Source organism: Malania oleifera, chromosome 11, assembly GCF_029873635.1.
Source record: "Malania oleifera isolate guangnan ecotype guangnan chromosome 11, ASM2987363v1, whole genome shotgun sequence".
Lineage (NCBI taxonomy): Eukaryota > Viridiplantae > Streptophyta > Magnoliopsida > Santalales > Ximeniaceae > Malania > Malania oleifera.
The window spans coordinates 69,980,048-70,052,136 of record NC_080427.1 but is presented as its reverse complement, the minus strand read 5'-3'; the positions used below and the strand labels follow the sequence as shown (position 1 = coordinate 70,052,136).

The 72,089-nt window shown below is 34.9% G+C and overlaps 2 protein-coding genes across 2 annotated transcripts; one reads left to right on the top strand and one right to left on the bottom strand.

Moving 5' to 3' along the window:
• The first annotated feature begins 27,553 nt into the window (after window positions 1-27,553).
• LOC131167587 (uncharacterized) lies at window positions 27,554-29,233 on the top strand. The gene is made up of 3 exons (XM_058126383.1): window positions 27,554-28,113; window positions 28,219-28,360; window positions 28,592-29,233. The coding sequence occupies exons 1-3, from the start codon at window positions 27,554-27,556 to the stop codon at window positions 29,231-29,233; spliced, it is 1,344 nt and encodes a 447-aa protein (XP_057982366.1).
• A 12,636-nt stretch (window positions 29,234-41,869) lies between these two features.
• On the bottom strand, window positions 41,870-68,475 carry LOC131168351 (calcium-dependent protein kinase 13). The gene is made up of 7 exons (XM_058127715.1): window positions 67,336-68,475; window positions 58,915-59,058; window positions 58,471-58,623; window positions 45,880-45,995; window positions 45,619-45,786; window positions 42,460-42,690; window positions 41,870-42,371 (listed from the first exon to the last, which is right to left on the bottom strand). The coding sequence occupies exons 1-7, from the start codon at window positions 67,967-67,969 to the stop codon at window positions 42,225-42,227; spliced, it is 1,593 nt and encodes a 530-aa protein (XP_057983698.1). The 5' UTR covers window positions 67,970-68,475; the 3' UTR covers window positions 41,870-42,224.
• Window positions 68,476-72,089: the final 3,614 nt, after the last annotated feature.

Below are 72,089 nucleotides of genomic sequence, written 5' to 3'. Positions count from 1 at the left end.
AAAGAAAGGATTCAATAATACAACAAAGACCTAGCTAGTGCAGCCAGCTGAAATGTTTGTAAAACATAAGCATTTGGATGGATAATTCTACAATATAATGACACACCTAGCAAGTGTAGCTAACTGGAATGGTTGTATAAAAAGAGTTTGATGAAGAGTCCTATAATACAATAAATGCAAAATAAGTGTTGGTAGTGTTACTTATGCACAAAGAAGAACTATAAAACATGGAGGAAGTAATATAGTTATTGCTAGTATGCAAATCTATTGTTTAAGCCAAACTATCCTATGACGACAGCAAAAAGTACCTGAAAAATTGCAAATCAAATGACTTCATGAGTAAGCATAATGAAAACAACAAATCATCAAGATGAATATACGAATATTCAAATGGTTCATCTCCAGGGTAAAATTTTTCTACATTTGATTCATTAATTTTACTTAATGATGGAAAGTGGTAAAAATGTTAAAAGATACACTCATAAAGGAGTCAAGGGCAGTATAATGAATGGACCTCTAATTCCAAAAGCATAGTAGTGAAGAAAGAGGAGTGCTCTTTCGCTTAGTGAAGCATCAAATTTTTTTGTCATGTGATTGAACAAGGTCATATAAGGATGGATATAGAGAAGGTGAGAGCTACTCAAGAATGAAAGATCTACGTTCTAAGACTCTTTTCTTTATATGGTTTATCCACTATGTGAGGTAACAATGACTATTGTCATTTAACAAGCTAAATTTCATGCTACTTTTGTCAAGGCCCTCACAGAGTTGCTAAGTGCCCTCATAAGTCATCACTCAATACCTTACAAGCTTCCGTCGCGGAGGAGGCATTGCAAAGTGATGAGGAAAAGGAGGGTACCCTAAGGATGGGTGCAATGCGGCTAGTGAACACATTGGAAAAGCAAGCAAATGCACCAAAAGTTACACAAACGAAAGGATTGATGTTTGTGGACTTGAGGATCATGGAAAGAGTGCATGGGCTACGGTGGATGCAGAGGCTACCCTATTTTAGTTTATAGATGGGGAAGGGTATATAAAGGAAAGAGTATATGAGGTAGATGAAATAATTTGATTATGCTTCCTTGTTTATTCATACTGTATCTGTTGGATTTGGTGTATTCCCAAGAGGAGGGTGAATTGGGTATTTAATTTTTTTTTTCCTAGGTTCAATTCAAATCGACAATCAGTATAGCTTAACCTAGGGTCTATCTACGTAAATACCAATCACTCAACAATTTAAAACTGAGTAGAAAAAATAACAGTTATAGCGAACTCAGTATTTCCCAAGTAGATATGTATGCATAAATTCAAAGCATATAAAAATTCACAATAATTTAATTGCAAGCATACATATACTGAAAGTAAAGAGATAAGGGGAAGAGAAAGCAACACACGATATGTTATTGAGGTTTGGCAACCGTGCTTACGTCCCCACCCCAAGCAAAACCCACTTAGTGGATTTCCACTAATAAACCTTGTCCACTTACAGGTGGAGTGGCATCAAATGCAAACATCCTCTCCTTACTCAGTGAGGAATTACCCTAAGTCACATTCACAGGGCTGACCCAAACCCTTTACAAACCCTCCTTCATAGGGCGGAGGATGCCCTCTTCAAGCCACGCCTGGAATACAAAAATAATATCAAAGTTTGTGTACAATATAGATGCTTCTCAACTAAGCAAATAAGTACACCAATAGGCACAATACACTCACAGATGTTGGGAGATTAAGCTCAAGTGAGATCTTGGTCAAGTATATATCAAGTCTCAAAGATGTGTATATATCTATGTATGTGTGTGAGAGTAAGATCTTTGATTTCAAGATTATATCTTCACTATATGTATTATCAAAGAATCTTTAAACCCCTAAGAAAATATCTCAACAATATTTTCAAATAATAAGCACAGTAGATAATGGGGTTAAAGCTTGCAAAAATATATTTCTCAAAAAAACACTAAGCAAGCTTTTGAATCTTGCAACAAGAATGCAAAGATTCACAAGCAAATATAGAGTTTTCCAAATCAATATTTATAAGAAAAATATAATGGAAAGAACTCAAGCTCACTCTCAAAAATCAATATTTAACAATGTAGAAATAGGAGAGTTTAAGCTTTAAACTAACAGTTGAAAAATACTCACAATGATACACACCCAACCTTACTTCAAGATGCAATCAAGTGCAAATGAACAAGGTGAGATAATATGATCTCTTCAAAAATAAGTAAGCAATCAAGGGTATGAAGGAGAGTAGAAAATTTAAGCTTTGAATGTGAGTAAAAACTTTATAAATTAGCACAAAAAATTGAGAGAAAAATAATTGCTAATCAAGTTGCTAATTAGGATAAATGATGGGGTATATATAGAATTCCACAAAAATATAATTGTTAGGGACACTGCCGGTATTTTGAAAAAGATTAATAATGAAATTAATTACTTTTTAATGCTTAATAATTCAGCCAAACAAAGAGTTTTGATCGACCGAATTAAGGGATGGTCGACTGATCATGTGGATTTGATTGGCCGAGAAAAAACACCGATCAGCTGAGCTCTCACAAACATTTAAAAAAATTTAATGTTCGGGCTGCTGAACACAACACCAGTTGGTTGAGCCAAGGGTGATTTTCAAACCTTTATAGGTTCGATCAACCGGGATAGTTTTAGTTCAATTGGTCGGTCAACCATGGGCGATGAAAAGTCCCTAGTTCAATGTTTGGGCGACTGAAAAAGGTATATTCATTTTTGGTCGATCGACAGAAGCTTCACAGAACATGCATTATGTGGTAGGGTTAGTCGACCGAAGCAATTAGTATAGATGTAGTCAGTCAGCCGAGGCTTTTAATTAATCCTACAAATCCAACATCAGTCGACTGAAATTTTGGCCCTACTTTGCCTTTAAACTTTTCCAACCCTGTGTGAACAAGTTATGGCATTTTAATTAAAGGGTTGTGGGACCTAATGGTCAATCTATGGTCGTTATTGAGCTGTCACTCCCATCATACATGCAATGCAATTATTACAAATCATAAAATTACATGCCAAACTGAAATGTAGATTACAATACAGAATAGAATGTTTTTCAATTTTTGCCCTTCAAATTGCCTTGCTAAAGGTCAGGTGATGTGATCTTTCCATTCCTCGTGGCTTCCTTGTGTCCTTACCATCCATGTGTGCTAAGAGTGATCATGTTCAAAAGCTCAGTGCAAAGGTAAGAAACAAAGTGATTTGTCATTATCAAAATGAGATCGGACTCATAGAGTCAATAGTATCTCCTCTTGTTCAAAAGAAAGAATGTGAATACTTCATACATATTTGAAATATTAAATTAGTTGGTTGAAAGACCAAAAAGTCTAGTCTAGTTGAGTCAAAGAATGGCAATGGACAAGATTCATCTCAAATATAGTACAAATAAATAGAATATGATTCCTTTTCATTTCTTTATATTTGCTTTCATAGTCTAACCGATATGCATTCCCTGAGGAGACGATCTGGCCTTTTGTTCTAATTATTACACGACATAACTCCTATACTTAGGATAGACTTTGCGCTAATTATTTTAGAGTAAGTCAAGTTTTTGGCGCCATTGCCGGGGAATGTCAGAATTAGTTTCAAACTAGTGTTTTCCCCTTTTATTTTGAGTTTCCTCGTTAAAAAAAAAAAAAAAAAAAAAGGATTTTTGAAGGAACTATGGCTGCACCAGTACCACGCACTCTTATGGATTTTTTGCAACCTACATGAACCACTACACCATCTTGCACTACGTTATCTGATGATGCACATAATTTCACAATTAAGCATGGGATGATGTCAGTGATACCTCAGTTCCACGAGATGGATTCTGAGAGTCCTTGCCAACACTTGACGAACTTTGAGTTAGCCTACACTACTTTTATTACTAGAGCTAGAACTAATGAATTTACTAAACTTCATTTATTTCCTTTATCTTTGAAAGATAAAGCGAAGAGGTGGTTTAATTCTTTGAAACCTAAATGTAACAACCTACTATTTAACTGGGGTTTTTTTTTTTATACTATAACATTTATAATGCTCTAATACCAAACTGGATTAAACCCAACCATTAACCTAAGCAGCAAGAAGCGGAAATCAAATGAACATAACCATATATAATTATATACAATACCAGAGTGCTAAAATGTTTCCCAAAATATACATATATGTTTCTTTTCTAGAATACTCTCAACTAGCTAGAGCTATACAAAAATACTCCCAAAAATACTCACACTACTGTCAGGCCAATACTGAGGCCCCTCTATCTATGAGTATGATCTACTCGCCTACCTAGATCACCTGAAAAATGTTAAAGTAATTCGGATAAGCCAATGCTCAGTAAGACGAAATATGTTATTACTAGTGTGTGGCAAATTAGTTACAATACTATGAAAATTTGTTGCTATATAATTATGTATAATTTGGTCTGTGAATACAGTACAAGTAATAGAAACCATCACCATTTCCATGTTGCTTAACATATCTGTATTTTAGGTTTCTACTCAAAATACTTCTAATATATATAAGTATACTTTTTGTCTCTGTAAATCTATATATACATAATAATAATAATAATAATAATAATAATATAATAATAATAATAATAATTGTGTGTCATGATTTAACCCCTCATGACAGGATTGTGCGGCCCGTAGGCGGGATCTACCCTGGCTGGCCGACCACGGTAAACCACTACACTCCCTCAGTCAGATCGGCCACTCCTCAACTCATATCTAATGGGGAGCCTGTCCACGTCTAGGCACGATCGACCTAATACCACGTATTATCTAAATAGGTGATTGCACTTTGAACTGAAATATCTGTAGCTACGGTACCGTGCTCTGTAACTGTATGGTCCAACAGAGTCTGATACTATATAATATATTTCTATATACAACTATCTGATTTACCATGATTCTAAAATAACTATATTAACCATGATACTAAAATAAACTGTAACTGTATCAACTGTATTTCTAAACTAAACTATAATCTGTAAATCATGGTACTGAAAACTATATAATCATGGTACTGGAAACTGTATAATCATGGTACTGGAAACTGTATTATCATGTTATTCTGTAATTATTATAAAACATATCCACTGGCTGTAAATTCTGCAAAACATACCCTAAAAATACTGTAAAACATGTTTATGTACTATATTTATATTCTCAAGTCACACAGTAATTTAATACATAATATTCATAATTAATAAACTGTATAAAGTCCTGCTGTGAATAATAACCTGGTAAAAATATACATTTCATACTCGAAGTCATTTTAAAACAACCTAGCATAGCATATTTCCCTTACCTGATTTTTTCTAAAATCCCCCTACTGAGACGGGTCCTACACCCACAGGGTTCTCCACTCAACACCCTGAAAACCATATATCCCTGAACAAAACGTCACTATTTCTACGTCTAAAGCATTTTCTACAACTACTGGAAAGTCAAATTCCGAATAAAAAACCTTACCCTAGATTTGGGATGAATTCCGACTTCGTCCCACCGATGATCCGCCCCAGCAGACTTGAAGAGAACTCTACCCGGAGCGTCGTGGTGGCCTCATATTGTCGATCCGACGACTGACAGGGCCGAAATCGAAAAGAGATGGAGGAGGAGCCGTAGAGGAGAGAGAGAGAGGGTTTCGGCTGAAATTTTTGCGATTAAAATCAGTTTAGGGCTATTTATACTGCGGGATTCATCGACGAGCCATGTCACCTCGTTGACGAGTCCCGTAGAAAGTTTGTCGACGAACCTGCACCCTCGTCGATGAATTTCAGACTTCCAAAAAAATATCCTTCTCGATATCTTCTCGTCGACGATACGAGACCTCGCCAATGAGATCCTGAAGTACCCTCGTCAACAAAACCCCTATGTTCATCGACAAGGCCTAGGAAATTTTCTTTGAATTATCACCTCCAAAATGTAATGTCGTTGACGAACGCGTTCCATTTTTTTCCCTCTTTATTATTTAAATATCATAATTCTTCAGGTCGTTACACTAACTCTATCTCTAATTAGAATGATATGGAACGTGAATTTCTGCATAAATTTTCTCCCTTATAGTGAACTCAATTTTTACAGGAACAAATCAGTCAATTAATGCAAAAAGCAGATGAGACATTTCATGAAAGCTAAGAGAAATTTAGAGATCTAGTTAACATGTGTCCCCACCATGGACTTGAATCATGACACCTGTTCAACTATTTCTACACTGCATTGACTACTGAATCGAAATAGTTTGTTCATACTATGTGTTCAAGAGATTTCTTCAATAAGAAAGCTGATGACATATTGAGTTTTTTGGATTATTTAGCTAAAAATAATCCGCAGTGTAACACTATGATTGATAGAAGACCAATTGCAGCTCAACCATTGAGGGCAATACATGATGGAGAGTGGCATGAATTGACAGATGATGTTGATGTTGAGGCAGGTATAGCTAAGATCACTAGAAGATTTGATGCTATGGAGATGGAAAATGAGAATAGTACAGAGCAACTTTGGAATCAACCTCCCCAGTCCTATGCACCATCTTTTCAGCCTTTACATTATTAGGCTGCCTTTCAACATCAGTATCAGCCACATCATATTTCTCAAATCTATTCTTTAGCAGCACCCACTCTACCCAAGAAGTCTTATGAGGATAGCATGGCATAGATGGCTAATACACTTCAGCAATTTATGAAAATTCAGGCCACAACTAACAGTCAAGCATCTCAAGCCATCAATGAGATAAGCACCAATTTGACTAAGATGAGCATGACATTGAATACCATAGAAAAAGGGGAATTTATGGCATAACCTCAGCTTGATTCTCAAGTATACCGGCAACAACAGCAACAAGTACATAATGTCTCAGGGGATTCTCTTGAGGTAGGGAAGGTCGTTAGTACTTTGAGAAGTGGAAAAGAAGTTTCCCGACTTGAGATACCCATCAACAGACAAATAGTTGTCCCGACACTTAAAGTTACAATTAAGATAGATGAAGCCAAAGAAAAATTAGAGGAAGTGAGCCAAGAATTGAAGAAGTCAAATAATATGGAGGTCAAGACTAGTAAGGAGCACCGACATGTGGTTCCTTATCCTTAAAGATTGATAGTCATGGAACTGTCATTCCCTACTGGAGTAAAGGTCAAGGATTGCAATACCGAAACAATTCTCCGTAGCGATAAGGTGACTAGTACACCAGATAGGGAGGCTGAACAGAATCGTAAGAGTTCAACTTTCAAGGACCAAGAAGGTCAACCTGCATATGTTTTTTCTGCGGCTTTGAAGAGCAATGATTTATTTGAGGCTAGTTTTGTGTAGATAACAAAGCCGATTCATTATGGCGACTCAAATTTGGAGACCTGCCAGTTCTGTAATGACCCGGGAATTTAAATAATTAGAAAATATGATAAATAAAATGGATTAATGGATAATGAAGGAAAAAGGAAAGAAATTAGAAGGAAAAGCAGGCCTCGTCGACGAATGTCCTGTATTCATCGACGAGTGTCCTTCTAAGCTCGTCGACGAAGTCTGCTTCTCGCCGACAAAGGAATCCCGAGAGAATTTTGGAAACCCTGAATTTCATCGACGAAGACTCTATAGCACCTCGTCGATGAATCAATGTGTCTCGTCGACGAAGCCCTGCCTATAAATAGGTTGTTCTTCATTTTCAGCATGAAATCTCGTGAACTCTCTCTCTCCTCTCTCTTTCTCTCTCTCTCTAAAACGAAGCTCCAGTCTTCTCTCTTCGATTTTGGGCCGATTTGACCCAGTTTGATTATCCGAAACCGCCAGGAGGTTCGTGGGATCATTCTTTTCAAGGTTGTAGGAGCTGATCGTTGGGCTGTGAGGTTTGGGAAATATTCCAAAATCAGGGTAAGTTAGTTATTTTGGGATTTTCTTAAGGAATGGTGTTATTTAGAGCCTAGGAAATAGTAAATAAGTATTCTCTTTAATATTCAAGTTAATTGGAATTTATTTTAATTAAGTTAGGATTTTTGGATTCAGGGTCCAGGTGAACGCCGTGTGGGTATCAGTTCGGGGATCCTACCAGCATAATTGGAAGTCAGGTAAGGGCGAAATTTATATATTAAATCAGGTTTTTCATGAATTAAAATGGATTATGTGTTATTTATGTATATATGTTTATATGTGGGTTTAAAATGCCAGCCATGAAATTTATGTTTTCTGAGCTTAGGAATGTTTATATAGTTATGTATATTTGAAAGTAAATGAATGAAAGTGAAAAGGAATTTTCTAAGAAAGTAAGTAAGGAATGAAATGTGTTTTCAGTATATCAATGTTAATTATGGGTTGGCTTATTTTTTAAGAAATGTATATGAAATTTTACTGCTAAAACTATGTGGCATGAGATTCTATGCAAATATATGTTAGATATATGAGATGCAAGTTAAGTAAGTAAAGCTTATGAATAAAATATGATATGGAAAATGATGCTTGTGTATGTTAAATGCAACCATGTAAATGTAAGACAACTGAAAGACAGTTATGTTAGCAAATCTAGTACACTTCTGTGGAGACTAACTGATGACAGTTAAAAAAAGTTGTATTAGCAGATTCTAGCGCATTTCTATGTGGAAACTAACTAATGATGGCTAAAGACCAGCTGTAGTACGAAGTAATGAAATGAAATGTTATGCAATGAAATGACAATGCAATGACAATGCAATGAAATGAAATTTGAAATGTGAACGATACAAATGGAAAAGAGTCACTTAAAGTGAAACGAAATGTAAAGTTAAGTTTTGAACATGAATGAATGTGTATGAATGTATAATGACAGAAAATAATTATGTATTATGATATTAAAAGTATGTATGTACATAAAACATGTTACAATTGGGTAAGGCGAACTCTTCGCCTAAGGGCTTGTTAAGAAAGGTGAGTGCACTAGTAGCTTCAGATGTGGCAGTAGCTGCATAACGTACTAGGGCAGAGGGAACCTATTTGTATGGGCAGGTAGATTTCCATATCCTTAGGGCCTTTGCCGGTAAACTATTGTTGAATGCGTGAGTATGAGATTAATCTAACACTTGAGGGCTTACTGAGTAAGGTAAGTGCCCTGGTATGCTTTAGTTGTGACCTTAGGGTTACCTATGTATCAGAGTAGAGGGGTGCTACTTGTATGGGCGGGTAATCACCCCTATTCTTGAGTAATCTCGTGGGTTAAACCTTTGCATGTGATTGTTTAGGTTCAGAAAATGATTTCAGAGATATGTTAATGATTTACAAATATAATTAAAATGATATCTATTTACCTCATGTTGGCCACACGTTGTTTTGATATGTATGTTTCTTCCCTTACTGAGATGTGTCTCGCCCGAATATGAATGTTTCTTTTTTAGGACATCCTTGAGGTTGGGCCTAGAGAGCTTGAGGGTTTTAGCATTTTTTAGGATTGTAAAAGAGAAAGGGTATATTATGATAAACTTTAGGGATGTAAATATTCTATGTTTTACGTTTTTATGTTTAAAGGTTATTGAGTAGGGAATGGAATGATTGTGAATATATTGGAATGTTTTGGAGATGTATGTATCTATGGAAAATGCAGGTATTATGGAATGTTTGCTAGTTAGGATATAGCAAACTCTGGTATTATGGAATGTTGGTATTATGATATATAATTTATGGAGATTATGGTTATGTTTTCCGCTGTGTATGTATGTTATGGATTATGATTTATCAGGATATTATCAGGTATAACACATCGGACCCAGGTTTAGGGGTTTGGAACGTTACAAGTTCAGTTTATAAACCTGCCCCCACTAGATGAAATTCCTCCTAAGCCTCCTCCAGACATACTATGATGTTTTTATTTTCTTTATTTTATTTTGTTTTGTTTTTAGTTTATTTTCAAGTACATTTTCTCCTAGTTTTAATTTTTCTTTTCCCTTACTTCCCTACCCAAGTATGCTTCTACTTCCCTTAGTATCATTCTTTTGCCTCTTTTTTCAACCATTAAGGACAATGCTACATTTTAGTTTTTTTTGGGGGGGGGGGGGGAGGGAGGGGTAGAGCATTTGCATGTGATATTGTGTGTTGTCATGTGATACAGTCTTAATGTGTCATTTGCATATGATGTGTGCATATCAGTTTGGTCCACCTTTGGGAAAGTACTGTTATTGAGCTCAAAGCATGCTAAATTCCTTATTTGTGAACGTTACATGCCCAAATTTTTTTTTTCTTCTTTTTGAGGAATTGGAACATGTAGGATGTAGTGTAATTAGAGTTTAAATCAAAAGGGAATTTTATCCATTTCACTTAGTTTTAACCAAGGAAAGGATATTGAAAATAAGATATGTTAGGTCTTCTTCCTTTCTATAGTTCATAGGGGGTTTTATTTAAATTTGATCTTATATAAACTCTATTTATCACATAGCATGCGGTATTTACCGCTTCAGCCCAAAAGTACTTTGATAGGTTATGTTCATTTAACATGGTCCTAGTCTTTTCTTGAAGAGTCCTATTTTTCCTTTCCACAACTCCATTTTGTTGGGGAGTTCTTGGTGCTAAAAAATTGTGATTTATTCCATGTTCATTACAAAAATTATCAACTTCTTTATTTTTAAATTCTCTTCCTTGATCACTTCTAATATTTAAAATTTCATATCCTTTTTCATGTTGGAGCTTCTTGCATAAGTTAATTAGCATCTTGCAAGCTTCATCTTTGGAGGCTAAGAAGAGTACCCCAGGTAAACCTAAAGTAGTCATCAATAATGACAAAAGCAAAATGTTTTCCTCCTAGACTCTGAGTTCTAGTAGGGCTAAATAAATCTAAGTAAATAAGTTCTAAGGACCTACTAGTAAAAATATGTTTCTTTCTTTTAAAGCTAGTCTTAGTTTGCTTTCCAAGTTGGCATGCATCGCAGATTTTGTCTTTTACAAACTTAGTACTAGGAAGACCTTTGACTAAATTTTTCTTAACTAGTTTAGAAAGTAAATTCATACTTGCATGTCCAATTCTCCTATGCCACAGCCATCTTGCTTCATTCATAGCTATCAAGCAAGCGACTTCTTGAGAGATCAAGTTTTCAAAGTTTATGCAGTACACATTATCAACTCTTTTTGCAATGAACAAGATTTTATTCTTATCTTTGTTTTCAACTATGCATTTGTCATGTTTAAAGATTATTTCAAATCCTTTATCACTTAGTTGACTAATGTTGAGTAGATTATGTTTTAATCCTTCTACTAGTAAGACTTCATCAATAGTCAAGTATGAGTCTTTACCTAATTTTTCGATACCAATTATCTTACCTTTGGCATTGTCTCCAAAAGTGACATATCCCCCATCCTTAAGCATTAATGTGGTGAACTTCGAATTGTCTCCAGTCATGTGTCTTCCAAGTATCATTTGTCTTTTCATGGAGTGGTCCTAAAGCATACCTGCAAAAGGGTTTCAAGGTGTTACTCTTTGGTATCCAAATCTTTTTAGGCTTTTTGGTTTCAGGTTTAGTTTCGGCTTTTACTCTCCATACTTTCTTGATTTTATTTTTTCTTTTAAATGGACATTAAAACTTTATGTATCCCTTTTTCTTCCACAAGAAGCAAGCAATGTGTTCATAAGCATTAGTGGAGGATGTGCTTGCATAGTATTTTGATTCCTTCACAAAGTACTGCATCTAAATATTCATTTTCCTTTTGTTTTCAACTCCATTGAATCCAATTCCTTCTTCATCTAGTGACATTCTTTGAGTATCTATCAGCTTTTCAAAGTTTTTCTTTCCTTTTGTAAAATTGTAGATTATTTTGTCTTTATCCTCAATTTTACTTTTAAGGTTGCTTATTTCTAAATCATTCTTGCTTTTACCATTTACTTGTAATTTTACTAGGTCTTAAGACATCTCATTTATTTTATTCATGAGATCATTAATGTGAGAGTCCTTTTCTTTTTTTTAGTTGATTCTGAAGTCTCTAGTTGATTTTTAAGTATTTCATTTTGTTCTTTTAGTGCTATGTTTCTTTTAGTTAGTTTTATAAATGTATTATGTAAGGTAAATAGTTCAGCTTGCATTTCTCTATATGAAGGCATACTATTACACGAATCACTACATGACTCATCAATAGTTTCTTTAGATAAGCCAGTATAGGAGCTTACCTCATCGTCTTTTGCCATGAAGCAAATGTTCACTATTTCTTGATCGCCTAATTCATCATCTGATTCACTTGAGCTTGAGTCATCCCACTTAGCTTTCATAGCCTTCTTTTTCTTCTTCTTAGTGTCTTTCTTTAGCTGTGGACAATCAGGTTTAATATATCCAACCTTTTGACAATTATAACAAGTAGGGGGTTCATTTTTGTTTCCTTTTTACTTGTCTTCCCTTTGTCAGGTTTTGAACTTTTAAAATTTCGAGTCAACTTCTTATTCTTTTTGATAAACTTTCCTAGTCTTCTAGGGATGAAGGCTATTTCATCATTATCTAATTCTTTTTTTTCTTCTTCACTAGAGCTATCTTTAGCAACTTTGGGGTCTATTGATTTCTTATTTTTATTCTCAAAATTTCTTTCATTTATTGTCATCTCATAAGTGAGGAGCGATCCTATCAATTCATCTAGGGAAGTATTTTTCAAGTTTCTTCCTTCCATTATTGCAGTTGCCTTAGGTCCCCAAATTGGTGGAAGTCCTCTAAGGATTTTTCGAATCATTTCATAAGTTGAATAATTCTTTCCTAAGGCATTAAAGGAGTTTATTATATGGGTGAATCTAGTGTACATACTAGTAATGGTCTCATCAGGATTTATCCTAAAAGCTTTATACTCGCTAGTGAGCATATCAATTCTATTATCTCTTACATCAATAGTACCTTCATAAGTTACTTCAAATTTCTCCCATATTTCTTTAGCTGATTTACATGTCATGATCCTATTAAATTCATTTACATCAAGAGCACAATATAATGCATTTATGGTGCTTGAGTTTACTTGTAACATCTTATGGTCATTGTCGGTCATCTCTTTTTCTTCTTTAGGTATTTCTTTACCATCCACGATTTTAGTGGGGATAAGTCACCATGTGTGACAACTTTCCATATTTTCTAATACATTGTTTGTAAATAAATTCTCATTCTTTGTTTCCAAAAGGTATAGTTTACACCACAAAAAATAGGTGGTCTAGAAGAGGATTGACTCTCAGCAAAGGGAGATACTCCTAGGTGTGCCATAGGAATCTTTATGTAGCTTCTAGATTAAGATTTACTACAACCTAATGCTCTGATACCAATTGAGAAGTAAGGTGTACTCCGAAGAAAAGGGGTGAATTGGGTTTTTTAAATTTCTTTGGAAACTTTAATATAGTATATCCCTTTTCAGATTAAATTAATTACAATCACACAAGTATAATTGATTTGCAATGACCAACGCTCAATCAATAAGGTAAGCTTGATTTCATAATATGAAACAAAATAAAAATTTCAGTAAGCTTCCAAAAACTCAGATTTTGATTTCAAATAAATTACTCGAGTTTAAGTATGTTTAATGAACTTTTGATATTTATCAACGTACTTCCTTTACTCAAGATTTCTACAATTCCCAATGATTATTTAATTTTCAACAATTAAGTAAATATCTAAACAATTTATATATGCAGAAAATTAAAGAGATTCAGGGAAGAGGAAGACACCGAGATTTTACGAGGTTCGCCTATACCCACCTACGTCCTCACGTTAGGCAAACCACCCAAGGATTTCACTATACCACTTCCTTAATCAGGAGGAGCAAACCATTTATACATTCCTTCAAGTAGGATGGAGCTCTCCTTTCCAAGCGATACCCCACACTCTGTAGTCCAACGATTCACCAATCTTGAACCGTAAAAAACAACAAGAGAAACAAGAACAAATCTTGTGTACAAAGAAACTCTCTCTACAAGAGAGATTAGTACAATTTAAAACAAATATACTTCAATCAAATTCAATATAGAAAGATGAAACTCAAAAATTTATCACCGGGATTCTTTCATAGATTGAGAAACTTGGTAGAAAAGCAAAGAACCATAAGCTTTAATTAGCAAATTCTCAATAGAAAACTTCAGTAAGAGTGTTTTAGAAATATCACTTTTGAAAAGTTGAAAGTATTTTGCTTGAATGCTGATTGTATGTATTGGTGTCTTTACTCCTTTGATATAACATGTATTTATAGATGAAAAAAGTTTAATTTTCATATTCCCCAAGTTACTTGAAGTGTTTCCCAAGTTTCCATAAAGTTTGGGGGTCAAGCAATCTAATTTGAAGACTTTTATTCAATGTTTAAATTTGAATTTACGATGGTCGGTCGATTGGATTATCGGGGTCAGTTGCCTAATCTTTTAAAAACGGGAGCAAATTCAAAGTTAAAATGAGGTCAGTCACCTAAACTCGTAGGGTCAGCCGACTAGACCTATTTTGTTTCCCAATTTATTTCAACATAAAAGTGTCTGTTGTCTGATCGTGCAACAACATATACTTTTCAATTTTTGTTTCCAAAACTTTTGTTAACTTTTATGTTTGCCATATTTCTTTGAAATTTTTTAAAATATTTTTTCGGGATTTTCAAATTTTGATCTCTAAGTCGGTAATGAAACCTAAGAGTTTCACTCATTCATATTAAAATGTGTGAAGTACTTACATGAGATTTTTTAAAAACTATGGCTCTTCTAATCACTAAGTCTTCATGTGTAGCTTTCTTTGAGTCCATCTTATCTTCAAACTTCAATATACTTGAAGTTTCATCAAATTTTTCTATCTTTGAATCCAAGTTTTAATTACATTTTAAGCTTTCATTTGACCATCTGTCTTTAGAGTATAAATTTTCAATAAAACTTGTGAACATTTGATCTTGAATTCATATGCTTGATTCCTAAAACATCATCACTTAACCAAAACATATTAAGTCCCTTTGATTTGTTATCATCAAAATAAGATTCGTAAATCTCGTTACGTCAACAAAATATATTCAAATAACGTAATAAGAAAATCTTAGACTATCGAACAGCAGATTTACAAGAGATAAATACAATTAATTTGGACAAAAAAATCAAGATAGTTACAACTACATGTTTTCCTGGATAGTCATGGGACCGTATTAAGTGGCATTATTTGGGTGTAGCCCAGCAAACTGTAGACGTTAGATAGGAGGAGAGATGCCGAAACGATCAAGGGGTGTTGCCCTGCAGCAGGCATCACGTGGATCACCTTCAGTGCAAGCTTTAAGGGGAGGCAAGGGGCCACCGCGCCCCCACGCGATGCCTATTGCCTGCTGAATTGACGGATCGACGTATGCTGAGGGTGACCCAATCACGCATCTGGGCGCCATTCGCCTTTTAAACTGCCACTTCAGATTGATGAGCTCTGCCAACACCCTTAACCGGCCTAGCTTGTCGGCAGCACCAGCACACCCACAAATCACTATATATATATATATGACATCTCTCTCTCTCTCTCTCTCCGGCGGAGATTAAGACGCCGACGTCCTAGATTCGGAAAGAAAAGAGTGCGATTATTTGATAATCCTATACTGCACTAGCTCCCTCCGTTATGAACTCTTGGCCCAGTTTGGTTATTATTACTGTTATTGTTATAAAAATATGAGAAGAACTGAGGGTTTATCCAATTGTAAAAGAAAAAATTGTTTTTTTTTTTATTTTTTTTATATTTTTAAATAATTTTAAAAATCTCACATTATTTTTTTAACTTTCAAAAATTTATATATATAATCTAAAAAATAAGATAATATTTTATAATCATTTAAAAATTAAAATAGAAAATAAAATTATTTTCTCGAAACTTAACAGAAGCTTACCATAAACTCTGCATATAAATTTCCCGGAATCTCACTTAATCAATGATAAATTTTCAGTTTGCTCAATATCATTTTTCAGGAAGTAAATACACCAATCATGCCAGTGGGAGCATCTCAAAGCTAGTTTTTGTTTCCTTAGTTCATTCAAACCCAATGAAGTTGTCAAAACACAAAAAGGAAATTCCTATTTTGAGGTCCATACTCAACTTGAATTACAGAACAAATCATAATTTATCCTCCATCCAATACTCTTTTCCATCTCTGATATATCTCCTACTCTTCTGGGCAATACATAAAAATAAAAACAAAATTATATGTTAGGTTCTAGCTGAGCTTTCCTAAGGTATTTAATAACCTTGTTTTTGCTCCCTTGGCACTTATTAAAAATATCTATAATAAATAAGTCGTGTTATATTCACTCTAGAAAAAATATTTCGAACCCAAAGTTTGGGAAAAATTTCTTAGATGGGAGGTTTTGTGAGAAGCTTACGATTATACAATATAAATATTAAAAATAGAAAAAAAAAATTTATTATTTCACAGTAATATAATATTATTATATTAAAATGTGTTATAATAATTTATAATATCATCATGCATATGACAATAATTATATGTATTAGAGTGATATTAAAAGAAGTAATGTTAGTATAATAACATATTACAAGAGTATTAAAATTATGTTAAAACTAATTATGATGATAGAAATATGTCATAATAAAATAGCATAATTTTTAATATACACCAATAATATTGTGTCAATAAATAGCATAATTTTTAATATTATATATATACACATATACATATATTGTTAGTCCCAAGATTTCATCAACCTATTTTTGATGATGACAAACTATTGTAGACTAATGGCTTTGGCTTTGTGCTTAAGTTATTTTTAACAGAATTTAAATAATTGAAATTGAAGAAAGTTGAGAATTGAAATAAGATATTGAAGACTTCAATTGATTTATTTGTTTTATTTTCTCTCAATTGTAATTGTATTTTAATTTGTAAATCTAAGAGAAAACATAAAGCATAGCACTAAGGGACGAAAACGGGCAAAATGAAAATAATTGGAAGACCAAACCCTAGCCTTGTGACAAGGGTGGTCTACTGACCCAGGCAAAGGCCAAAGGTAGTCGATCAGCTCCTGAAGGCGGTCGATTGATCTATCAACTCTTGCCTGCAACGGTCTTTTTCCTATCTTTAATGACTAGTAAGTGGTCAATCAAACCCTAGAAACGATTGACCGATCTGACAAGTCAAAAGGTTCCAATGGGTAAAAAATGATTAGTTTTCATCCAACTCTATATATGTCCTCCTAAGCCTTAAGAACAATGGAGAATATACATATACTAAATATCTAAGTACTCTCACTTTCAATTCTCTATTAATTTCTCTTTGCACTTTATACTACTTATCTTTGAGAGAAAACTCTTAAGCCTCATTTAATTATTCTTTGAAAGTTTAATTTGTGTGCTTGAATTGTAAATCTTCCTTGTGAAGAATTTGTTTTTGTAAGCTGTGTCTTTGGTTTTCTTGAGATCTCTGAAAAACAAGAGGTTTTATTTGGTTTCTTTGTTTACGAAAAGCAAGAGGTGTAAATTGGTATCCTTGTTGCCATAAAAACAAAGAGAATTAGTAAAATCTCAAGAGGATTGGTCTTAAGAGAGTAGATGTAGGCTAGGGTGGCCAAACAACTATAAAAAAGTTTGAAAATTTATTTTCCCTTATCTCTTTAATTTACTTTGTTATTGTTTGATTAGATTCGTTTGTTTAATTGCTTTAAATTTAATATCAAGTTCATTTAATTTTTATAAACACAATTCAATCCTCACTCTTGGGTTGCCACTTAGGCCTTCACACATATATTATTTTTCATGTATATTATTATGATTCTTGAAAAACTATTATAGACACCACATTTTTTCCAGGGCTTATATAATGTTGGTGGTGTATTCCCAAGAGGGCGATGAATTGGGTAATTAAAAAATTTCTTCCTAAGCATAACTAAACTAATCCAAAAGCAGTATACCACAACCTAGGGTCTGTCTAGAACATATACCAATTCAATATATAAACAGTATAATCAGAGTAATGAAAAATATCATATAGGTGCAAATAATAAATTGCAGATAAATAAAACTGACACCAGATATGATATCAAGATTCGGCCAATACTGCCTACATCTCCGTCTTAAGCTCACAAGTAAGAGGATTTCACTAATTGCTCACTTGCGGGTGGAGCGACACCGATTACAACACCTTACAGGCTAGTGCACCTAGTTCTCTTAACCGGATCTAAAGCAATCTGGTGCTCTCCTAACCGAGTTTGAGCAAGCTCGGGAGTATTCATAGTGCTAGTCTCCCTTTACTGACAACCTGTCGGGAATACAAATTGAAAATTAAAATGTAATCCCAAGAGGGGGAGTCAATTGGGTTTTAAAAATTTCTTTAAATATTTTATGAATTCTTAACCACTTTTAATTCTTTTAATGAATTCTTGACTTCTTGTTAATTTATCTAATACAGAACAAATACTCAAGTCTTTATTCAATTCTCAAAAACAATATTGAATAACAACCATTCACCGACAAAGCAACCAAATGATCAACCAAACTTTAAACCATTCAACTACAATATATTCAATCAATCAAATATTCAATCAAGAAAGTTTTATAGCAATTCTCAGCTTTTTTTTAAGAGCCCTGTGCATATAAATTTGATTTAAGCCCTGTAGAGAATGAAATTGATTTCTCAATTTGTTGCACAATCAACACTCTTTCCCAACAATTCAGAATTTAAATAAACTCTTACTTAATTTGTCTCTTTGGGTGTTAATCAATCAACATACTCCCTTTGAGGTTTCCGCAAAGTATTGATCAACCAAGGTACTCCCTTTCGATTTTCGCAACCCCAAAACCAAATTAAACTTCAGCTTATTTAAAATCCAATCAACGTAGTTTTTATGATTAGGAAATTTAAATTATCCATGCAGTTAATATATACTGAAAATAAAGAGAGTAAGGGAAAGAGAGTGACATCGGATTTTTTACGAGGTTTGGCTTATCCCCATCCTACATCCTCGCCTTAGGCGAACCACCTAAGGATTCACTAAACCAGTTCCTTTCTGGGCGGAACAAAACCGTTACACACTCCTTTAATAGGTTAGAGCACGACCACTCCAAGTGATACCCCACACTCGGTCACTCCTTCAATAGGCTAAAGTTGCACCTCTCCAAAGCAATACCCCACGCTTGTTCAATGATCCAACAACTTGGAATCGTCTAAGAACTACAAGAAATACGAAATAAACGTTGCGTACAAGAACACTCTCAAACAGAGGAGATTAGTACAAATTCAGCACTATGTACTTCAAGGATTTAAATTTCAAGATGAAATAGAATTGCAGCTCAAGTATAGAATTCACCAATTCCTTCTCTAGATGATGATCAACAGTAAATACTAGAGTAGGATGGACTCAACACTTCAAATTATCTTAGCAAATCAGTTTTGCAATGAGTAAGTAAGAGAAGATTGAATTTAGAGAGCTTAAATGTTGATATTATGCTTGGATAATTAATCCATTGGGTTAAAGGAGTATTTATAGACTTTTAAGAGTGAGTTTCCATGTTTCCCAAGTTACTTGAAGTGTCCACCAAGTTTTTTTAATGTTCAGATTTGAAAAACTAATTTTTAAAATTTTTCAGTTGAAGTTCAAAATTTGAATTCCCGTAGGGTCAATCGGCTAGATAGGCAACTGGGTAAGCATTTTATACAGGGTCAGTTGGCTGGACAGGCAGTTGAGACCTTTCTTTTTGCCAGATATTAATTCCATTAAGTTTTCAGTCGGCTTACTGAACACAATTCAAAAAGTGTCAGTCGGCTAGGCTTGTCAGTCGACTAACTGATCATAAGTCAAAATGGTCAATCAGCTAGGCAGTTACTCAACTTGTTTTTTTTGTAAGTCGGCTAAGAAATGTCTGAGTATTCTGGTCAATCGGCTTACTAGTCAATTTTTTCAAAATTTCTATTTTTTTAAGCTTTTAAACCTTTTGTCACTTGAAAAACTTAAATGTGACTTTTCAAAAACATTTTCAAGGGTTTTAAAAAACTGGTCTCTAAGTTTTTGTTGCACCCTAATGAGTTTCAACATATTTTAAAAAATATTTAAAATATGAAGTACTTACATAAAGACTTCTTAGGACATTTGACATTCTAAGTGATTGAGTCTTCAAGCTTGTTTTTCTTTGAGCTCTCTTGCTTTGCTTCTCTTTGGCTCTCTTGCTTTTCTTCAAGCTTTGATATACCTTAAGCTCTTTAACATCCATGCTCTCATATTCTTCAAGCTTTGATAAATTATCCTTGAATCTATGTTTTAAGTTTCGTATGATCATCCTTCTTTGAAATATAAGTTTTTATGAATCCTTTTAAACACTTGACCTTACTTTCTCATAGTTGAGTTCTAAAATGTCATCACTTAACCATATATTAAGTTTTCACTTGTTTTTTAGCATTAAAATAGGATGTTAAGTCTTGTAAGACCAACAATCTCCCCTTTTTTTTATGATGACAAACAAGGAGCAAAAATTTGAGTGCCTTAAAAAGACTCTCCCTTACAATAAGCATCATCTTAACAAACTTAACAATATCAAGGTCAATTTCAAAAACTTTTTTACTATCCATGCTCATCACATTATTTGAGTTCAAGATCATTATTCAAGTTCAAATACTCCTCCTCCTTTTGATACATATATCATGTTCAATTTTTCTCAATATCATGCTCAATTTTTTGCTCAAAATTTCTTCCCTTTTTGACATCAATCAAAAAGAGTAGGATATCAAAAATGATTGAGTTCAAATAAAATCATATTTTGAGCATATGAATATCAAACATGCATATCAAGCGTATGTAAACACTCAATTCATTATTTTTCAATATGACATATGTAGTGTGCTTCAATAGTTAAATAGTCATGTATATTTCATATTTGTAATTCATATATGTGTTGTAACATCTTTACTAACAGCGTTATCCTTCTTTGAAAATTTCATTAATTCATGATACCAATTGAAAATTTCATTAATTCATGATACTAATTGAACTTTTGAATTTGTGATACCCACTAAAATATTAAAGAATAATACTAATTGAACATTTCATTAATTCATGATATCAATTGAAAAATATGGAAAAATCATTATACAAGCAATGAGTCATAATACTCCCTATGAATTTAATACATTCGATTTGATACCAATTATGTTTTCAAATTTATCATCCCATGTTTCAAACACTGATTCATATCATGTATGTGTTCATGGACACTAATATCAAATACCAATATCAAATCAATGTCATAACATGCTCATAAATATAATTATGATTGTTATGCTCAAATATTAATTGATATATTCATGGATACCAATATACTTCATAGATACTAATGCTAATATTACATTATGCACTGCTCATTGATACTAAAATATTTAGATGCAAATTTTTCAATTTATCCATGTGATCCATCAGTAGCATGTATGGTCAAGAATTAATTTCATATTCATATATCAATATCATATCAAAATTTATGCTTCTAAATCATGCTTAATAACTCCATGCTCAGATTTTCAATATATAGTGAGCCACAAATCATCAATCATTTTCATGTCTTTGAAGATTTCAAGATACACACATGTGCATATAGCATATCAGCATAACATTTAAGGATGGAGCATATCATTATCATGTGCATTATACTACAATATTGCTCAATTTGTTCTCATTCTCAAATTTTTTTTCTTAATTAAAAAACTCAAGTAATAAGCTCAGATTTTCTTTCATTTCATGAGTTCCCAAGCTTCATATATCTTAATAATTTCTAATTTAAGGCTTGAATGAATCATACTATGATTTCGGTCAACAATGTTATTTTGGTTTTTATTTGTTTCAATAAGCTCTTAAACTCTTCTTTGAGATTTTTTTTTTTTTTTTATTTCATCTCGGTACCCATACTTTCTTGGGTCCGAATGGTTTAACAATGGATGTTTCTTTTACTTTTCATACTTATTTAGTTTTCACACCCTTTCTTTTTAATGGACATTCAAACTTTATATGTCCATTCTTTTTACATAGGTAGCATGTGGTGTGAGTGTAAACATTTAAAGAAGTGCTAGCATAATTTTTAGATGTTTTTGTAAAGTATCCCATGTAGAGATTCTTTTTCTTTGTATTCTCAACCCCATTAAATCTTATGTCTTCTTTATTTAAGGACATTCTTTGTGAGCCAAGCATTTTGTCAAAATTTTCTTTTCCTTTTGTGAAATTGTAAATGATTTTGGCTTGATCCTCAATTTCTTTCTTAAGATCATAAATTTCTAAATTTTGTATATTTTTGCCCTTTTCTTTCACCTTTTCTTGGTTTTGAGACATCCTAATAATTTTATTCTCTAATTTAGAAATATATAAGTCCTTTTTCATTTTCCATAAAGTATTGGGATCTTAAGTCTTCTAATTCCTTCATCAACTTTTCATTCTTACTTTCTAATCTCTTGATTTTCAAATATTTTTCTTTTTTAGCAAGATTTTTAGATTCTAACTCTTTTATCACAACTTCATTCTTATTTTCTATTTTCTTGATTTTTAAATCTTTTTCTCTTTCAGCAAGTTTAAGGGATTCTAACTCCTTCATTCTTGTTTTTCAATGATGTGTATCGTTTAGTCACATTGACTAACATCTTATGTACCTTGAATAAATCATTTTGAAATTCTTCATAAGATGGCATATACTCATCATTGGATTCTTCTGCTGAATCATCACAAGAACTATTTAAGGATTTGGATTAGGAGCTTTCCTCATCGTCCCAAGCCATATAGCAAGCAACCTCTTGGTCACTTGATTCATTATCAGAACTACTTGTACTCTTATTGTCCCACGTAATGGCTTTCATTGCCCTTTTCTTTTTCCTTTTAGAATCTTTCTTAAGTTTTGGACAATCCGATTTTAGGTGTCCAACTTTCTTGCAATTATTGCATGTATGTAGTTCTTTCTTTGTTTCTTTCTTCTTAGTTTCTTCCTCATCTAAACTTGAGTTTTGGATTTTTCTTTTAAATTTATTTTTTCTTCTAAGAATTCTTGCTAGCATCTTGGATATGCAAGCTAATTCATTTTCATTCATCTCATCTTCATCTTCATCTTCATCACTATAGCTTTTGTTTGATGTTTTAAAAGCAACAGATTATTGGGCTTTAGATTTTCCACTTCTTTCATTCATTGTCATTTCATATGTGAGGATAGAACCTATTAGTTCATCTAGGGAGATGTTTTTAAGGTTTCTTCCTTCCGTTATAGCTGTGGCTTTTGGTTCCCATATAGGTGGCAGCCCTCTAAGAATTTTCCGGATCATTTCATAGGTGGTGTATGTTTTTCCAAAGGCATTGAAGGAGTTAATAATATGGGTGAACCTAGTGTACATACTAGTGATGGATTCATCCGGGTTCATCCTAAAAGCTTCATACTCGCTAGTGAGCATATCGATTCGATTGTCCCTTACATTAATAGTACCTTCATAGGTCACTTCTAATTTATCTTAAATTTCTTTTGCTGATTTACATGTCATGACTCTATTGAATTCATTTGTGTCAAGGGCACAATACAATGCATTCATAGCACTTGAATTGACTTGTAACATCCTATGGTCATTGTCGGTCCATTCTTTTTCTTCTTTGGGTACTTCTTTGCCATCTACTAGTTTAATGGGGATAAGGTCACCATGTGTGACAACCTTCCATGCTTTCCAATCCATGGTTTGTAGATAGATTCTCATCTTTTGTTTCCAAAATGTATAGTTTAAACCACAAAAGATAGGAGGCCTAGTAGAGGATTGACCCTCTCCAAATGGAGCTACTCCTATTTGTGTCATCTAGATCTTTATATAGCTACCAGTTAGGATTTGCTACAACCTCGCTCTGATACCAATTGAAATTAAGGTGTAGTCCCAAGAGGGAAGGCGAATTGGGTTGTAAAATTTTCATTTAAATCTTTTATGAATTCTTAACTACTTTTAATTCTTTTAATGAATTCTTGACTTCTTATTGATTTGTCCAATACACAACAAATACTTAAGTCTTTATTAAATACTCAAAAACAATATTCAATCCACAACCATTCACCAACAAAGTAACCAATTGATCAACCAAACTTTAAACCATTCAACTACAATATATTCAATCAATCAAATATTCAATCAAGAAAGCTTTATAGCACGTAACCAATTGGTCTTTGGTCTTGTGGCTTCAGTTGCGTTCCGTGCCTCATTGTCCTTGGTGCTCGCCACGTGTTTCGTTCCGGCCTGGCTACCTTACTGTTGGAGGGTGTGGGTTGTGAGTGACAGCCTGTGCTCTGGTCGTGTTGGTCTACGTGTTTTCATGCACGTTGGTTTTGTTTGCTGCTGGAAGGAGGTGTAAAGGTGGTGAGCAATCATGGGAACTTATGGTGACAATGGCATGCCCCTGGCTGCTCCGAGCCAATTTGACAAAGGCGTGGCTACCTCAGAGGACTGTTTGGAGTATGGTGATGAATCGGAAGGAAAATGTAATTGGGTTGAGGATGTACCTTCTGTCTCTGCCACACTAGGTTCGAAGGACTCGGTCGAGCTTCTTGAACCTGTGGGGGATGAGCAGATGGAAGAAGAGGATGCTAACATGCCTGATAAACAGCCTGTCCAGACTGAAACTAAGAAGAGTTACGCTCAGATCGTGAAAGGTGATAATGATAAGATGTATTCCTGTAACAATAAGAGCTCTCCATGGTCAGACTTGCTTGCAAACAATAGAAACCCAGAATGGTGCATTCCTATACCTGCTTTGGCCTTGGATGGCATGGGTGCAAAACTGCAGACTTCTGATATCTCCGCCCCTGAATGCTCTTACCTCAAATGCCTTATTGGTTACTTCGTTGGCAAGTTCCTAGGAAAAATTGCTCTCAACAGTTTGGTTTCCTCTTGGAATGTTGAGGTTAATTGTGTTTGCCATAATGATGGATGGATCGTTTTTAAATTTGTAAAGATAGAAGATTTGGAGCATATCCTACAGGAGGGGCCTTATGCTATCTATGGAAGAACACTGATGATGAAAAAAATGCCAAAGAGATTTCAATTTGAACCAGAACACAGGACCATCCTTCCGGTTTGGGTTCAACTAAAGAACCTCCCAATCGAAATGTGGACTCCGGAGGCTTTGGGGAGAATATGCTCGGAACTTGGGAGACCCCTGTGTGCAGACAAACTTACTAGCCAACGTGCTAGAATCTCCTTTGCCAGAGTCTTAGTTGAAGTGGATGTAGCTAAGGAGATAAAATACTCTGTTAAAGTGCTGCTCCCTGAGGAGGAGGAGGTGATGTACCAGGAGGTGTTTTATGAGAACTTACCGAGGTACTGCTCTCACTGCAGAGTGGTGGGACATACAGTCAACTTCTGCAATTTGAAGAAAGATAAGGCTGAAAAGGAGAAGAGGAAGGGGAAAAAAATTTATGTAGTAAAGAACAAGCATACAAACAATACGGGCAACAATATGGTGAAAGAGATGGAAGAAGAGAAAAAACAAGACACGGATATGAACCAGGTGCTCCCCGATTCTCCATCAAATAAAGGTACTGCTAATGAGAAGGGTAAAATAGTCGCTACCCAGGAAGATTTTAATAACCATGAGGCCTCTTCCTCTGGCCTGGGAGACAAGAGCGCGCGGGTAGATGGAGAGGATCAGATGGCCCCCACCAACGTGGAGGCATGCAGACCTGTGGGGAGATCAGATAGTCTAATTAATGAGGAAAGGTGTGCCCATCTTTCTGATCAGTTAGTTGGAGAATTTCAGGAAGGTACAACAGAGACCCGTAGTGACTCCCCATCTCCTGGTGAAACTACGTTGGCAACATCTCAGGGTCAGGGTGAATGCTGCGCCTCTCAGTTGGCGGGTGGGGGGGTTATATATGCTCTTCCCACTTCTGATGCAAGAGAAAACATTTTGAAGAAAGGCCATTCGACTCAAAAGCATGACCCTGATGGTGTCATTCAAGCCAAAAATAAGAAAACCATGAAGAAGAGTGGGGCAGCTCCAAGAATAACCAGAAAGAGGGGACCTGGTCCCCCTCGGGTATCATGAAGATTATGTCATGGAATATAAGGGGCTTTAATAGTCCCTTAAAACAGAATGGGGTCCTTGACCTCATTAAGAGGAATAAAATTGATGTTCTTGGCATTTTGGAAACCAAGCTCTCTGCTGTAAACTTGAAGAAGCTATTGGAAAAGAAGTTTAGTTCGTGGATGCAAGCCAATAACTTCGAACTTCACTCTACTGGGAGAATCTTGGTTCTTTGGAATTCTCAGAAAGTTCAGCTGCAAATTATGGATTTGAAGGATCAGGTAATTCACTGCAAGGCAAAATGTTTAAGTACTGCTAACTCCTTTGCTCTGAGCTTTGTCTATGGGTTTAATTCAATCTTGGCCAGAAGAGGATTATGGATGGACCTCACTAGATTCAGCCATACTCATGACCCCTGGTTGGTTCTGGGTGACTTCAACTGTGTCATGTCTTCAGAAGAAAAATAGAATGGTATTCCTCCCACTGCCTATGAGGTAAAGGATATCAATGACTGTTTTATGGAAGCTAGTCTAATGGACCTCAACTACACCGGGTGCCACTTTACCTGGTCAAATGGAAACGTTTGGTGTAAACTGGATAGGGCCGTGGTGAATCACAACTGGAGTAATGCAGGCTTTATCACCCACACTGAATTTTAGTTTCCTGGTGTCTACTCAGACCACTCCCCGTGTATTGTAACTCTCTTTGAGGAAATCAACTCTGGAAGAAGGCCATTCAAATTTTTCAACATGTGGGTGAACCATGATAATTTTTTGGAGGTAATTAAAAAGGGTTGGGTGCTGAATGTTCAGGAATATGCCCAATACAGATTTTTGGAAAAATTGAAAGGACTGAAACAACCTCTCAGGAACCTAAATTCTTTACACTTCTCTCATATCACTAGCAGAGCTGAAAAGGCCATGGAGGAAGTTGTAAAGACCCAACAGTTGCTTCACGACTCTCCTGGGAATCTGGAAATTCAAAGAAAATTAAAGGAAAACAAAGGCTTGGCCAACAGACTTGCAGAAGCCAACAGACAGTTCCTGTCCCAGCGGGCTAAAGCAAAATTCTTAAAGGACAGTGATAAGGGGACCTCCTATTTCCATGCTTTAATGAGAAGACAAACTCATAGAAACCACATCTCTGCTGTAATGAAAGAAGACAGGGAAAGAACGACTTCCGAGCAGCAAGTGGTAGAGGAATTTCTTGGTTTTTACAAAAACCTCCTTGGTAAAGAGGAGCATACAGAAAGCATTGATGCTCAGGTTGTTGCTAGGGGCAGACTTATTAATGTAACACAAGCTGATCAAATGGTTGCTCCAATCTCTAAGGAAGAAGTCAAAAATGCTCTATTTAGTATTGGAGATAATAAATCACCGGGTTCAGATGGTTTTACTGCTTGTTTCTTCAAAAAAACCTGGAACATAACTGGGAGAGATCTTACTAATGCGGTAATGGAATTCTTTAATTTGGGAAAGCTGCTGAAGCAAATTAACCACACGGTCATTGCCTTAATCCCCAAATCAAAACATGCTAACTCCGTCCATGAGTATAGACCTATTTCATGCTGCAAGAAATAGTGAATCCTGCACAATCAGCGTTTGTTGAGCATCGGAGCATGGTGGAAAACATATATTTAGTCCAGGAGATAGTGAGGAAGTACGCAAGGAAAAGAGTGTCTCCCAGATGCTTGTTAAAGGTGGACTTAAAAAAAGCTTATGACATGATGGCCTGGAATTTTATCAAAGAGATGTTGATAAAACTAAACTTTCCTGGAAGAATGGTAAAGTGGGTGGAGCAGTGCATTACCACTACCAGTTATTCTCTCTCCATTAACGGTGGATACTATGGTTTCTTTAAAGGAAGAAAAGGACTAAGACAAGGAGATCCGCTATCACCACTCTTGTTTGTAATTGGAATGGAATACCTCTCAAGATTGCTTGTTGGGTTGGAACAAGACAGACTCTTCAGATTTCATCCTAGATGTGAGCATCTTAAAATCTCTCATTTAGCCTTTTCGGATGATCTTGTTATGTTTTCAAGAGGTGACTCGAACTCGGTGCAGGCTTTAATGAAGTGTCTTGATGCTTTCTCAAAGTGTTCTGGGCTTCATGCTAATAATATGAAGTCTAACATTCTCCATGCGGGAATTAAAGCTGTGGAGTTGGAACAAATTAGGTTGATTTCAGATTTCTAGGAAGGGGACTTCCCATTCCGCTACTTGGGCATCCCTCTTGCTGCCTCAAGACTAAACAAAATGCACTTCTCACCTTTGATTAACAGAATCTCTGATCTTCTATGTGGGTGGCCATTTCAAACAATCTCCTATGCAGGTAAATTGGAGCTTGTTAATTCTGTAATTCAAGGCATTGAATGCTTTTGGCTTGCCATCTTCCCAGTACAAAAATCTGTTCTTGATCATGTGGTTAGATTGTGTAGAGCTTTCTTTTGGGGTGGCAGGAAAAAACCTCCGATTGGTTGGAAAGAAATGTGCCTCCCAAAAAAAGAAGGGGGCTTAGGGATTTTTGGTCTCAAATTCTGGAACAATGCACTACTTTCCCGAGCCCTGTGGAACATACAAAGTAAAAAAGAATCTCTTTGGGTAAAATGGATGCACCACTTTTACGTAAGAGACTCTAATTTTTGGGAAACCCAGGCCAAACATGAAGATTCTCCCTTGTGGAAAAAATTAGTAGATTTGAAAAATCATCTGATTCAGAATTGTGGGAGTAGCAGGGCAGCAGAGAGACAGATTGAGCAGTGGGTTGTGGATGGACAAATATCATCATCCGTGGCTTATGAGTACTGGAGAAACAAAGGTAATGATGTCCCTTGGTTCAAAGAAGTTTGGAAGTGTGGAAGTATTCCTAGACATGCATTCACCGTTTGGCTAGGAGTTAAAGGGAGGCTTCCTACGAATGACAAATTAATTGGGGATGGCATCAATAGAGATTGTGTTTTCTGCAATTCTGAGATGGAAACTATTGATCATATTTTCTTTAAATGTCACTTCTCAAAAGAGATTTGGGGTCAAATTAAGGCTTGGCTTGGCTTAAGAAGGGAAATGTCTTCCTTAAAGGCAGCATTAAAATGGCTGCATAAGGAAGCTAGAGGCACCGGGATTCAACCAACGGGGAAGAAAATCGGCTTGGCTGCTACGGTTTACTTAATTTGGCACTTCAGGAATAGGAGAAAGTTCGAAGGTAAGATCATATCTCCTCCCGAACTGATTGATGTGATAAAAAGGTACACTTACAGAGCTATCTTTGATAGATTTAATATGTTTCATATCCTTTGATTGCTCCTTTTGTTTGATTTGGTGTTTATTTTACTATCATGTTTGTAAGAGAGATCATGTGATCTTCTCCTTTTGATTATGATCTTTGTATCATTCAGTTCTCTCCTGGGTATGCCCAGCGTAGTTGTAAATATCAGATTTTGATCAATACATTTACTTTACTGATCAAAAGAAAAAAAAAAAAAAAAAAAGCTTTATAGCAATTCTCAACTTTTGTTAACAGCCCTGTGTATATAAATTTGATTTAAGCCCTGTAAAGAATGAAATTGATTTCTCAATTTGTTGCACAATTAACACTCTTTCCCAACAATTCAGAATTTAAATAAACTCTTAGTTAATTTTTCTTTGGGTGTTAACCAATCAACGTACTCTCTTTGAGGTTCTCACAAAGTATTGATCAACCAACGTACTCCCTTTCGGTTTCCGCAATCCCAAAATGAAATTAAACTTCAGCTTATTTAAAATCCAATCAACGTAGTTTTTATGATTTGGAAATTTAAATCATCCACACAATTAATATATACTGAAAATAAAGAGACTAAGGAAAAGAGAGTGACACCAAATTTTTTATGAGGTTCGATTTATCCCTGTCCTACGTCCTCGCCTTAGGCAAACCTAAGGATTCACTAAACCAATTCCTTTATGGGGGGAACAAAACCGTTACACACTCGTTCAATCGACTAGAGCAAGGCCTCTCCAAGTGATACCCCTATAATGATCCGAAGAATAATGATAATCAAATAATTAAGAGGGAGGATTTTGGATAATAACCCAAAAAATTTTCCAAACACTTGTTGATGAACACAGAGGTTTTGTCGACGAGGGTTCTTCAAGATCTCGTCAACGATAAGATATCGAGAGAGGATTTTTGGCAAGTTTGAAATTCGTCTACTAGGGTGCAAATTCATCGACGAACTTTCTATAGGACTCATTGACAAGGTGACATGGCTCATCGACGAATCCCGCGATATAAATAGCCTTAAACATGATTTAATCGTAGAAAATCAACGCACATTTTCCCTTCTCTCTCTCCTATGGCCTCCCCTCCATCTCTCTTCAATTTCAACCTCATTAGGTACCGGATCGACAATTTGAGGCCACCACGACACTCCTGGCGAAGTTCTCTTCAAGTTTACTAGAGTGGATCGTCGGTGGAATTAAGTTGAATTTCTTTCTAGAATCAGGGTAAGGTCTTTTAGTCAGTTTTTGACCTTCTATAAGTTGTAGGAAATGTAGTAGGCAAAGAAATAATGATGTTTTGTTCTTAAAAATGTTGTTTTCAGGGTGTTAAGTGAGAAGCCCTGCGGGTGTTGGACCAATATACCATAAGAGCTTTTCAGTAGTCAGGTGAGGGAAACATGCTATTTTAGGAAACTTTGTTAGGATTTCAGTACAAAATATGGGTTATTATCAAATTATTATTTAAATTATATATACGATTTTTAAAGCCTGATTATGATAATATTTATTAGTGTGGCATGAATTGATTAGAGTACAATATCATATTTATACAAATTATGAATACCGTATTTATAGTTTATGAACAAAAGTACCATGATATTTACATGCTCATAAAATAAAGGGCTTTCAATATGTTGTTTACTCAGAAAAATATATTTTTAGTAATTTCAAAATAATCAATTTTCAGTACCATAACGCCCCAATATTTAGTTATACAGATAACAGTTTAGTTATACAGAAATCAGATTTTCAGTCAGTTTATTTAGAATTTCAGATAAATTCTATTGGGTGATGGTTATTTTAGAAACCATACAAAAAAAAATAGTATATTACAGATATCAGTTACCTATATAGTATCAGACCCTGATAGATCAAACAGTAAAGCACGGTACCGTAGCTATAGATATTCAGTTCAGAGTGCAACTACTTTACTCAGACAGTAAGTGGTATGAGGTCGATCGTGCCCACATCGGGACAGGCTCTCCATTAGATATAGATTGAGAGGGCCGATCAGACTGTCAGAGTTTAGTTGGCTTACCCTAGTCGGCCAGCCAAGATAGGTCCCACCTTCAGGCCGCACAATCCTGTCATAAGGGGTTAAATCATGACATACAGCCATATAAGAAAATTTCTCAGATATTATGAGTACTATCAGACTTTTAGAAATAGTAGTATTAATATGAAAAGTAATTTCATACAAATTGGCGTGTTCAGTTATCTAGTTAATGATTTTTATTATACGTTATGTAATATCAGCATTTTTTTTAGATTCAATTATTCATATTATTCCTAAATCAGATTATTTTTACCAAACTATAGCTCAGCGGCCACACACTAGTAATAGCATGTTTCGTCTTACTGAGCGTTGGCTCATCTCAATGTTGAATTTATTTATTTTTTCATGTGAACCAGCTAGGCGAGCGGACCAGGGTCGCAGGTAGAGGGGCTATTGTACTGCCCTTTTTGAGAGTAACTATTCTAGTTTTGGAGTGGTATGGTTTTGTAAACCTTTGTTATCAGTAAGGGTAGATTTAAGAAATAGTGATGTTTGTATATCATGGAATGATTTGACACTCTGGTATTGTATTATGTGTGGATTTATTTTATTTGATTGGTTTTCCGCTGTTTAGGTTAATGATTGAATTTAAAACTAGGGAAAAAGATTTTATTTTATTAGCAGGTCGTTTCAACCCCACACTCGGTCACTCCTTCAATAGGCTAAAGTTACACCTCTCCAAGCGATATCCCACGCTTGGTCAATGATCCAACAACCTGGAATCGTCCAAGAACTACAAGAAATATGAAATAAACGATGCATACAAGAACACTCTCAAACAGAATAGATTAGTACAAATTCAGCACTATGTACTTCAAGGATTTAAATATCAAGATGAAATAGAATTGAAGCTCAAGTATAGAATTCACCAATTCCTTCTCTAGATGAGGATCAGTAGTAAAGACTAGAGTAGGATGGATTCACCACTTCAAATTATCTTAACAAATCAGTTTTGCAATGAGTAAGTAAGAGAAGATTGAATTTAGAGAGCTTGAATGCTGATATTATGCTGGGTAATTAATTCCTTGGGTTAAAGGAGTATTTATAGACTTTTTAGAGTGAGTTTCCTTGTTTCCCAAGTTACTTGGAGTATCCACCAAGTTTTTAAAATGTTTACATTTGAAAAACTAATTTTTAGAATTTTCCCGTTGAAGTTCAAAATTTGAATTCCCGTAGGGTCAGTCGACTGAACAGACGACTGGGTAAGCATTTTATATAGGGTCAGTTGGCTAGAGAGGAGGCTGAGACCTTTCTGTCTACCTGAAATTAATTCCATTAAGTTGTCAGTTGACTGACTGAGCACAATTCAAAAAGTGTCAGTCGGCTGACTGATCATAGGTCAAAATGGTTAGTCGGCTAGGCAATTATTCAACTTGTTATTTTTGTCTGTCGGCTGAGAAATATCCAAGTATTCTGGTCAGTCGGTTGACCAGTCAATTTTTTCAAAACTTCTAATTTTTTTAAGCTTTTAAACCTTTTTTTATTTAAAAAACTTAAATGTGACTTTTCAAAAATATTTTCTAAGGTTTTAAAAAGCTGGTCTCTAAGTCTTTGTTGCACCCTAATGAGCTTCAACATATTTCAAAAGATATTTAAAATATGAAGCACTTATATAAAGACTTCTTAGGACATTTGACATGCTAAGTGATTGAGTCTTCATGCTTTTTTTTCTTTGAGCTCTCTTGCTTTGCTTATCTTTAGCTCTCTTGCTTTTCTTCAAGCTCTGATATACCTTAAGCTCTTTAACATCCATGCTCTCATATTCTTCAAGCTTTAATAAATCATTCTTGAATCCATGCTTTAAGCTTCATATGATCATCCTTCTTTGAAGTATAAGATTTCATGAATCCTCTTAAACACTTGACCTTGCTTTGTCATAGTTGAGTCCTGAAATGTCATCACTTAACCATATGTTAGGTTTCCACTTGTTTGTTAGCATCAAAACAGGATATTAAGTTTTGTAAGATGAACACAACAGATAATCAATAAATTTTTGTATACAAGGAAATGTGTCTACTACAAGCAGATGTGTACAACAATACAACTCAAATACACTCACATATGATATGAAAATAAGCTCAATGTGAGAATGTGATTTTCACAAAAAATAATCTTTGAATAAATATGTGTATGACAGGTGCTCAAAGATTTTATGCCCAAATAAGAAATTTCTCCAAAAATATTTTTCTAAATAAGGTGCTAGAGAATCTAGGATTTATGGCTCAAAAATATTTTCGCAGGCACAAGCAAATAAGCCTTTGAGTCTTACGTGCAAGATTCATAAGAAAATAATATTAACTCCCAAGAATATTTATCAAATGAAATATGTGGGAGAAACTAAGATAATACTCTCAAAATAAGATATAAAAATATATGCAAGATGAGAGTAAAAACGATTTAGATTTGTAAAACAAATGCCCAAGGATGTTTAAAGTAAAACTCTCTTGAAAGATTTAACAAAAGAAATAATAAAGAGAGTATATGTTGAGTATAGAATTTGAGTGAGTTTTTGGACTAATCAACTCGCTAATCAAGAGTTATGAGAGAGTATATATAGAGTTGGGCAAAAATATGACCGTTAGGGACATGGATGTCATTTTGAAAATGTTTAATTAAATTTTAACCCCAATTACCGCAGTTAAAAATGTGTCAACCCAAGAGCTTCGGTTGACCATATTAAAGATACGGTCAACCATATTCATAAGTTTAGTCAACTGTGGCGATTTTGAACTATAGGTTCGGTCAACCATCTCAGGGCAATTTCAAACCTTTCGTAGGTTCGGTCGACCATGACCAGAGATCGATTGACCATTTTTAAGGTTCAGTCGACCAATGCTATTTTGAGCTATAAGTTCAGTCAACCAAATAGTTGGGAACCAAACACGAGTTAATTCGGTCGATCGTGGACGATTAGTTCATTTTAGAATGGTCGACCGAGCGAAGTCAAACTTCTGGTCAGTTTGGTTGACCGTGGCATTTATACTACCAAGGGTTCGGTCGACTGAGACAGTCAAATGTTTGACTCAGGGCAAGTTCGATTGACTAAGCTAGTTTGTACTAAATGGTTCGGTCGACCGAGGCTTTTGAATTAAGCCTAAAAATCTGGCGTCGATCGAAGTTTTTGTAAACTTCGTTTTAATTCTAATCTTTGACCCTAACCAATTAGTTATTTAAGAAAAGAGTTTTTGTGGAAAGTACTAGTTTGTAGGGTCAATTGACCGATGCAAACTGCAAGTGCACAGTATCATAGTTTTATAATATAATGATGTATAGAGTATCGTCCTCAGGGATTGATATCTTAATTTTACCAAGTACAGAATTTATAATAATCGTGATTTTATTTAGAAAGATTAATATTTTAGACTTCGAAATTTAAACCAAGCCACTTTAAATGAACTAGTCAAGAGAATTTAAAACTGGATGCCGCGTATCAAATTACTAATGATGAAAACTTCTAGGAAACCGATTTCACCTAGTTTCTCACTATGCTTTACTCATTTAGCTAATTCGACCTCGTTTTCTCTGTTTGTTAGCAAATTGTCAATTTTCCCAAAAGCCTCTTTCGATAGTCAATCAGAACCTATTCTTGTTTATTATTTAACATAAGAGTATGCAAATTAATAACGCAAGAACGCAATAAGACCCTCGATTTTTTAATGCTACGTAGGTTCATACAAGTCTTTCAATCTCCATATTTACCTATGCTAAATTATCCAAGATCTATCCTATAATCCCCCCTTTCGGTAGCAAATCACAAGACTAATATCATTTAATTAATGGCCAATTAATTAAAAGCATTTAGTGCAAAATAACTCAAACAAACGTAAATGAAAACTACTTCAAATTATCATAAAAGAGCAAGCATAGTTCGAAACTAGCTACATCATTTTCCTAGAATACAAAAATTTAGTTCATTCAGAAAGTTAAATTCAACATAATAGATTTCACCATATTTTATTTTATTCGGAGCGTATGGGAAAAACCAATGCTCGCAGCACCGTTGTCGCTCACCGCGAACACCCCGAGCACCGCCATTGTTCGCCGCCTTCCGATTCCGAAAAGATATTAATTTTCTATACGCCACTAGCCACCTTCCTTGCTGTCGTGTTTGTTGAACTTTAATCGCGCAGTCGCTAGAAGAAAACCTCAAGAAAAAATTCTACCCTTTTTCCCAAATTTTTGCGTGACCTCTTGTTTGTCAAAAAAAAAAATGGTTTCTTTATTTCCTCCTATGCGTGTGCGGCCTCCTCCGTGCCTCAGTGCCTGCTGCCCCCTTATATCTCCAAACCTTCTCTCAAAAACCCTTCTTGCGCACGGCCTCCCACAAAGAAACCCTATGCCTCCTTTTTACTTTCCTTTTCTTTCCATTTTTTTGTGTAATCCAGCGCCTCACCTAGCTAAGATGACCCGACTGCATAGCCAGGTCACATCTCACCTTTTTTCTTTTTTTTCTTTTTTTTTTTTTCAAAGGTACACAATTTGCCCTCCACCTTTAAGCCTGCTTTCGACCCTCCTACGGTTCATAACTCTCAATGCTCAAAACATAAAAGTTGTAGAGCTCTTTCTCATATTTCTTCAAAATTTTGATCGTCTCTATTGCACTTCGTACATGAAAGTTACGCCCTGATTACAGAGAATTGTCAAAATAGTCCATAAAACGGCGTATGGTAACTTCATGTCTAATTTTGACCTTGATACAGCTAGTATTTCGCAAAACGCAAAGCATAATATTGTAGAGCATTTTCCTATCTTTCTACAACATCTTGAATCATCTAAATTAGAGATCACATGAGAGAGTCATGCACAAATTACAAAGTATTGTCAGTTTTTAGCTTCCAATAGCTATCCTGCAATAAAAAAAATACCAAAATTTCATAAATTATGTAATAAAACCCAAATATTATAAATAAAACTCAATGTTAGAATGTTGAGAGTAATTAGGCATTTAAATAAAAAAATATAATTCGTAATGCATGAATTAAAGCACCTAATTACTCAATTTAAGCGCGTAATCATCAGTCTACGGTTGTCTGAGCTTATCATCCACATCATACATGTCATGCATTATATTACAGACCAAATCAAAATAAAAATGCATTTACAATTTAAACAGTCTTCTTCTTCTTCTTTTCTCGTTCATGGAATGCGTCAGATACATATGATCTTTGGTTTTTCTTCTGACTTCCAAATTCCTTGATCTTATGTGTGCTAAAATTTAGACCTCTTCACATACTTAAACACACATAAGATACTAGTGTTTTTTCAGTATCAAAATAAAGATCGGACTCAAAAAGTCAACATATAACATAATTGTTAATTCAATAAAATGAGAAAATATAGAAAAAATACAAGAAAAATGAAAATGGAAAATGAAGTTTGTATATTGAAAAAAAAATCAAAAAAGGAAAAAATGAAATGGAGGGCCAGCATCTTCAACTTCAAATTTGCAAGCACAAAAGGAAGATATGCGATTGGACATGTGGGAATTTTAAATTAAAATATGTGAGACAATTTAAATTAAATTTTATTGATCAAATTAGGTCCTAATTGAGCTAATTAATGTTAAATTGAGTGATCACCTAGACCTATAAATAGTGGGCTTCTAAGGGAAGGAAGAGACAAAGACTCAAAGAAACAGAGAAAAAGAAAGGAATTGCTCATTTAAATTTTTTTTTTTGGAAAAAATGTGAGGAGAAGGTTGAGTGATTGAGATTGAGAGGTGATGAAAGATAGGGCACCAAGCGGCTTGAATTGCAGAAGTGGTGGAAGATTGGCATAATGGAATTCAAGAGGCTCGGGTAAAAGGAGGAGGAAATTGCAAAGTGGAGGTAGGTACTGATTACTTTTTTTTTTTAAATTTTAATTTCTAAAAAATGTTGAATTTTGAACTTAGGATTCTGAAGTTAGTGTTTAAATTCAAACAAAACAGCAAATAATTTACCCATAATATACTAAACAGGATTCGGGTATTTGACTTGAATTTGGAATACTTGAACCCAAAAACTTAGATCCACATTTAAATTCAAATATGTACCCATACCGGATTACCCTAAATCCGACCAAAAAACCCAAGTCAACTTGACTTGGGTCCAAGTAACTAAACCTGAATGCCCAACTTATGGGTCCAATGACCTAGGTCTAACCCAATTAACCTATGACCACCCAAACCCAATCCTACCCAAGCCTAGAAAACCTCCAACCGATTCCAAAAGTCATAAGCCCATTCTTTATAAGCCCAATGTCTAATTAAAGGATTTAAGGCCTAGTCCAGCCCCTTAACCTAACTTAGCCTCAACCCATAAACCTATAACTTCATAAATCCATAATCCCAATTAACTCAACTTAGCTTAGAATTAAACCAAACTTGACCCCCAAACCTAACCATGTTAGATTAAATCAAACCCCATCCTATTTGTTTCACAAGAAAACCTGAGAAAATTTCACGAAAAAATCCAACAAAACCAAAAATAAAAAGAACAAAAAAAAATTTAAAAAGGAAGGGGATTCACCTTTAGGGTCCGAGTTTGAGCTCTGCACTAGGATCATTTTGGTAAAGAGCATGAAGCTCTCTGTCTGGTGCTAAAACAAGACCAGCAAAGAGAGAAGTGAGAAAATAGAGTGAGAGAGAGTGGGATTCGAAAAAAGAGATGAAATTGAAAAAGAAAAAAAAAAAAAAAAAAAGACCCAGGAGGTGGGGATTGAGAAAGAGAAGTGAGATGAAAGATAAGAGTTCGTAAGATGAGAGAAATAAAGTTAGAGAGATGAGAAAAAAAAAAGAAAATCAAAAGATGAGAGAGAGTTAAAGAGAGAAGAGAGAAAGAGGAAGAAAGGGGGAGAGCTTACCCTACGAGCACCACCAAAGGAGGTGGTGGTTGCTAGTCGTGGTGGCTAGCAACGGCTATGGAGGAGTTAGAGAGGGAGAGAACACATAGAGAGAAGAATGAGAGATAAAAAGGGTGTGATAGTTAAGAGAGAAAGAGATTCTAGAGAATTTAGGAGGGAAGAAAAGAAAAGAAAAGAAAAGAGTTTTTTTTTAAAAAAAAATAAATAAATAGTGGGACACGTGTCACCATACGATGGTGACACATGGAATAACCGGGACCGCACATGTGGGAGGTGACATCGCACGATTCTAGTCATCCAAGTTGTGTTTTCTATGGACGAACCGATCGTTGTCATGTCAGCGATCCACATCAAAAGTTCCAAGCCTTAAGGGTCTTGCCACATGGCGCACGCTGACGTCACCATGCTTGTTAGAACCCAAACTGTGATAGGTGGGTTTAATTAATTAAGAGAGGGGTGAGATAGTAATTAAATAGGCTTCATTAATTAAGAGAGGAGTGAGATGGTAATTAAACAGGCTTCATCGACGAAGCTAGAGTTTGTTGACGAAGGCCTTACATTTCTCGTCGACGAAGTTCAAAGGCTCGTCGACGAGGAGAAGCTGAGGGGTTTCGAAAAATCGGAAATCCCAGGCTCGTCGACGAGGCCATCGTCTCGTCAATGAGCTATCTATATGACCTTGTCGACGAGGACACAATTCGTCGACGAGAACTGTTGAGTCAATGGTACTATAAATATCCATTTTCATTACTTCTCAGCTAAGAAATCTCATTTCAGCTCCCTATCTCTCTAGAAACTCTTCCTATTCTTCATCACTCTAGATTTCTTCGTCGTTCATCGCGAGAATCGTTAATCCGAAGTTACCACGAGGATCATGGAAGGATTCTCTACAAGTTCTACGGATTGGATTTTCAGTTCGGCCATTTTTGGGTTTTGGCTCAAAATCGAGGCAAGGCTCGGTTTTCAATTTTGATCTAGTAGTTTTGTAGAGAATAGTGTCGTGAGTATATTCTATACTGTTGGTTGTAGGTTTTGGAACTCGGTTCGCTATTTTGGGGCCTTAGAGCTCGGGATTTGCCATTTGGGGGAAAGGTAAGGGAAATCTGTTTATAACGATTATTTTCAAAATCGGACTCGGTAGAACTGTGGTTCATGGTCCTGTGTGTGTTTTGGCTACTCATTTGGGGGAATCTAACGGGGGGGAAATTATGGATTTTTCATGATTACAATTTTGGGAAAAAGGGGGCGACTGGCTGCATCCCTAGTTTTGTTGAAAACCGAATCTATATAATGATTTATACTGTGTTATAGGGATGGTCGTAACTTGACTTGTTTAAACTATATGTGTTTGGAAAGCCATGATTTTAGATTACCAAATGGGTGTGATTTTTTGGGTTATATGAGCATGCATATGTGTGTGATTGGTTGAAATGCGAGTAGGAACATGTTCTGAATTTGTTCCAGGTACTGAGAGTGTCCAGCTCTATATCCGTGGGCGTATGAAATCACTAGGCCATGTTTGGCAAGAGTGTCTGGCTCCATATCTAAAGGCATGAACCTTACCGGCTGATCACCGAAGGGTGTGGATCCACCAGTTTGCCCTAGTACGATGTCATGGGATTCTGGGATTAGCCATGTGCTGATAACGCTGTGTTTCGAGGGTTGGCTACCGGCCAACGCCGTATGTCACGAGCCAGCTTCGGGCCGAAGGGTGTGAAGACACTGGGATTGCTTGATCATGTGTGTGTGCATGTATGCATTGTTGTGAAATTAGTACTAGAATTGCATTTAACTGTATATGTGTTGCGTCATGATAACACTCAAATATCACACACCGATATAACTTGTATTCTTCCTTACTGAGAGGTGTCTCACCCCTGCTGTATGTACATATTTTTCGGGTCCTTCGAGTAATCGGAACTAGCGTCCTTATGTTAGGAGTGTAGTGGCCGATGTACTACGGATAACACTTGGGTAAGTGCTAGGACTTTTGTTTCACAGGTTGCCGTTTTGAGATATATTGGGCACCCGGTTGTACGTTGTATGATGGAGCCTTGACTCTATTTGTGTATAAACTCTGGTATGGTACCATGTTTGTATAGAAAGACCTTATTTTCGCTACGTATATTCTATTGTGTTTGGATATGTATAAGGTGTCTGGGAACCCCACGAGGATTGGACCCTCATCCTTTGTATTATATCTTTGAATGTTTTGTTGGATACAGGGACAGGTTAGGTTACATTCTCATCCCTGGGTCCCATTTTCGGGTTCAGGGCATGACAATGCTACTATAAATAATAAAAAGCATAAAAATAAAATAAAAATTAGCGCCACGTGTCACAACCGCTGACTGACACATTGTAGCCCTTCCTTAGCCAGATTAACTCGGTTTGAACTAAGTCAACCTAAATTGACCCATTAACCCAGTTCAAACTGGTTGAACCGATCTGACCCTTCCCAAATCGCCAATTCATTATTTAAAAAATTAATTATTAATTTATTTTTCATTTTTAAAAATTGGGAAAATAAAAAATAAAAAAAATTATTAATATTTTTTTTTAAATCATGAAAAAATAAATAAAAATTATTTAAGCTATTTTGACTTACATAACAAAAATAAATAAATAAATAAAATTCCAAAAATAAATAAAATGAAGAAAAAAAACCTTTTAAAATCCTCGAGAATTGCAGAAAATATTAAAAAAATTTCAGAAAATTCTTAAAAAATTTTAGAAACCTAAGAATGTTTTAAAGATTATTTTTTGCTCAAATTTGATAAATGTGTTTGATTTTTATCTATATATATATATATATATATATATATATATATATATATATATATATATTCTATTTTATGTGTGCCCAATGATTAAACAAATGGTAAAGAGATATTTCAGACTTCACCTATATTAGTTCTAATGAAGGTTTATCTAATAAGATTCTCTCCTTTGAATATCTTATTAGACATTCTTAAATCGTACTTTTATTTAACATTTTATTTTAAAATTTTAATATTTATTTATTTATTTTAAGGAGTTAATTAAAGAATATTAAATTCAATTTAAGGATAATTCATAATTAATTACCATTCATTGAAATGTGTGTAAGAAGTACTAGTATTTTCCACTTGCATAACTGAACTACCGATCTTAATTTTAGTAAATACAAATCGAGACTACTAGTTCTTTGGCCTTAGGATTAGTCTAAATACCAAACAACTAGTAATTAAATAAACTAAACACACCTAGATAAATAACAAGTTAGTGACGATCCCATTGAACCTTTAATAGTATTACTTCTCATCATTCTGAACCCTTCTCCAATAAGTTAAGATAATTATTATTATTATTATTATTATTATTATTATTATTATTATTATTTAGATCAGTGTTCATGTTCTACCACTTTTGAACACAACTAGTAGATAAAATTATTTACAAACAGTTGAAAAATAAAAAAAATAAAAAAAACAAAACAAAACAGCCTAGGTATCAACAAATTGAATACCATGTTTATAGCAATTATTTCAAAATACTCAAGCTGCTGGAACCCTGTTCCTTTCCCGGCCGAAAGCTCATACCAGATACTCGTGTTCATTAAGAAATCACATTCTTCATATCCGGTAAAGAACCAATTCTAAATTGTGCTCTTGAGCAACTCATTTTGCTATCATTAATAGATCAGAGGGCGACCATTACTTAAATACATCAAACACGCCCCTGAAACAACGTGTCAGACAATGGACATCAGGAGAGAGAGAGAGAGAGAGAGAGAATTGAAGCACAACTCATGCACTAGAAGACCATGTTTCTCTTGACAAACACTATACTAGAACTAGAGAGTTGTTCGGTTCCACCATGTCAACAGCAGAAATCAGACGAGACAAGAATCATACATGTGCTATGGCCACAAAGCACATAGGATTTACTCAACGTGTTGCTGAGGCAAAGAAGATTTACTCATTCTTTTTTCGTAATCCTTTCAAGCCACCAATCAAAGGGGCTTTAATTTAATCAATTGCCCCCAAGTGAATGATTACAAAAGAAAGCAAGCCCCGAGGTAAAAGGGGAGATCAATCCACTAATTTTCTCGTATGGATTCTACAACACCAGTCCTGCCTGGTTTATAGGTTAACCCCCAAGATTTAGAGAACCATCTTTCATCAGCTTCATGCTTAGGCTGTTGAATCTCCCTCTCGAGTAATGCCGAGAAGCCTTTCTCCAATCTGTTCCGGTTTTCATCATAGCCAGAAATTCATCATAGCTGATTCGCCCATCCTGCATTTGTGAACAATAAAGTCAGACCCAAATCTGTTATGAGTCGAAAATTGGGCTTGGGGAAAAACTAAATGAGCCATCACTCCACCTTGTCTGTGTCGACTTCTTGGAAGATGTCGTTTGCTACGTTTGTGCAATCATCTGCTCCATCTTCCATCAGAGCATTACGCAGCTCATCAGGCTCTATGTAACCATTCCCATCCTTGTCAAAATATGAGAAGGCCTTGCGAATGTGTTCATCATTGGCCATCCTCTGGAGATGAAGGGAAACAGCAACAAATTCTCCATAGTCCAACTTTCCTTTCCCACTACTATCTACCTGCAGCCAACAACCAACAAATTTGTCCATTCAATTATTTCCATTTGAAAACCATATTGCCTTCTTTCTTCAGAATTGACCAACTAGTAATTGAAAGAAACAAAGGTAATCGCAGAGAGGAAAAAAGAAGAGGGGAGGGAAAATGGTAGGATGCTCCTGGGCGAAAGCTTCATCACCAACAAAAGGTTATCACTAAAATCAAGGAATTAAAATTTAGATACAAATTCATAGTATTTTCTCCAGCCAGCTTTTTCCATGGAAGTATTAGTAATCAGGGCAATTCCAATAAATATTTTATCAATCTATAATTTTATCTTGTGAGACTCTTAATTAGCAACAATTAAAAAAAAATGAGTTTGTATAAAAATTTAACTAATAAATAGGTCACAATTTTATCAATAAAATATAATCAACACTCAACAGCAATTCATAAATAGTTCAAAGATAATTTACCAAAAATGCTTGAGGTTTGAGACCCTGAGAAAAGTGATGGTGTTATGTCAACTAGACTCACAAATATGCACATCCATGTATGCACACATGTACAAATGTACACATAGATGCACTGTGCACGTGCATATGCATGCACAGGCACGGCATGGCACACATGCATACTCAGGCATATGCAACATGTGCAAACACAAATACAGATACAGGAACCAGCATTCAGTGTGCACACATTCACTTGCAAACGTGTTAAACATATGTACTTGTACCCGTGCAGAGTGTGCACAGATGCAAGCAAGTACATAGACAATGCACACATGCACATCTATGCACAGAAGAATGCATAATAGTACACCAGCAGAGCAGGCTCAGATGAGTCTTTGATTGAAGTTGGTACATACGAAGCAAGTTGACCATACAATTATGCATTGGTTCAAGGAGAAACTTGTGGAAAGAGAAAAGATAAAAGCATAGGTTCCTTCCATGTGTCTTAAGGAATGAGTGAATTTTGTGAGTGTATTTTGGTCCAAAAAATTAGATGAAAAAAAAAAATGAGACAAGTAAATATGGCATAATTTATTTTTGCAAGGACAATTTTGGATGAAATCAATTGATAAATGAGAGAAAAATCTCCCCTCCTATATACAGTAAGGATGGTCTCGGACTAACTTCAACTCATGTTTTTTTATTGATAGGCACTTACATATGAATCATCTCTGATAAAGGGATGGACCTTTAAGAACTAAACTATAGAACATGACTAAGACAGAGAACATTTAAAAATATGTAATATTAATAACTAAATTAACTTATCATAGCTTCATTCAAATAAATTGTTTATAGAAAATCCAAAGAAAAGTGAAGCATTAAAAAGGTTTTAAACTTCAAATTCAACAAATTTCTGAACACCCAATGCAGAGAAGAGGGAAACAGAAAAAAAAAAAGGGGGGGGCATTTTATAAGACCATCGCTGTCGGTGCCGGAGACCAGGATTTATGATAATGTACTGCAAGTTTTAAATGAGGTTAAAAAATTGCAATGCATGGGAAACATAAAACATTTGCTTTACTTGATGGTATTTTGGAATGATTATTCTTCAATTTCAGGAGGAATTTTTATAATGCTCATAACTTGATATGGATGTCATATTGTCATTTATTAAAGTGTTTAAAACTTTCAATCAAGCACTACGGTTTTCATAGGGGTTCTACAAAATGAAGGGTGGATCTAAAAATGCTTTCAAAACTGCCTAACATGCATTCTTTTGACAATACAAAAAAGCTGGATGGATCAGATTGGGTACTATTTTGGTTAGAGATGCTGCTCAACTCATCTTTTGACAGAAAATTCTGGACAGATCAGATGGGTAGGCTTGTTTGGTAGCAGTTTTCTCAAAGATCCTGCTAATAGATCCATCAAGGGTGAATCCTAGTACATTGAACTTGTGTGACGTGCACAAGTATATCAATAATGATGGTCCTCGGGGTCATATCATCCAATGTTTATTGAATTGAAATACAAAGCAATAGATACTGGACAGTGTAATTCTTGCATAACGGCATGTGAACCTCTAATTACTTGCTGAATCTCATTTCACTAGATAAGACATCACAACTAACACTACAAAAAATCAAGAGGGTGTAAGATTTTCTTCTTAATGTGCATTAGTATGTTAATCATTATGGTCTTCGAGGTCATGTATAGATATTAGCTGGTGTTCAGTGCTCTCACATGACTGTAAGTGACCTCTAACCACAAGTTGGATCTCATTTCAAAAGATAAGACATCACAACAGACAATACGAAAAATAATGTGGATGTCATTGTTGATGTGCACTAGCATGCCAATCATAACGGTCCATGCAGTCACATTTCATATAGTGCCTACAACTTGGTTGTCAAATGTAGAGATTTGCAGGTGTTTTACTGCTCTCACTGTAACCCTACAAGTGAACCACTAACCATATATTGAATCTCATTTCCACTATAAGACTTCACAAAAAATGAAATAAACAATTAAAGGACATAAACAGGGATGCACATGAGCCTGGCCAGGGCAGAAGCTCATTTAAAAGCCAACCCTAAGCAAAACATTTTTGTGTAATATCTGCACTCTGCCCCTAAGAGCAGCACTACACGAAGCCCACATCAGGCAATAAAATATTGCATATATCACAATCATATAGATTAGCTACAAAATTAGAACTATTGAAGTGAGATTGGTGAGATTAAGTGACTTCTCCAGCCCTAAATTGTTAAGACCCAAGCCTGACCTGACATTTGGACATTATCTTAAACATTGGCTCAGACCAGCCATAAAGACCTAGAAGATATAAGTAAGCTCGTTTATTTAGAGGCATGAAGCATTGAACCTGCGGACCCAGCCTACTCCTAGATTTGAGGTGTCTTTTTCAAACTCAAGATGGCATTTTTTGCTGAATTGAATGCATGCAGAACTTGAATATAAGGCAAACACACTCACAGCTTCAATAAGCATCTGAACCTCAAACTCTGCAAGGTGGGAACCAAATTTTTGAAGTCTAGATTTTAGTTCCTCAATTGAAACAATGCCGTCATTGTCAGTGTCCATCTTCTTGAACATTTCCTTGATGTCTTCAACTTCTTCAGTTGATAAGTGATCAGCAATGACCTGTTTGAAATGCACCATTTAACAATTCTTTTATTAGATACACCCAAATGCAAAACAGATGATAAAAGAGCTTATTAGGAGTTGTCAGCTAACCCTCAAGGCTTTTCTTTTGAATCTATTCATCATTGAGAACTGCTTAAGCCTCGACTTGACAACATCTCCAAGAGGAACATTTGGAGCTTTCTTAGCATTTTGAAGCCAAGGATGCTCTGTAAGTAGAAAGAACATCCAGATCAGGTAACACATCCCCAACATGATCATGCATGTTCAAATGCCTCAACCACTAAACATCATAGAGAGTTAACATTGTATTTGCTTCTCTTTTCATCCATCTTGTAGCAAATCTTTATTTTGAGATTTGCCCCTTATCCTATTGTCAAAAAGGTGAATGAGAATCTGTATTGCTCATTTGGTATTATTTTTAAGGCTATTTCATGTTTCAATAAAAGAAAAAAAAATGGATGAACTTGTCTGCTAGGGCATGCTCAAAATTGTTTTCGAAGGTTGCAGGAAAAGAAAATTTTGAACAAACAAGATATTGCATTTCCAAAAATGTAAGTGGCTAAGTGCACAACCAACTGAGCATGGACACGGATGAGAATAAGAACAAGGGTACAGGGACACAACAGATTCTAAAAAAGCATTTCACCAGATAACATGACAATAAATAAATATATAACCACACACGCACTATATATAATAAATACAAGGTTCATAACATTTATATAACACTATAACTAAAGAAATTATCAATACATGACTTTTTAACTTAGCCAAGTTTAATATATAATTTAACATAAATCATTACTACAATTATACTGATCACATAATCATTATTATTCTTAACCAAGTTTAATATAATTTAACATAAATCATTACTACAATAATACTGATCACAAAATCATTATTATTATTATTTTTATAAGCAAAAAACAGACGTCAAATTACGATATGTGATTCGCTGTCCATAAAGTGTGTTAAGGAGCACAGAGAAGCGTTCAGGGATAGCCACCATCCACCACTCCAACTTGGAGATGCATTTTTGGTCACTAACTTTTAAAAATTCTATCTTGGTCACTGTTTTTTTTTAATTTAATTTAATCCGTATACACTCTAAATTTTTTCAATTTCATCCTTTGTACTTTCTAATTATTGCAACAATAATCACACCAAGTTCGCATGTGAGTTGCAATAGCTTAGAATGTTAAGTCACATTAGGGAAAAACTATTTGGTGATCAAGATAAAATATTTTTAAAAATTGACCGACTAAAAGTGCATTTGACTCCTCCAACATGGATTGAGCATGAATCCTGCTCCTGTATAGCAGAAGCATGCAAGCTACTACGGATCCAAAAATCCCAAAGAAAATACACTAATGTTTTTCATACTCTATTTTTTCGTCGTCGGAAATGAAATGACTTCAATAAGACAACTTCGGAAACAATACAGGAAGGGTGATTTCTCATTCACATGAAGCACCCATGAACAATCCCACAAGTCAGAGAAAGCAGTTGGTGCACTTAGTCAACATGCCATGTTACCTTGCAATCAAGATTTTAAATTTTGGCTTCAATTAAAATTTCAAGGCTTCTGAAAGAGTCTTGTTGTCAATGTTGATTTCAATTTAAAAAAAAAAAATTATGGACATTAGTAGTAAATTTCTCAGCTACAGTTAATATCCAAGTTAAATTTTTCATAAAATATCCAGTGATTCCAGTCTTAATGCTTTCATTCCTCATAATAATTTTGATTTCAATAAAAAAGAAGATTTAATAAGATAGAAATCTCAAGTTCAAGGGCTTTGTATCTCAGATTTCAATTTTCAGGAAATTTTGTTCCACTATTCATATTTCGACAATTAGCACTGAAACTAACAGATTTCAACAAATTTCGAACAATTCACAAAAAATTGGTTAGACAAAAACAAACCTGCGTTTTGATTTCAAGGGTAGTGGAACTGTGGAATAGCCAAAAACCAAAAAAAAAACAAAACTGAAACAAAACCAAAAAAATAAAAAATAAAAATGGAAAAATAAAAACCAAAACCAAAAAAAAAAAAAAACCATGGCATTTCAACAATTTTGGGGAAATTTAAATTCATGCTTGCAATATACAACTGAAGATTGTAAACCCACCACCCTACGAAGCATGGACAGGGACATGGGAAGACAACCATGACATAAAATTGATGGGGAAAACATTCTAAAAATTTATTCCAAAACACAGCATGAACACGTCAACAAATGAGTATACAACTACAAATATTTATATATGCATATTTGATAAGCTGTAGGTTCACTATATATCTAAACAAATTCTTAATATATCACCTTTTCTACTATAAGCTAGCAAAGCTCATTAAAATGACAATTTTACATATTATTATAATTACACTCAAAAAATACTATTATAATTATTTTTATATATAAAATTAAACATAATTCTCATTATAATTCATCATTTACTAAGTATTAAGTGTGCTAAACAATTGTCTGCTTGACATTCCACGTACACAAGGACGTAGCTCCTTTAGAGATCACAACAGTGCTTGTGCTATACAGTATATAGCCTCCAAGAATTGAAAAGAAGAATCTAAATAGTCTGTTTGGTATCATTTCAATTTTCTGTTTTCATTGTTGTATAGTGAAAAAAAATAAAAAAATAAAATTATGAAAACATTTTGTTTTATTGCTAGTTTCTTGTCTCTATTGTCAACTCTCTCTTGTTGTCATAAAATTTGAATACCAGATTTTTTAGTACTTTAATGTCCAATCTAACTTTTGTAAATTAAATAATTTATTACATATTTTTTAATTAAAACTAAATGACCATATGAATTTAACATAGTTAAAATATAAATATTCATAAAATTTTTAAAATTTTCAAAAAATAAAATAAGTCATTAAAAAAAATTTTACTCTTTTTCAGTTGCCATGTACAATAGGATTGTTTTTGTAGCACTAGTTTTGAAATATAATAAGTAAAATAATTATAATAATTTCTATTTCTATTATAATATTTTTCATTTTTTTGTATATTTTTTTAGCCATATTTTTCATTTGTTATTCAATTCAAGGACAAAAATGAGAATTAATTTAATTATGTTTTTCATTTGTTTCACTTTTGCAAATATTATTCAATCAAGACACTAGTTTCTGGTTTAAGTTTTTTGTCTCTAATTCTCATCTCTTTTTCCAATTTTCTGGTTTCCATTTTCATAAATTTTTTATGGTGATTGCAGATGGCCGCTAAGGTAACGTTTGTTTCAAGGAATAAAACAAGGTGGGAATGAAATAGTATGTGATTATAAGTGTTTTAAAAGCGATTCGAGAGGCGCACCTGTGTGTCATGAGCTAAGCTTGTTCAGGGCATTATGCTTGCCTATGACCGCTTGTCTCGTGTGCTTGGGATGGGTTTTCATCATGTAAATACTAGTGTAGGGTTATTTTTTGCTAGTAGTGTCTTTGTATGTCAAATAAGGCAGTATGACTCCTCGATCACTTTGATGTTTCCTAGTGTCAGGATGATAATTACATAAAAACCTCTTTAGGGGAGGGTGAATGTTCACCAGTCATTGTAAAACTCACTAGCTATTATCAACGTGTTTAGCCTACTTGCCTCTCTCGCTAAACAAACATTGTCAACAGAGGTATTGTTAATGAATTGCATAGATTCAATGTTTACTGCTTGCGTGCCATTGCTTTCATGAATGCTTATTGTTTCTGCTGTCATTTGATTGAATACTAATGAAAGTGTTTCGTGGATGAATGTTGGTAAACAATAGGTTAGCTAGTTAAACAAGAGTGTTTTAACTAGTGCCACACGGCCCTTTCACAACGGTGTGAAATAGTCAAACCGTGACACTTGGTATCAGAGCCAGGTTCGTGACACTTGGTATCAGAGTCAAGCCTCAGTTGCTACGAGAATTCAATTACCTTCGTTGTGGGATTTGGAAAGCTTTGATAAATGACCAAGGTACCAAACAATGCTGAGAGGATCAACATACTGGAAGCACAGGTTTAAGGCAACAACAAATACTGTGGCCGCGGAGGTGGCCCAGATGAGAGAACTTGTTGATGAAGTGATGGGAATCACAAAAACATCAAGCAGGTTTGATAGGTGAGATGTCAAAGGACTTTCGCCATATAGTGGAAACTTTGCAATCTCGGATGGTGGATCTAGATGCAAAGCTGAATCTAATGGTTCTTGCTATGGGGAACTCCAACACTCCAGTAGTTAGCAAGACCAAGGTACCAGAACCCAAGACGTATGGGGATGCTCAAGATGCAAAGGAATTAGAGAACTGCTTGTTTGATGTGGAGCAGTACTTTCGCGCTATGATGATGGCCTCAGAACAGACAAAGGTGGATACTGCGACCATGTACTTAGTTAGTGATGTCAAACTGTGGTGACGTACCAAGTACAATGACATTGAAAATGGACGCTGTGTAATGGATAGTTGGGCAAACTTGAAGAGAGAGCTCAAGGCCCAATTCTTTCATGAGAATGTTGAGTATAATGCAAGAAGAAAGCTGAGAGATCTCAAGCATACAGGGTCAATCAGGGAATATGTGAAACAATTTTCTGCTTTAATGTTGGATATCAAGGACATGTCGGAGACGGACAAGTTATTCTATTTTCTAGAGGGGATGAAACCGTGGGCAAGAACTGAACTTCATAGGCAAAGGGTTCAAGACTTGTCAACTGCACAAGCTGCTACAGAATGCTTGACTGACTACACTAGTGATGATACCACTTTGTCCAAACGGTTTGGCAGAGAGGGAAACAGTGGAAAGTCTTTCAAAAAAGACAAACCCAAGAATGGGGGAGCCAACTCTAAATCATCAACCTCAAAGGAAGCTTGGTCGTCTCAAGGGTTCAACACACCCAATGGAAAGGGGAAGAGACAACTTTCGTGCTACTTGTGTGGTGGATCTCACAAAGTGAGTGAGTGTCAACACAAGGAATTACTCAATGCCTTACAAGTTTCCACTTCGGGACAAGTGGTGGAAAGCGAGGAGGAAGAAGATAATGCCCTGAGGGTGGGTTCAGTGCGGCTGGTGAGCGCATTGGAAAAGCAAGCAAAACCACCGAAAGTCACACGAGCAAAAGGATTAATGTTTGTGGACTTAAGGATCAATGGGAAGAGTACCCGCGCTATGGTGGATACGGGGGCTTCTCATAATTTTGTTTCACAATTGGACGCATGGAGACTCAACTTATCCTTAGAGAATGATACAGGACACATGAAAGCAGTTAATTCTATAGCTTAGCCTACTCTGGGAGTAGCCAAGCAAGTTACTGTGAAGCTTGGACAGTGGGAAGGTCATGCGAATTTCACAGCGATGTCATTGAATGACTTTTCAATCATTCTAGGAATGGAGTTCCTAAGGAGGACGAGGGCAGTGCTGAAGCCTTCAGCTAGTTCTCTATATCTGATGGGAGATCACTCGTGCATGGTGCAAGTCGTTGCAACGAAAGGAGACGACGGGAAGTCCCTTTCAGCCATACAACTCAATAAGGGATTGGGTCAAGGTGAGCAAACATGTCTAGCTACGGTGGTGGCAAACAAAGTAAGCCAAGAGCTGGAGCCTACGACCATCCAAACAGTTTTGGATGAGTACAAGGAGGTGTTGCCAGATAAGCTGCCTCACAATTTGCCTTTACGACGGACTGTGGAGCATGAGATCAAGTTGTTATTGGGAGTGAAACCACCTGCTAAAGGGCCATGTCGGATGGCGCCTCCAGAGATAGTAGAGTTGGGGAAACAGCTTGATGAAGTCGAAGCGGGATGTGTTCGCCTTTCCAAAGCACCGTTGGGAACATCGGTGTTGTTTCTGAGGAAACATAAAGAGCATCTACAAGAGGTGTTCGACAGGCTAAGGGGAAATAGTCTGTATGTGAAGAAAGGGAAGTTCATTTTCGCTCAACGGAGCAACAAATTTATTGGTCATGTGGTTGAACAAGGTCGTATCCGGAGGGGTATGGAAAAGGTAAGGATGATTCAAGAACAGAAGATCCCCACAACAGTGAAGGAGTTGCATTCCTTTCTTGGCCTTACTAGTTATTGTAGGAAGTTCGTTAAGGGGTATTCGCGGAGAATGACTCCAATGACAAGACTACTATGGAGGTATTGTTGGCCACACATGCAGGAAGATGTGGTTGATTATACCATAACTTGTCTCACTTGCCAACAAGACAGGGGGGAGCGGAAGAAGTATGGTACTTTCATGGCCGCACCAAAGTACTGTTCGGCAAAGGAGATGACAAAATTATTCCTTGTGACTGTTGTGAAACATTGGGGTGTTCCCCAAGTTATTGTTTGTGATCGAGACTTAATGTTCACTGACAACTTCTTGATAGAATTTTTCAGGATATTCAGGTTACATCTTGACATCTCTTCGAGTTATCACCGACAAACAAACGAACAGATGAAGAGATTTAACGAGCTGCTAGATGAGTACTTGCACCATTTTGTCAATGACAACCAGAAGAATGGGGTGCAACTACTTGATGTGGCTCCGTTCTGTGGCAATGCCGAAAGGAGCTCAACAACCAACAAGAGCCATTTTGAGCTTGTTACAAGCCAGCAGCCGCTATTACCTCACACAGTGGTCGAGCCGTACAGACGGAAAAGTCCCAGGGCGTACATCTTCACCAAAGAATGGAGACAGAATGCAGAGTTTGCTCGAGCCTATCTGGAGAAAGCTTCTAAGCAGATGAAGAAGTAGGCAGATCAGGGGAGAAGACTGCAATTTCATGTCAGTTACCTCAAGTCATTCAACACCGACACCAATAACCTGAGCAGAAGTCAATCCAACAGAGCAGAGTTGAAGACGGTGCAAACTGACAGACGTGAAGTTGAAGAGATCCTTGTAGACGGAGAGTTCATATCCTCAAGGAAGAAGCAGCAGAAGTTCCTAGTGAAGTGGAAAGGCCTTGATGACAAAGAAATCAGCTGGATTTCTGCAAAAGATATTCAACCGTTCGTGGACAAACTTGAAGTGTACCTACCACCAAAGTCTACGAGGACGTCGACCGCATAAGTGGGGGAGAATGTCACGAGCTAAGCTTGTTCAGGGCATTATGCTTGCCTGTAACCACTTGTCTCGTGTGCTTGGGATGGGTTCCCATCATGTAAATATTAGTGTAGGGTTATTTTCTGCTAATAGTGTCTTTGTATGCCAAATAAGGCAATATGACTCCTCGGTCACTTTGATGTTTCCTAGTGCTAGGATGATAATTACATAAAAACTTCTTTATGGGAGGGTGAGTGTTCATCAATCATTGTAAAACTCATTAGCTATTGTCAACATGTTTAGCCTACTTGCCTCCCTCGCTAAACACACATTGTCAACGAAGGTGTTGTTAATGAATTGCGTAGATTCAATATTTACTGCTTGCGTGCCACTGCTTTCATGAATGCTTACTATTTCCGCTGCCATTTGATTGAATACTAATGAAAGTGTTTCGTGGATGAATGTTAGTAAACGATAGGCTGGCTAGTTAAACAAGAGTGCTTTAGCTAGCGCCACACGACCCTTTCACAACGGTGTGAAAATAGTCATACCATGACACTATGCTTTGAGCATAAAATGCTCTCAATGTAACTTGAAAGGCACAATTCCTAAAATGTGTATGCCTTAGGAAAAAAGCGTGCTTTTTATTACTCAAATGGGAAGGCATGCGCCTTTTGGGAGCAGACTAATAATTAAAATATTAATTAAAAAAAAAACTATTAGGGCTTTGACGAGCGTCAAAACCCCCCCTCTCTCGACAACGGTCTTCTTTCTTCCGAGCTTGCTTCTGTCTTCTACGACTCCTCCAGCTTCTCGTCTCTCTCCGATTGAGTCGACAACCCCTTCTGACCTCTCATCTATCTCCGACGACCCCTTTCAACGTCTTGTCTCTCTCCAATGACCCCTTCAGACCTCTCGTCTCTTTCCAAGCTTGCATATGTCTTCAAAGACTCCTCCAGCTTCTCGTCTCTCTCTGACAAGACGGTGACCCCTTCTAACCTCTCATATGTCTCTAACGACCCATTTAGACGTCTCGTCTCTCACCAGAGACCCTCTACAGCCTCTCATCTCTCTTTGTGACCCCCAACAGCCTCTCTGCTTCAAGGTCTCTTCTTAGTTTAAGGTCTCTCCTCAAACTGATTCGAGTATTTGACCCTCTCTCTCTCCAGTGTAGTTCATCGCAGACTCTTTAGAAGACTCTACCAGTGTCTCTAAAATTCATGGTGAGCTGCAGCTGCTTTTGATTTTTTTTCACTTTTCAGTTTTCATTTTTTCAATTTACAGTTTTAATTCCCTGCTACAGCTGCTGATTGTTCCTATTCAATAAACAAAAGCATGTCTGAAGGTGAATCAAAGGGCAGAAAAAAGATTTTGTTTGGAAATACATAAAGAAGTTGATGGAGAAAAATATCTTAGATGCAAATTTTGTGATCAAACTTGTAGTGGGACTTTCACAAGATTTAAACATCATTTGGCTAGTACAAGGAAGGGAATGAAACCTTGCCCAAAAGCTCCAAAAACGTGAGAGATGAGTGCAAGATCGCTCTTGAAAAATTCCAAGAAGAGACTTGTAAAAGAAATAATCTTCTTGAAATGATTCGGATGGGTCCAAGCGGAGGGACTCAGAGTGCTACTTCTTCATCAGTTGGAGATCTTAAGATACAGAATAGTGGGAGTGGCTTTAACATAGGGCTAGAGGTCCAATGGATAAGTTCGCATCTTCACTGACCAAACAAGCCACTCTAAACTCAAAATTGAAGAAGAGAGAAATGAAGTGTGTAGGAAAGTTGGTCATTGTGTGTTCAACAATGCTCCACCATTTAGTTCGATGGATCACGTATATTGGCGTGTTATGGTGGATGGTATTTCTAATTACAAACCAGGTTTCAAGCCTCCATCTATGCAAGAGATGAGGACATGGATTATTAAAGATGAAGTGAAAGACATCAATGGCATGTTGAAAGAACATAAAAAAGCTTGGAAGGAATATAGATGTTCTATCATGATTGATGGATGGATTGATGGATGTTCAAGGGTCTTGATTAATTTTCTTGTGAATAGTTTTGTTGGCACATGGTTTTTAAAATCTATTGATGCTTCTAATTCTATAAAAAACGGTGATTTGATGTTTAGGTATATGGATGTACTGGTTGAGGAAGTTGGTGAGGAGAATGTTGTGCAGGTGATAATTGATAATGCGAAGAACATGATATATGGTGGAAAGAAGCTTATGGAAAAGAGGGAAAAGTTGTATTGGACTCCATGTGCTGCAAATAGTTTGGATCACATGTTGGAGGATATTGCAAAATTAAAGATCCATACAACCACAATCCTAAAGGCTAAGCAGGTTGTGAAATTTATTTATAATCATTCCTATGTACTTGCAATGATGAGGAAGCATTTCAACAACAACAAAGAACTCATCCGCCCTGCAGTGACACGCTTTGTTACTGCATTTTTGACACTTCAAAGCAAATACAAACAAAAGCAAGGCCTTCAATCTATGTTCTCTTCAGAGATGTGCACTTCTACATATGCAAAAATGCATAAGGTATAAGGACTCGTTCAATTGTTTTATTTAACCAACATTTTTGGCCTCGCGGCTTATGTTATCAAGAGTGTTGTCCCTCTTGTGTGTGTTCTAAGGGAAGTTGATTCTAAGGAAAGAACAGCCTTGGGTTTTATCTCTAAGTTGATGGATTAGGTGAAGGGAACATATTGCTGCAAATTTTTCTAGAAATGCCAAGAATTATAAATCCATTTGGAGAAAAATAGATGATAGATGAACTACACAACTTCATCACCCTTTACATGCTATGGGATATTATCTAAATCCCCAATTGCGTTATAAGGAAACCTTTTCTGATTGTGAAGAAGTGAAGAAAGGATTAATTGAATGCATGGATAGAATGTTAAGATATGAGGAGAGGCTAGCTGCAGAGATCCAAAGCACAAGGAGAATTTGGACTCAAGTGGCTATTGACTCTAGAATGTTGAGAAGCCTAGGTAAAAATAATATTTCAATTAAAATTAGTTAATTAGTAGTATTCTATCCTTGTTTCTTCTTATAACTTAGAACTTAGATATGTGTTTCTTCTTTTGTAGCTGATTGGTGGAAGGGTTTTGGGACAAAAACCTCAGAATTGACGAAGTTTGCTATTCATGTTCTTAGCCTGGCATGCGGTACTAGTGGATGTGAGAGGAATTGGAGCACATTTGAGCAGGTTCTTAGTTCTTACAAATGCCATGTTATTATCATTTCACTCAAATATGAAAATATCTTCTAATATCTAAAAATTTAAATGGCTTAAACTCAATTGTAGATTCATACGAAAAAGAGGAATAGATTAGAGTACAAGAGATTGAATGCTCTAGTTTATGTGAAGTACAACACCAAACTGCGAGTGAGAGCTCTAAGAAGAAGAAAAAATTATGATTCACTATTGGAGGAAGTAGCTTCAGACAATGAGTGGGTCACTGAGAAGGAAGAAACTATCCTCCCAAAAGATACTTCTTGGTTTGATGATGAAAATCTCTTCGAAGTTGATGTTATTAGGGCTTTGCCCATGGTAGCTTTTGAAGGAGATAATGCTCAAGCAACACAAGCTTCCGATAGCTCACATTCTATAATTCCTAGCAAAAGGAAGATTAGTGATTATTGTGGGGGCTTGAGTTTGTAAATATCAATAATCATTTTTGAAACTACTAATTTCTAACTCTCCATTTCTCCTAACTCCTAACTATAGCTTTATTGAATATCTAGGCACTCAAGACAAAGGCAAAAGGCCAACATTGGTCACAATTGAGGAAGACGATGCTATTGAAGTGGGAGAGAGGGAATTTATAAGTGGAAGAACTCCTACTATAGATGAGTTTGATGAAGATGAGGACTTTGATGAAGACCTTGATAGTTTCCTTTGAACTTTGTTGATTTAGATTTAGATTTTTAGAATCTTGGATGATAACACATTGTGATGCTTTAATTTGGCTTTTTCCCTTCTTTTTGTAATGTTATGGCTCATGCTTAGTTTTTAACATGCATTGTTTGAGTTTTTTAGCTAAAATTGGCCTATATGATAGTCAAGAATTACATTTTTATTTTTTTCTCCATTATTATAAATTTTTTCTCATTTTTATACTATATATAAATTTATTTTATTTATTAATTATTTTAAAAAATACAGTTTCAAAATGCTTATGCCTCAATGCCTTGAGGCTTACGCCTCACCTTGCAAAGGGTAAAACGCATCATCTTATGCCTTCGCCTTTTAAAACATTGGATTATAGTAATATAAAATATAGTCCACACTTTCTTAAGGCAAAGATCTGACAAAGTAAGTGGTACTCCAACAAGCATAAAAAATATCAGGAGCAGTTATTCCCAATTTTCACCACTAGAATCTACATTCCAATGTTGTTAGATGTTGGTGGTAATAAAATTAACTTTTGTATGAACATTTACCTTAAAATGGGTCTGCCTTTTTTCAGTAAACTCTTATATTTGCATACAATAACTACTCTTTTCCTACACTACTCCATTCACAAACCAAATTTACTGCAAAGCCTTTCATAATTCAAGTTTACATATTACTGGGAAATAGAATTGACTCTTGTGAGCCAATTTTTGAAAACAATACTCAAACAGCAAATAGAGTCCCCATCTCCAAGTTTTTTCATTCCCATGGAAGCACCAATCCAAGTCTGAGCTAGCAGTTGATGCACCAAGTTAACATGCTTGACTAATTTTTAGTGCTCGGTTGTAGGATTTGAGGAGTTCAACTAATAAAAAAAATAACAGAAGCACTCGCATGCACTTTTCCTTTTTATTGATGAATATTTAGGTGCACCCACCACAAGTGATTTGATGCAAGAAGCACTGTGCACACAAGTGCTACTCTAGCACTTTTGACACTATTCTTACATTTATTATGATGTACATCTAGTTTGACAACCAAGACTTTTCATTTGATTAATAAAACATGTGAGTGAAAATATGCTGCAACTAGTTTTTCCTTAAGGTATTTTATTTATAATAATGTACAGCTAAATATGTTCAAGAAAGGAAAAAAGTCAGTAGATCACTAAACAATCAGTAGATTACTAAACAATGTGACCACAAAGATGTTGTAATTAGTTATTTTCAGATGCTTTTCTTTTCTTTCTTCTGGGCCAAAATACCAACCTTTGCTTGTCTTTAACATTCATTATTCTCTCCTTTATTTTAGTGCCTATGTCAAAAACCGGATTAGTTTACCATTGATATGGTCAAAATCTTCGATACATTAAATTCGCTCATAAATTGATACAGAAGGTTTATATTACCCACCATTTTGTAATTCACTCTTTCCCTATAAAGCATATAAGAAGGTGTCAAAAGGTAGATGAGCCTCATGACATCCCTCCTACAGAAAATGCATGGAAACCAATAATAAAGTTTCCAAAATGTGCCCTTTTCCTCCTTTCATTTTTTTTTTTTCTTTTTTTTTTTTTCGTTTTAGTTCCTTTTTTTTCCACCTTTTTTCCCGATGTAAGGAGGAGGGACGGTGGCACCATGAAAAAGGAAATCATAAAATAAGGTTTTATCCTATTACCAAAATTCCCAATATGCACAGCATCCTTATCACAAGGTACTAAGCAAATTAGCATTAGAAATGTGTGACATACCAAGCACTTGCTTTGCAGTAAGTCGAAGCTTTGGATCTGGCTCCAACATTTGTCGGACAAGGCTCTTCGCACTCTCTGAAATATTCGGCCAGGGGTCCCGTTTGAAATCTATAAGCCCCCGAAGAATGGCCTGGGCAACTCCTTGTTCAGATTCTGCATTTAAAAAAAAAAAAATCACTGGCAGTTAAAGAACTGTTCCTATCAATACCAAGAGAACATGGATTCAAATATGATACCAAGGTTAATAGAAAGGGAAATAATCTGAAGAAAATTTAGAACAAAGATGCCACAAATCATGCAAGTGCTGATTCATGAAAAAGTAGTTGGCTTGTGCAATGCACAAATACAAGCCCATGTGCACATGCTTTTTTATCTTGGCAAGAGAGGGTATGATGGAGTTTTGTAGGTCCAGTGTGCGTCCATAAGCTAAGAGAATATGCATACCAGCCCAAAATGGAGGAACTCCACACAGTAAAATATAAAGAATAACTCCCGCACTCCATATATCTATTTCTGGTCCATAATTGCGCTTTAGCACCTCAGGAGCCATGTAATATGGACTTCCAACAATCTCTGAAAATCTCTCACCTATAATTTAAGAATTTAAGCATTAGATGGCATTGGTTCAATACGAATATATATATATATGTTGAGATTAACGCATGCATGCATATATAAGCTTAGGAAAGATAAAATCATGAAATAACAGAGCCAATACCACTGCTTCACAAAATTCTAAACTAAATTCTCACCTTCCTCAATTAATATTAGATGCCAATATCAAAAGAAAAGAATCATAAAACATGTCAACAAATACACGTCAATCCAAATCCTTGCCGTGGGAGCTATGCACTAAATGTTACATTTTAACCTTAATTGTCAACTGAGAAACATTGTATTATTGTGCACTCAGTCAAAAAACCTCATCTGTTTATTGTTACTTTGTTTGACAGTTAAAATAAAGAATTCATAAACTATTGCTGAAGTTTAATTTCTTACACATAATAAATATTTCTCCTTTTTCTTGCTTGAATTGATATATTTTCTTAACCCAAAGACAATATCAAATAAATGCCTGACTAGACTCCATAGCAGCATTAGTTAGTGGGGTGATTCAAAGACAGAAAAGTACATAACGTAATTTGGTGGCCTGCAAGTATTCAAGACAACATTGTATCTACTAGGGGTCTATAGGTCAATAAAAAATTTTCCAACATTCTGACTTTTGTACTCTGTAATTAGCATTGACGCAGACAAATGATTATGCGATGGCTATGCAATGCATTTTTGAGGTCCCAACACACCACTCTAGAAGTAGGAGTTGGAACTAAACAGCGCATTATAGACTCAGCCTTGTAAGGACTGCTACAGACTGTTACAGGACAGCTACAGCCACTACAAGACTCCTATGAGGGAAGAAAAAATAAAAGCCTTATTTTCAACTTTTTCTTTTCATTTTCCTTTCATAAATCAATCCTGATTAGCAATGTGGCAAGAGGGAGGAGAAGATTATAATAAGGACGATAACAATATAAATTATTTATTTTTTGACCATTTGAAAAAGGCGCATTAATTAACAATTTGACATGAACAATGTTTGTTAAACAAATTTTATTTATTTTGTTAATCTTAGCAATTTGGAATTTTTTCTTTAATTTTTTGACTTCAACATCCTTTATTTTCTAGTTTTTGCATTTTTAAGGTTATGTATTTATTTTTTTAATAAGAAAAATTACTATTATAATATTTTAGTTTTTATAAAAAATAAAATAAAAAAATTACTAAGAGGAGAAAGAACATACAACAAGGCCAAGAAAGAAACCAGAGAACATGTGAGACAAAAATCTGGCTAACAACACCTTCAAAGCATGCTAAATACCAGAGGATGAACACTGCCAAAATAATCTAAAGAAAAAACCCACAGTGAAGTAAAGGGGGTAATCATGTCCGAAATTATATAAGGCAAAGGGCAATCATGAACAATATAAGCGTGTCTCACTAACCAAATCACCAAGAAAAAAAAAAAAAGGCAAAAACTGCACACCGTCATAATTCCCATTCATCCTAATGCTTCCCAAATGGTCTAAAATCAATGTGCTAAAAAGCCTCCAATGAACTAGGGCACACTCAAACCAAAAGGCATGTTCAATAAACTCCAAGTCACAAAGCAATGAAGAAACAGACTAGCATCAGTCTCACCAGAGGTATAACCAAGGTCTTAAATTTCAATTTCGACTCAAATATCGAAGCCCCAAAAGTACGGAAATTTTGACAAAAATTTCAATTTTGATGTTAATTTCAATTTCAATTTGAAAAAAATAACAGAAATTAGTACTAAAGCATGGAATTCTTTGTGAAACTTTAGAAATGGTTAACAAACATTATAATATAAGTTTTAGGACTAATAGATAACAAATTAAATACATCTATGTTTTGTATGAGATGGAAAAGTTGCAAAATAGTATGTGTATCAAACATATTTGTGAGACAATGTACATTAAACATATTCAATTAATACAGATGAAATTCATAAATCGTTTAAATATTATTTATTACACAAATAATGATAATTTAGACATGAATGGTTAAATAAAATGTCACTATAAGTTTATTTTTTCATATAATTTCAAAAGCACTTGTAATAATCTTTTGTTTCGATAAAATAAATTAAAAGAGAAATTTCACTTCACTCCTAAATCTCTCATTTGAATTCCGGCAAAATTTTATTGTATAGTTAAAATTTCGACAAGTTTCGCTAAAATTTTGATATTTCGATAAATTTCGGCAATTTCATGGAAATTTAAGACCATGGGTACAACACATCACACACACATCAGCAGATAAAGCTTTAGAAGGTCTTCCAATCTGCAATCGGTTGTAGGTATTACCTTGATTAAGGATCACCCCGAAGAAATCTTAATAAGAAGAAAAGAATGAGAACAAATCAGAAGGGAATAAAAATATTTACTAGAGAAACTGAGAACAAATCAGAAAAGAATAAAAAGATTTACAGGAGGGAAAGCAAGAAGCATACAAACTTTAGACCATGGCATCCCACCTGCAGGAATAATGCAAGGACTAGAGCAATTCAATGTAAACTCAACCTCCCTATAACTATGATACACTCAAAAATAAATCCCAATAAATGCAATCACGATCCATAATAAAAAAAGAACAAAGTGCATCATGATCCAAAGAGAGAGGGGGGTGTAGGAGGGGGTGGGGTGGGGGGTGGAAGCACTGGAAGGCAACAAAAACAAAGAACAAAAAGTTTACCCCAGGCCAAATATCCTCCAAGAATTGAACATCTTTACCCACTTTATACTCGGTACATTCATAATTAATCCCACCCATTCACTTGCAAGCCAAATTTACACTTGCTTACTTCAAGCCAAAGAGAATTAATTTTAAAGGGAACCACAAAAACCACTTACCCACAGCTTCCTTCCCAGCAACACCATAAGCGAAACCCTACCAACAGCCCTCACAATTATCCCACTCAGAACATTCATAACCACGATAAAGAGAAAACAAGATAACAGAGCCCTTTGTCTCACACTCATAGAAGCTGAAAGCCAAATCTTAAAAGCCTATAGGTATCGTTTCTATTTTCAGTTTTTTGCTTTCCATTTTGTACAATGAAAAAACAGATTATGAAAACACATTTGCTTAGGTTGCTGGTTTTCTATGTCTATTGACAGTTTTCATCTGTTTGCAAAAAAATGAAAACCAAATTTTATGATTTTCAATTGTTTCGGCAACGTATTGCCAAAATATTTTTGTGTCTAAGATTAAATTTTTCGGATTAAATCATTCATTTTATCCATAATTTTTAATTAAAATTAAATTAAATTGATCATATGGATTTTAATATATAAATATAATAAAGAATGCCCACTAAATTATTTTTAAAAATAAAAAATAATAACAGTCTTTTAAAAATTCTTTTTACTATATTTCAATTATCATGTACAATAAGACTGTTCTTGTAAAGTGAATTTGAAGTATAATAATTAAGTTAAAAAATTATAACAATTTTTATTTTTATTAAAGTATTTTTAAAATTTATATTAGTTTGTAGTTTCATTATTTTAATTATATTTTGTAATTATTATTTGATTCAAGGGCAAAAATGAGCATTTGTTTAATCAAGTTTTTAATTTGTTTTAGTTCAATAAATATTAACCACACAAGTTGCTAGTTTTTTATTTTTAGTTTCTATTTTGGTTTTCTTTCCTAGTTTTTCGTTTTCATAATTTTTGACAGTGATACCAAACGAACCTTAAGTTCTCCACTAATAATCACAAAAAAGGATGCAAAAGAAATATAGGTCCTAATCCAACCTCTCTGGCCTAAAACATTATCCATGAAAACTCCAATTCACCCAACCATGCCTTCTCAAAATCTAACCAACACTAAATTCATCTTCTTACCACTATTAGCATCTTCAACAACTTCATCCTCCAGAAGGACAACATCCAAAATGCACCTCCAACCACAAAACCTAATAAAGAGCTAGGACGTCTTACCAAGTACCTCCATAAACCTATCATCAAGGACTTTCGCAAGAATTTTCTATACACAATTGATCAAACTAATAGGTTCAAAATCATGAACCCTAGTAGAATGATCCTCCTTAGGAACTAATGTAATAAAGGTGTAATTTTAAAGCTTAGGTCATTAATATAACTCATTGCTCTAAATATATCAAATTAATAAAATATGACCTCGTTTTATTTATTGTAGTTTCTACATGCTTAATACTTCAATATTGTATATTATATTACAAGCAAATGTATTTTGTCTCACTGATTTTTATATCACACATATATATATATATATATGATTAATAAAAAGATAAATATATATATATATATATATATATATATATATATATATATATATATACTCAATATCATTTTAAAGCCAATACAAAATATATTGCCCTTGTTGAACACTGTCGGTAAGTTGAACTAAAGGACTCAAAATAATTTAAATTTTCTAAGATGAGTTTAAGCATGCAAATCTACCAATATAGACAGGATTGAGCATGCTTGAAGCAATTCACTGCCATTACACTAGTTTCCCACCATGTGAGTCCCACTTACAGCAGCGCACATTACTGTTATGCTATGCCACCAATTACATCTATTTAAAACCAAGCAAATGATAGATTTCTTACAACCACCTACAAATATGCATGTGCACATGCATACATCCAGATGTACGATCATACATCATGGAAGCTAAATGTGTATGTGCCATTTTCTGGACTCATACAAGCATGGCTAGGCAGCAGAATCGAACTCATTATTGGATCATCAAAATAGATACAGAAGAATTTTTTGAAGAACCATTATGCTTTTCTCACAAACAATAGACAGCATCTGTTAAACAGTGCCCCTTTTTTTAATAAAGAAAAAAATTGTGTATTAGGAGTGAAAGTACTTATTCTTAATGTTTTTAAAATAACATTTAGGGATCGTTTGGCTTGCCCATGGAATGACATTCCTAGGAATCTCATTCCTGGGAATAGGATGTCTGCCTCATAGGAATATTTTTATTTAGTTCGAGTTATAAGGTTCCAAGGAATGTACAAAAGATTCTCATGTCAATATTTGGTTCAACATGATAATCTTTGTAAGTATTACAAGAAGATGACCAGTATATCCTTTTAACATGTATGTAACACGCATATGAAGAATAATTGTATTTTCCAACCCAAAAACCGACTAAGAATATGTACTACTGTACTTAATTAAATCTATATCCAAAAATTTTTAATAATTATAAATTTAAAACATCTAACACTTAGTCATCGATTAACCAATAATTGAGGGCAATACAGTGTCTAAATACTAACTACTGCATTAAATTTTTATAAAACAATAATAATGTTACTTTTATTTAATAAATTACAAACATCAATTAACATAAATATTAACATGATTAATAAATAAAAATAAAAAAAGGCAGCCCGGTGCACAAAGCTCCCTCGTATGTGGGGTCCAGGGAAGGGGCGGACCACAATGGATTTATATTTAATATACATTTTAAATATCGTCGAATCAAAAAATTAAATAAAATTATTATTAATATTTGTATTTAACATTTTTAATATTTCTAATTGAAAAATTAACCAATTGTTTATTCATATTTGTAATTAACAATTTTTAATGTTTTTCTAATTGAAATTTTGACTAATATTTATGTTAAATTAATATTTTTTAATTAATGCTTTAAATTTTTTTACTTAATTTAAATTATTTCCTAATTAAAAATTAATTAAATTTTAATTAAAATTTCATAATTAATATCTTTAATCAACATTTTATATATTTTTATAATTAAAATGATTAATATTTATGCTAACTTAATTTTTTTTTTACTTTTAGCTTGTTGGTAATTTATTATTTTAAATCTAATAATCAAGCATGATTATATTATATTATTTTATAGGGGCATTATTGCAAAATCCAAAATTATGAGGACAATTTGGACCAAAAAGTAAGACATCAATGCACCTTATCCGCGGGGGGGGGGGGGGGGGGGGGGGGGGGAAGGTGGAAAAAAGATAATACGATGCCCATGTATGTTTCATGGAAATCCTTACATTCCCAGAAATATGAATATGCTCACCACATCTCATGCTCAAACAAACGTAGGAATAAGATGCCATAGACATCACATTCCCAAGAATCTTGAAAGATATCGTGAAACAAAAGCCCCCTTAGGGTGTTATACAATGTGAAGAATGGACTGAGAAAAATTCTTAGATATTGGAACCACATTAGTTGAGCCGAGTTAGAAGTTTCCAAGTCAATCGGCTAATGACAATGAGATGCTTTTACCTTTTTCCAACACATTACGCATGAATCATAGTTCCATAACAAGTGATCTTCATTGTGTCTAGCCTCTTTTTACTACAACCATGAATTGGTCTTCCACTGGGATCACCTAATGATTGCAAATTAAGCATTCTATTTCAAATTTTCCAACCAGCTCCCTTGATTAACTTATTTAGTAACATCCAGGTTTATCGGTTACTACTCTCCCGTCAGTATATGATACACAAACTATTTCTTGATTTTAGAACTTCTATATTAGAACATTAATGCTAAAAGCAAAAAAATCTCAAATCTTCTTGCCACAATTTGTAATTTGCAAACCATATGTTCAATATGAAGATGGTATAATGGTTCTCTTGTGTTTATCTACATCCTCGCACATATTGAATGCTCTAGCATAAGATCATAACATTTCTGGAGACATGGTCAAAAGACTTGACCACATGCAAAAGTATGGTCATTTGAACACTATAATCCTCCTTTAGCTTAAACCACCTAATTTGAAAGAAAAGACAGTTGACAAGATGCAGATTCTAAAGACCTGCTAAGGCCATTAAATTCAAATGTGCATTTCAAAACAATTTATGTAGGTAACTTTGCACTACTAGAAGAGCAAACAATAAATTCTAAGTGACGCAATCAAGTTATTACTTATCTCCAAACCATTTACGAAAATCTAAGGGCCAGCCCCAATTTATGCATATTAAATGGCAATTGAACAACAATCCAGATGATATAGGAACAAACAATGATATAAGACTAGGCTTGGACACGTGATGATACTACAGACCAGTACAACTATGCAAAAGTTGTCAAGTGAGACTAAGTTTGGGAAGTTTTAAGTTTTATGCTGCTTTAATATAAACACCGAGACTACATTTATATACTCTTTAAAAGGAAATATAGACACCTATACAGGGATCTTAAATATGGGGCAGTGATTTTTGCATTTTTAGTAAAGTCTCTGTTTCTTAAAGAAGAACTGGATACTCCACACAGAAAAGTTTGTGCTTCAAATTATGTTAAATTTAGAAACCTTATGATATCAACCATAGAGTACTGGGTTGAAGTGAATTTGTAACTAAATCTTATTGAGGAAACTTTCAAGAGACACTCCCATAAATGTGCAAACAGCACATTTTATTTGCTGCCTTTGAGCAGTGAACAACCTTTGACATATCTAGTCTCCTTAATTGATGACAAGAATAGCCTAGAGCAGGATTAGAGGCTTAACATAAAAAATCCATTTGTCTTCATCAAAAACTTCATGAGTTGACCATCATTTTTTTATTAATTTTCCTCTTTATATTGAACTTCATGACATTTAATTTTCTAGTATGTTTTATATAACTTAATAGCATTTAATAATACATTATGCCCAAATCACAATCAAAATTGTGTATTTGCAACATTACCCTTGGGATAAATAAGTTTTTTTTTTTTTTTTCATTTTGTTCGTTTTTTTTTTTTTTTTTAAATCAGTGCAAATTTTTTGTTTAACTCAGGTTAATTTGAACATACTTCAAGGCTCCAAGAAAAACAAAGTACAAATCAGAATCCTAGCATGGTGCTTAGCTTCTTTCATCACTGAGTTTCACATAACATAGACGTTTTAAGAGATTCCAGCTCAAAGAACATTGTACGTGAAACCAGAAATGGAGAAAATTTTAAATACTTGCACTTGTTATCAGAGGCTTGATGCGTCCCATAATTTGCTTAATATGAGTTTGGAAGTCAGCGTTCGCTATCTTAGACTCCTGATAAAACTACCTAATTTCCGCACAAACAGAAGTTCTCAACACACGTCTTCACCAAGCAATATTTGCTTTTTAATTAAACATCTGACGGAATATTATTTAAAACAAAGATCTTATAAGATCTTGACAGCATACAATTGAGTTGACTAAAGTGCTAACAATTTCTACACCCAACATTCGGTCTCGTTCATATTTTTTATCCCAAAAACGAAAACCTCATGCACAGTAAATTACATTAGAAACTACATTCGAAAGCTCACCTGGCTTGAAGAATATCGACAGCCCAAAATCAATAGCTTTCAAGGGCGAATTCTCCCTCTTGTTGGCAAACAGAAAATTTTCAGGCTTCAAGTCCCGATGAATCACTCCATGCTTGTGACAAAGCTGAACAACCTCCATTATGGTCCGCGTGACCGCAGCAGCGGCACGTTCCGTGTAATGCCCACGCGCAACAATGCGATCAAACAGCTCACCGCCCTCGCACAGTTCCATCACCAAATGCACCGCATTCTCATCCTCGCACGCCTCCTTCAAGCTCACAATACTCGAATTCTTCGGCAAGTGCTTCATGATGGCCACCTCCCGGCGCACATCCTCCACATCCACCGCCGTCCGCAACTTCCTCTTCGAAATCGACTTGCAAGCCAGAAGCTCCCTCGTATCGCGATCAATGCACAAGTAGGTAACACCAAACTCCCCCCGCCCCAGCTCCCTGTCCACCATGTACTTGTCCTCGATCCCATCCTTGGACGCGTCCGACAGCACAATGATCGGCTTCTTGGAGCCGCCGCCCCCGCCACCGGCACGGTCTTTCCGGCCATGGTCGCCGGAGAAGTTCGACGACTTCACATCCTCCCTGGCCACAGCCGCCGGAGATCTGCAACAGTTCCCCATCAAATCGATCCAGATTCACACCCAATCCCGCAAAATCCACCCTTAACCCCTAGTTAACGTTTCACATTATAGCTGTGAAAACTGAAAACCCTAACCCTAAAGCTCACAAGACAGTAAAGTAGAGTCATAGACTAGGGAAGAAGACGAAGAGAGAGAGAGCGAGAGAGAGCAATTAGTGAATGTACGGGGTAGCTGAAATGCTTTTGTGGAGTGTTTTTTGGAATGTGTTTTTAGAAATATTTTAAAGTGGTTTTGTGTTTTGTAAATTGCAGAGGGGGAGTTTTGTTTTGTCGGGAGAAGGAGAAGTGAGTGGGTACAGAGAGGGTCTTGGCTTATTATATGTGAGAAGGCGCTGGATATGCATTCTCTCTCTCTCTCTTGCTTTTCTCATAGGCAATTTATCAAACACCTTGGGAGGGACAAATGGTATAATGGTGTGGGCTTTGTATTTAATATTTATATGCTTTCCAATTCTAATTATCCGCCTTCAATTTTTGTTTTGTCACATCTCCCCTTTCTTACCGTACCAATTTGACAAACACCCACAGAATTTTTGGCATATTCTTTCTCATACTTTATGAGAGTATTTAATATGTAGGCTTCTACTCTGATTTATCCTTACAAATTACAGGATATATGTGCAGTTTTTATTATTCTCTTATTCTCTTAACTGTTTAGATGTGTGGTATGTTTCAATGAATATTCTTCTATTTAAAAAATTAATTATCTTTTTTTTAAAAAAATTTAGAAGGAAGAAGGAGAGGGAGGAATCCAATCAAGGCACCATTTTAGATTTTTTTTTTTCTCTATATATATTTATATTATAAAATAATTTAACTAGAACTAAATAAAATTACGCTTGAACTACCTAGAAGTTATTAGTTAAACATATTATTTGAAAATTTCATTAATTAATCATAATTAAATAAATAATAATTATAAATATTTAGCTAATAAACTTACATCTACCATTAATTAAAGAAGTATAGGCAATTTCAATTATCTTTTCAAATAATACTCTCAATTAACAAGTTATCTTCTTGTTACAATATTTATAGATGTTACGTGTATCAGTCATTTAATAAATTATTTTTATTATAAAGTTCAAATAAATTTTGTAACTTCTGTTACCTTGTTAATTCCCTAATATTTCCTAAAATGTAGATTTCAAATATTAGAAAATTTTAAAAATATTTTATAGTTTGGTCAGAAATGAAAATGTTAGTCTTTTACTATTTTTTCTTTTTTCTCAATTTCTAAACATTTTTAAAAAATGATACTTGAATATATTTTTAAAAAATATTATAAAATGGAAAAAATTGATTCTTTTTTAATTTTTATAATAGTTAAAAATACCAACCATCGAACTATTTTGGTCTTCATACATCTTCTATAAGTTAGGGTCTAGCAGCCTATTGTAAGACATCAATCATCAATTCATTGAATCCCGCAAACATCCTACCACACCAATTATTTTATATTATACAATGATAATGGTGTAGCATCACATGAACTATATAGTTCTTCTTGGGGACAAGTGTTAATTTAATCGGAGATAAAGAATCACTAAAGCATTCTTACAATTAATGATTTTCAAAATTACTTCTTTCGTTACGAAATTTGAACTAAAATATTTTGAAAAATGTGCAGCATATACTCTCGAGACTCTAATATTAAGTGCTTTTATTTATATACTCATTTGGGGTTATATTAATTTGTCCCCATAGATTGCTTAAATTCCATGTTTAGTATATATATATATATATATGAATGAAAGAAAATCAATTGGAATGAAATTGAATTTTATTACTTGATCTCGTCATACTTTCTATTCAATTTTTTATTTCATTATTTTCCTACTTCTATTTCATCCACAAACCAAACATGACTTTAAGGTAATCTTCATTCCCTCCCAAATATTTTAAGTGTGGGATGTCATTCTTCGTAAAAAAAACTATTAGATTTTACACTATGTTTCTAAATTATATATGAGGATTTTAATTTCTTGTCAATATGATTTAGATATTTTGCTTACGCCATTAATGCTACAAACCAAGATTTAGTCTTGTGCTGGACAGCAACGAGTATACTTATTTGATACATTTATTATTTTTCTATAATAATCTATACTACTTAATAAATTAAGATTTCCTTAAAGGTCTACTTGGATCAAGGATTTTGGTAGAAAAAGGAAAGAAAAGGAAAATGAGAAGAAAACTCACTTTTTATTGTATTTTTCTCATTATATCAAATACTGCTAAATATGAAAGTTTATTCTAATACGATTAAAAATTATGAAAAATTAAACGTTAATGTTGTATAAAACTAATTTTTTGTTCATTCATTTGATATATATATATATATATATATATATATATATATATTTTAATTTTCTCAATAACCAAACATGAGAAATTTAATTTCTTTATGTTTTTCTTTTCTTTTTCCTCATATTTCCAAGTTTCAAATGGGACCTAAGTGAACTACAAAACCATCAATTTTTATTGTAAAAAAAAAAATTAACATATGAGTTATTTTAAGAATCTAATTTATTAACTAACAATTTCTATTAATTGCATAAATATATAACTTTCATAATGAAAGTTGTTCTTTGCTATCATATAAACAAATTATCATACACCTCTAAAATATCCTCCTTCTACAAATTCAAAATAAAGCTCAAATGAGCAATAATATGGTCAATTATTTTTTTTAAAAATTATCGATAAGTTCATAACTTTCTCATTATTCCTCAAGTACTTCTCTAAATTGATAAAGAGTATATATCATATGCATAAGGTGCATCTAACTAATATCAATATAATTCCTTGTATGATAACCTTCTTGGGATTGCTTAGGTGGTAAGGTGAGGAACTTGTCTACCACATGGTCGATGATGCGAGTTCGTTGTCCATGAGATTATATTCAAAATATTAACCGGATATTGGTAGTGTGGTATGCTAAACATCCTCCATGTTTGATGCCGCGCCATAGTATCCAATGTGATGTAATGGTAGCTGAAGTCTCCGAGCCATCAAAAAAATTTTTTAAAAATATCTTGGTATAGTAAATTAGCTATTTCTAATGCAAACTAAAATTTAAAAGTAAAAAAGTGTGCTACACACAACTAATAATAACGATAACAATGACTAACTCCCAGGGTGTGGTTCAGGTGGTAGTGCGGACTGCGGGAATGCCTTTCACGAGGTCAGGTGTTCAAACCCTCCCGAACTCGTTTCCGCCCTTGGACTCCTGAATTTACCATCCCTTTGGAGTTGTGGGGTCAACTTCAAGGGGCGCAAGATTAGTCACGTGGACCGTAAAACGGACACGTGGATACCCGGTGCGTATTCCAAAAAAAAAAACAATGACTACACGGGCCCCCATGGCATGACGCGGTGGAAAGACCTTAGCAAGTAAGGAGGAGTATCGGGAGTTTAATTCTAAATAGATACACTTACGGAATCAGCGGTACCTGTGGATGGTGAGAGTTTACTCTGTAAACTAGTGGGGACTGTGGATGGAGAGAATTCACTCTCTGAGCCAGCGGAGACCGTGGATGGTAATGGAGATGTGTCCCGAGAGTAGGGTTGGCCGAATGTCCAACTGATACACAGAAGCCGTGTCCGCATCCGGACTTTACCCTAATCAGCGAGATCTAGGGGCAAAAGATGTTGTTCCGTAGGTTTGGTGTCGCACCAGGGGGTCTGAATGACTCGTTGGTAGCTGAAGTTCCTATGTAATTAAAAAAAAAAAAAACAATGACTACACGGATAACAAAGAAAAAAAATTTGAAAAGGTAACCTAAAAACTACCCACAATTTCAAACCTTGGTTAAGTGTTCCATTTTATTTTATTTATTTATTGTGGTTGGGGTGCGAGCGTAGATTTGGGGAACTCTGGAGGAACGTCGGCCGTATACACAATATCTTTTATTACTTAATTTGTTGGAAAACTAAGTGACTAAAGTCCTTCTTTTGTTTTTTGCTTTTCTCTTTGTTTTCTTTTTGCGTTTTGTCTTTGTTTCCATAGAAGAATTCTGAAGGAGCTAAAACATTGTGGGCATAGATGACGAATACCTTTATTTGATTTGTTCAATGCATCCCGTGGAAATGGAGAC

Coding starts and splice junctions, on each gene's coding strand:
- LOC131167587 (XM_058126383.1), top strand. CDS start 27,554: ATGGTGGAAAACATATATTTAGTCCAGGAGATAGTGAGGAAGTACGCA. Junction 28,114..28,218: donor GTGGAGTTGGAACAAATTAG/GTTGATTTCAGA, acceptor TTTGATTAACAG/AATCTCTGATCTTCTATGTG. Junction 28,361..28,591: donor AATCTGTTCTTGATCATGTG/GTTAGATTGTGT, acceptor TGGGAAACCCAG/GCCAAACATGAAGATTCTCC.
- LOC131168351 (XM_058127715.1), bottom strand. CDS start 67,969: ATGGGGAACTGTTGCAGATCTCCGGCGGCTGTGGCCAGGGAGGATGTG. Junction 59,059..67,335: donor GTCGATATTCTTCAAGCCAG/GTGAGCTTTCGA, acceptor CTTAAATTATAG/GTGAGAGATTTTCAGAGATT. Junction 45,996..58,470: donor TACTGCAAAGCAAGTGCTTG/GTATGTCACACA, acceptor TTCTACTTACAG/AGCATCCTTGGCTTCAAAAT.